This window comes from Antechinus flavipes, chromosome 1 (assembly GCF_016432865.1).
Source record: "Antechinus flavipes isolate AdamAnt ecotype Samford, QLD, Australia chromosome 1, AdamAnt_v2, whole genome shotgun sequence".
Classification (NCBI taxonomy): domain Eukaryota; kingdom Metazoa; phylum Chordata; class Mammalia; order Dasyuromorphia; family Dasyuridae; genus Antechinus; species Antechinus flavipes.
The window spans coordinates 540,105,711-540,177,799 of NC_067398.1; positions in this window are offsets into that span (position 1 = coordinate 540,105,711).

A 72,089-nucleotide genomic window follows, 5' to 3' on the forward strand; every position below is an offset into this window, starting at 1 on the left:
ATAATAATATAAATAATGTAATGATATAATAAACAACCCACTAGAAAACTACTAGAAACAATTCACACTTTTAGCAAAGTTGTGGGATACCAAATAAGTCAGCATAAATCATCAGCATTTCTATATATTACTAACAAAGTCCAGCAGCAAGAGATACCAAAAGAAATTCCATTTAAAATAACTTTCGATAACATAAAATATTTGGGAGTATATCTGCCAAGTCAAAGTCAGGAACCATATAAATACAACTACAAAATGCTTTCTACACAAATAAAATGCTATCTAATCAATTGGAAAAATATCAATTGCTCATAGATAGGGCGAGGGAATATAATAAAAATGACAATGGTACCTAAATTAACTTACTTATTTAGTACTATACCAATCAAACTGCCAAGAAATTATTTTATAGATCTACAAAAAATAATAACAAAGTTCACCTGGAAGAAAAAAAAGTCAAGGATTTCATGGGAATGAATGAACAAAAATGCTAATGATGGTTGCCTAGCTGTGCCAGACTTAAAACTATAAAATAAAGCAGTGGGCATTAAAACCATTTAATACTGGCTAAGAAATAAAGGAGCCAATCAGTGTAAAAGCTGTGTGACCCTGGGCAAGTCACTTAATGCCAATTGCCTCAGCAAAAAAAAAAAAAAAAAAGAAAGAAAGAAAAGAAAAAAAAGAAAATATTCAGTGACTATAGCAATTAGAACTCATTATTTGACAAAAACTGCAGGGAAAATTAGAAACTAGTGTGGCAGAAACTAATCATTGACCCACAGTGTTAGCACTGTGTTTTGTGATTTTAAGGAAAGGTTCAGATTCGCTCCTACAAAATGATGCTCTTGGACTCAATTAAAGTGAAAGTAAAATTTAATTATACAATACACGGAATAGATTGCTTGACTAACTAATACAACAAACTAATACATAACAACTAATACAAATAACACATAACAGACAAAGAATGATGAGGATTATGATTAGGATAGAAGAAAGAGATAGATAATACTTCACCGATTTGAGGCATTAGAGTGGCTGGGGGCCCCATTCTGCACCCTTCAACTCGATTGGGAAAAGTGGGTCCAGGCAGATGAATATCTCCGTGGGTGAGGCTCCAAAATGGAGAATGCTTTGCCCGCTTTTTATAGGAATCAGGACAAAGAAGGGTTTGGGCCAAATGAAGACCTCATCTAAGACAGGGACGTACCGACGAGGGCTCTAGATGGTTATAGTCAAATGTTGCATTGACAAGGGGGCCAGTCCTTATCAACAGCAACGGTTCCAAGGAGTGGCAAGTTCCTGGAATCACGTAATTGGAGCTAAAACACAGGTGGTACGTGCCTATCTTATAGGTTAAAAAATGGTCAAGTTCTCATGGGGGGAGTCATGTCCTACCTCGTTTAGGTTCACATGGTTCACATGGGAATTAGGTTCACATAGAGATTGGGTTCACATGGTTCGGATAGAGATTAGGTTCACATGGGGAAAGTCACGTTCTTACAATGATTTGAAATGAACTTACTAATAATATAGAGATTTCCTATTCACACTGTATACCAAGTTAAGGTCAAAATGCGAAATGAGTTCATGATTTAGATATAAAGAATAATATTATAAACAAATTAGAAAAACAAAGAATAGTTTACCTCTCAAATTTATGAAGAACAAAGGAAGGAGGAACTGGGGATCATTATTGAACAAAAAATAAGTAATTTTGATTATATTAAGTTAAAAGAATTTTGTACAAATAAAACTAATGCAGATAAAATAAAAAGGAAAGCAATAAATTGGGAAAACATTTTTACATTCAAGGGCTCTGATAAAGGCTTCATTTCTAAAATATGTAGAGAATTTACTCAAAATTATAAGAATTCAAGCCATTCTCCAATTGATAGTCATAGGATATGAACAGACAATTTTCAGATGAATAAATTGAAACCATTTCTAGTCATATTTAAAAGTGTCAAATCACTATTGATCAGAGAAATGCATATTAAGGCAATTCTAAGATACCACTACATATTCTCAGATTGGCTAAGATGACAGGAAAAAAATAATGAAAAATACTAGAGGGGATATGGGAAAACTTGGACAAAGATACATTGTTCCTGGAATTGTGAACACATCCATCCATTCTGAAAGAGCAATTTGGAACTATGCCCAAAGCGTTATCAAAAAGTGCATACCCTTTGATCTAGCAATGTTTCTACTGGGCTTTTATCCCAAAGAGTTCTTCAAGGAGGGAAAGGGATCCACATGTGCAAAAATATTTGTGGCAGCACTTTTTGTAATGGCAAGAAACTGGAAAAAATTAGTGGATGCCCATTAGTTGGAGAATGGCTGAATAATTTATGGTACATGAATGCTATGCAATACTATTGTTCTGTAAGAAATGACCAATAGGATGATTTCAGAGAGGTTTGGAGAGACCCACATGAACTAAGGGTAAGTGAAGTGAGCAGGGGAGATCACTTTACATGGCAACAACAAGATTATATGATCATCAATTCTGATGGATGTGGCTGTGTCCAACCAGGAGATGATTCAGTCCAGTTCTAATGATCTCGTGATATTGAGAACCATCTACATCCAGAGAGAGGACTGTGGGAACTGAGGATAAATCACAACATACCATTTTTCCTCTTTTTATTTTATTTATCATTTTTTTTTCCTTTTTGATATGATTTTTCTTGTGCAGCACAAGAAGTGTATAAATGTGTACATCTATATAAAATTTAACATATATTTAACATGTTTAACATAGGTTAAATTACATGCCATCTAGGGGTGGGGGTAAGGGTAGGAAAAATTAGACCATAATGTTTTTGAAGTGTCAGTGTTGAAAAATTATCTTTGTAAATGTTTTAAAAATTAACAACTTCAAAAAAAATAAATCAAATTTTTAAAAAAGGGAAATCTATAATTCTTAAGTCATATTGGAGCAGCCTATCTTCCAGGTCAATTATTTTAGTTTATATATGTTTAATGTGTGATTATAAATTGTTGTATTTTGCTTCTCTTCCAAGTTTTCACCCAAGTCCACATTGTTGAGTTCTATATTTATCATTATCTTTTTTCAGAACTTTTATGTTTTGAGAGAGTGGTATTGATCATTTATGCTCCTGATTGTCTCTTTAATTTTCCCCTAATATCCATACTTATATCTTCTAAAAGTTTCATTTATCTTTAAAACTCTTTTGTAGTCTATGCTTATGTCCTATGGTGTTCAGTGAGATTGTTCAATTTGTATTTATAATGTATTTTTTGGTCAATTATCTTTGTTGGTTAACACTTATTAAGTGTAATTGGTTTTGATTTTTATCATTTTTCTTTTATTTTTATTAAATATTACACTTATATTATGAGTTTAGCTGTTTGGTTGATAATCTCCCTGCTTGGTGCCTAAGTATCTTTATTGAATATTTATTTATGAATTAGATTTTTTTTCTTTTTACCTTTTTATTGTATTCCTAGTAACATTTATCTGGTTTCCCTTCTCATTTCCCCCCCTAACTTCTTGAACTTTTATGGTGTATACTTTTTCTTCCATATAAACACCTCACCCCAAAAAAGTTTGGTAATCTCAACTTAAGGTTGGCAGTTTGTAGGCCCTTGATAGCCTCTTGCTTATCATAAAACCTATAAATATAAAATTTAAATCAGCTTAGTCTGTAGCTTGGTTCTCCTTGTTCACAAAGGCCACCATGCTTTTTTTTTGTCTTTTCTGTACTCTTACCAACTATAGTTAAACCCCTTCTGTATTCTCTGGGAACAATTATTTTTTCCAACTTTTGTGGAGTATCAGGAAAACAAGGCTGTTACTTCCTTAAGAAACTCAGAAGGGAATACTTCAGGAGTATCCTTTAAAGGAACCCTTGGAAAGTTGCCTACAATGACTATACTTAGAGTGTGTTATAGCTTGCGGGTAAGATGAATTAGATCTGTGGATATAAAAATTATTCTACTTTACAAGAACTTTACCTCTTATTCTGATTCTATATTCTTATCTCGTGGTTTCAAGTCTATTTTCCACAACATGGTGTATATTTTCTAATCTTGAGGTTGTTATATGAAAAATAATTATTCTAGCCTTTTCCTAATTATGAGCCTCTTGGACTTCCTGTGGAAGAATTTCTGATACCTGTTTCTATTCACTTGCTATCCACAATGGATAATTCAGAACCTAGAGCTTTAAAAAACCAATCTGTTAGATAAAAACATTTTCCAATACTGCTGGCATAAAGTAGTTACTAAAGTGGCTAAATTCAGGAAATTGGAAGTAAAATAACATTTTCCATCAAAGATGTTAAAGGGAGATAGGTGGCAAAAGTCATTGCCTGGATTCAAAGGAGCTCTCTACCAAAATTCTAAACACATATACTTCTTTTTTAATAGTATTTGATTTTTCCAAATATATCTAACATAATTTTTAAATTCACCTTTGCAAAATCTTTTGTCCCAAATTTTTCTCCCTTTCTGTCCCCTGCCCAAGACAGCAAGCAATCTGTATAAGATAAACATGTGCACTTCTTCCAAACATATTCTGTAGTCATCATGCTGTGCAAAAACAAAACAAAACAAACAGTAAAAACTACAAAAAAATCCATGAGAAAAGAGAAAAGAAAACAAACACAGGAACAGCAATAACAAAAGGTGAAACTATTATGCTTTGATCCCCATTCAGTCTTCATAGTTCTCTCTTTGGATGTGGATGACGCTTCCATAACAAATCTATTGGAAATCCCTTGAATCAACTTATGGTTGAAAGAGCTAAGTCCATCACAGATGATCATTACATAATCGTGTTGTTACTGTACACAAATGTTCTCTTATTACCACTCATTTCATTTAGCATCCATTTGTATAAGTGTTTCCAATTTTTCTGAAATCAGTTCTGTTGGTCATTTCTTATAGAACAATAATATTTGATTATTTTTATATTCCATAGCTTATGTAGCCATTCTCCATTTGAGGGGCATCCACTCAATTTCCAGTTTCTTGACACTACAAAAATGTACATTTTTTGGTACATGTGAGTCCTTTCCCCTCTTTTATGACTTCTTTGGGATACAGACAGAGTTGAGTCACTGTTGTATCAAAGTTGCCTTTTACCAAAAATGATGACATACTTATTGACAGTAGTTCTGATTCATTTAATTCAGAAAATATCATTTGACTTGATGGATGATTTTCCTCAGTAAAGTTTGATAGCCCTTTGGGCATAGTTCCAGATTCCTCTCTAGAATGGTTGGATCATTTCACAACTCTACCAAGAATGCATTAATGTCCCAAATTTCCTACATTTCTCATTATCTTTTGCTGACATTTTAGCCAATCTGAGAGGTGTAAAGTGATATCTGAGTTGTCTTAATTTGCATTTCGTCTAATGAATAGTGATTTAAAGTTTTTTTTTTTACATATGACTAGAAATAACTTTAATTTCATCACTTGAAAATTGTTCATTTCCCTTGACCATTTATCAGCCGACGAATGGCTTGTATTCTTGTAAATATGTCAATTTTCTATATATTTTAGAAATGAGATCTTTATCAAAAACACTTGTAAATTTTTTCCCCAGACTTCTGCTTCCTTCTTATCTTGGATGTAATGGTTTTGTTTAACACATATATTTTTTTGCACAAAGTGCTCACAGCAAAGATCCCACTCAATTCATCCTGCAGTAGATGTTTCAGTCTGCACAATTGTTTGCTTACTTACACAGTTCTAAGTGGTGTTGTAGGGTTAGAGAAGTTAACTCATTCCTCTCCTATTCTTCTCCTGAGCCTCAACATTTCCCTTTATGGCAGACTTAGCTTTTAGTTTTCAAGCCCTATATTTTGAACTTGAAGGACTTAAAAATTTTAAGTATAAAACATGAAATTGTATATACTGAAAGCTATTTTGGCAATACTTTTTCATTCATAATAAATAGAGGCAGAACTAAATTTCACAACATATATTATTGTTTCTTGGGATTTATTAAAATACATATATTTTACATAGTGAGAACCTGAAGGACATCATAAGTAATTTAGGTAGAGCAATCCCTCAGTTTTACATTTGAGGAAACTTTGGCTCAAAGAGGGTATGTAATTTGACCAAAGTAACACAGGAGGGAAAATTCCAGGCTGGATTTTGATCTTAGCACCTCTTTCCCAGAGTTAGCAATATTCTCCCATACTTAACCCATTTTTTCTATTTTTTTTTAAAGTTACAAGCAAATGAAACACCAAAGGAGAAAATCCTGGCATCCACTTTGTCTAGATTTATACATAAAGCATATTAAATAGCCAGAGTTTATAAGTATCATCCATGCCTCTTCCACTACACATGAAGATACCCTCCAGAAAACTGAATTTTCTGAATCTCACAGTTTTGTGGTCACTTTGCTTAGGTCTAGAAGTGGGCATGTGAAGGCCACAGAAGACTAATTATTGTAAACATTATAAACATTGATTGCACTATAAGGTGACAGTTCTTGGGAAACTTAAAATAATGATCATTTGCCTTTTACCAAAAATGATGACATTTAATTCAGAAAATCTCATTTGAGTTGATGGATGATTTTCCTCAGCAAAAACTTTAGAGACTGACATAAGTACTTGTCATAGGCTTAATTATTTAAGGAATCAAATGTTGTGTAGCTTTCCATTCCTATTTTTTTAGTGTTTTTTTTAATGGTTAGTTAACTGGTTGCCTTCATTTGGCTGCTCTAAAACATGGATTCAGATAAACTCACACTATTACTTTGCCCTTGGTTTTTATACTCATCATTGTCTCTGACTAATAAGCTCTCTCTGGACTCACACCCTTGCAGGAGGTCAGTGCCTATTCAATCATGCCGTTCTTTTCCATACATGTTGCTCTCTGAATTATTTACATTGCTGTTTGATTCAAAGCTACCTCTTAGATGATGTCATTACAAAGAAGAAACCAGTTCAATTTTAAAGAAGATTCCTTTTATGCATTTTTAAAGTATCATTCAATGATTTCAGGTTGCTAGCAAAAATAGATTTTGCCTTCATCAAACAACTGCATTAGGAATTAGCATTAATCAACCACAAACTCTCTTTTCTACTCCCACTGGCAAAGTCATAAGGCTCACAGTCTAAGTATCTTTAGACTGCTTATATGAAAGGGGTGATGTCTTGCCATCAGGAGAGATTGCACTCATGTTCATTATTGACTTACTACTTTAAATAAATCTGTTCCTCATTTCCCCACTTTGGGGAAGAATAACGCTTTTCTGTAAATCAGGTTTAAAATGCTCAAAATAAAAAGAGCTTTAAAAGCATAAGAAGTGTTATATATACTGGTGATTACTTTCACAGTGCTAAGATGGATTGTTTATTGCTATCATATAATTTCCTTAGGAACTTTTTTTTTCTTAAGCTGGCACCTTCAGTTCCATTCTAGTCACTACTGCCAATGTTAGACTGCATCTAGCACCAGTAGACAGAAGTATAAAGTCCCTGTTGGACCTCATCTCTCTTAAATGATCTATATTCATCTAAATCATATAGATTTATAAGGGGAGACAATAGCAAAATATCTTATGTTAGTGTCATGACATTAAAAAAGGAGGCAAGAGACTAGAAATCTGTTTCTTATTTGCCACATTCTATATCCTTAGACAAATCACTTTGATTTTCTGTATTCTTTATTCCTGTGAGTCAGGGTAAGCATAATATCTCCCTCCTGGTAACCTTAGAGACATAGCTTTATGAAGATTGAGCTTGAGGTTGCAGGAGGCAAGCATGTCCGTGCATACTGTGTTATTTGTTCACTCCACTCAGACATGCTTTATAATGAAATGGAGAAAGAGAGCAAATCCACATTGTTGGCTTATACAGCTAACAGATCCATTTGGATTAGGTTCTTAGGAAATGTCTGTGCATATGCTACCTTTAGATAAATAGTTTTTAAATTAGACAGAAAAAAAATCTTGAAAGAACAGTAGAGAAAGATGGGTCATGGAGTAGAGGTGTAAGAATTTAGGTACTCGAGTAAATCATCTGATTCAGCTAAAAAGATTAAAACTGAATAGAACTATGGGGATAAAATCAAATCTGAATGATTCTGTTAATTTTTCTCTTAGCCCTTCATATTTCCTTTCTTTATTCCATTCTATATACCCAATTCTTTCCTATGTTCCTATGTTCTTCTGTTTTGTTTTGTGTTCAGCTTCCTCTCTTTGAAGGGAGAAAAATATTGTCAGCCTTTGGAGTGTGTAGGAGCCAGAGAAATATTTGGTTACATGAAGGAGTGGAAATTCTTTCCTTTTTGGACTTTTCAATTTTTAAATGAAGACAGTTAAAATCAAGTCTAAGTGAGGAGTAGATATAGCTTAGGAAGAAAGATAAAGTAATGTTTAGTCAGCTATTGGAACACAGGACAACCAAAACCAAACTATTTGCAATGCGGAAAACACCTATTTAGGCAAAGATATGGTTGGGAGAGGAAAAAAGGAAAGCAAAAAATTATTGGAAAAAATTAAGTTCCTCAAACATATTTTAAGTACCTTCTATGTGACACATACATGTACACACATATTTGAAGAGGAAAGGAATGATCAAAATAGTACTGTCATAATTCATTTAAATAAATATAGCTATTTTTTTCAATTATTTCCTTGCTAAAAGAGACAGATGAAGTCAAAAGAATGTTGGTCTTAAAGTTCAAAGTCTTGGTTTGAGGCTGAGTCTGATATTTACTAACTATGGGCCTTTGGGAGGGGTAGACAGTTACATGAGTTGTTGTGACCAAAAGAAAGTAATACCCAAATTTCTGATGATAAGACTTTTTGACCTTAGCTAGTCTGATCTGATAGACAGTCTATCACTAGGATAGACTGTGAAAATCTTTCAAATTTGGTGGCATCTGTCAAATATTATAGTCCATAAGTATGTATCTGACAGGGTTATCACCCTGTCATAATGAGATATCAGCTTTGAACTTTAATGGCAAGGACCAACATGTCAAGAGATTTAAATTTTATAAGGGAAGAAACAGAGTAATTGTTAATATCTAATTGTTGTGAATTCTTAAATAGACATACTATATAGGTATATAGGTATCATTAAAAGGTTACTTTATGGTTTGCAAATAATTTTATAACAAATTATTTTATGATCTCAACTGCCTTAGGAAGTAGGTGATATTATTCTCCCTATTTTACAGATAAGGAAACTGAAGCACATATAAGTTAAGTGACTTCTCTAAGATCAGTATTTGAGTTTCTGAGGCAAAATACAAATTCAGATCTTTCTGACTCAAGTTCCAGAATTCTATCACCCCACCCCTAGCTGCCTGGCATTAACATAATACTCTTAAGGTTTGCAAACTATTTTATATGCTACGTCGAATTTGAGACTTATGCCAATGCTAAAGAATTTACTATAAGTTAATATATTAATAATATTAATAATGAGGAAACTGAGACTTAAGGGGATCATTTTAAGGTATTATCCCTTTAAATTAATTCCTTTTTATATGGAATAGTTTTGTGCTAAAAAAAAAAAAGGTACTTTTTTAAGTGCAGAAAAAGTACTTTTAGAAAAAAGAAAATTATTTGAGTCAGTGGGTAAATGATCTTAGGTACATTTTTTTATCACATAGGTACTTATTAATGCCTGAAAGGATTTGGAAAAGAATTTTTTTATTTCATAAAGACTTTTAAAGTTTATGTAAGAAGAAATCAAGTTTTCAGATGGGATTCAAACAGTTTTAAATAGAAAATGAGTTACACAGTAAATACAAAGATTTACATTATCTTATAAAGAATGAAGGATGATATTTATCTGTATGTGAACAGTTTTTTAGTTGAAAGAAGAGAAAGAAATTTTATTTATGAAAAAAATGAATAATTTGAGTTTAAAGAAGCCTTTGCTTTTTTGATACAACATGAATGGCAGGCCAGGTTGAGAACACTGAGCTTCAAGACTCGAGGATATCAGTTTATTTTCATAAAATGGCTTGCTTTGGTTCAAGCTATTGAAAGGGATAGGAGGTAAGAAGCTGAAGCTAAAGAGGGAAAACATAGCAAGCAGAAGTTAGAGAAATTTTGAGATACATAGAGGATTGCAGTATATAGAAGTGAAGAAAATTTACCAAGCTGGGAAATCTTAAAGACCAATAGAAAATTAGCATAAGTATTTTTTTTCCCCTTGTGGTATAGATATTCCTGAAAGGATCATTATAGCCTGCTTTCTAGCATTTCTACCTATTCAAATCACCTTGGTATTCTTTCATAGTCTCTCTTGCTAAATTCTTATTAATTTGTACCCACTTTCCCCCAGAGTAAATAAATGAATTGATATGAGATAATCTAGGATCATATATAGAATTATGCCTATTTTATCATTCATGTATTTGCTTTAAGGTATGAAAACCAATAAAGTTATTATTATTCCTTTGCTTTATTGTAAATTAAATAGCTATATTTAAAAAATAAAATTGTCATTATTGTGCATGACTGTTTTGAGCAAACAGGAATGCATCAATGGGGGCTCAATAGTCTCAACAGGATCTAAGAAAATTTAAGCATAACCATGTGGTGGCAGTCTTCACTAATAATCTGGTCTTGATGGGATGAAAGTAGGTTGGTGTAGAGAGACAACTAAGAAAGTAAATAGATATAAACATACCTAAGTGAATAATGGAAGGCCACCATACAGGAAGTACAGACCTCTCACATAGTGGAAATTATGATAAGATAATGTTACTATAGATCTAAAGCTGAAAGAGACCACAGATGCCATTTTTTGGGATTCTATTATGCCATAAGTAAACTGAGTCTGATAGGGGATCACACTTATAGTTCCAAAAACATGAAAAGAGGGACAAAGGGCTCTATCAGTACAATATGTTTGTTGATTTGCAACTGTAAAAGAAAATTAAAATAATTTGTGTGACCAGTTTGAAAATGGCTGAGTAAATTATGGATGTAATGAGATATTACTGTGCTGTTAAATGATAACTATGAAGCAATGAAGTACAACCTGCACCAATATCACCATGTTGTGTTATCCTTTTTAAATCATTATTTACCTCTGGGCTTGAGATGATAATGACTGAAAACAAAGAAAATGTTGAGAATTTCAATACTACAGTCCCTAATGAGGAAGCTAAGAGACTATGCTCATAATGAAGAAGAAAGTCATATGTTAAAGAAGAGAGGGAGCTATGAACAAAGTTGGGGACACAGAAGAGAATTCAATTGAAAAAAGTCCATCAAGTTCCTAATATATGTGAGGCAAAAAAAAAAATTAGAAAGTGAAGGAAAGAAAGCAAGAAAGAGAGAAAGCAAGACAGAGAAAAAGGGAAGAAAGAAAAAAATTAAAAAGAAAGAAAGAAGGAAGAAAAAAGAAAGAAAGAAAGAAAGAAAGAGAAAGAAAGAAAGAAAGAAAAGACCCTACTTTTCTTCTGCTGGGGGAATATGATATCTATCCAAGTAAGACTATGTCACATATATACAAAACAATACAACATAATCTCAAGAGAAAGAGGGTGCTAATAACAGAGAAGATAGAACAATGTTTTAATGTTCTTTCAAAATGATATCAGAGTGCTACAAAATTGATATAACCTTCAAAATTAAAACAATATAAGATTCTTCTATTTTAGTTTATCTTTGTTTTTTTAGTTTTTTCTACCTACATTTCTTTTCTTCTGACTCTATTTCCTTCCTTTCCCCCTTTCTTTCCTTTCCTTCCTCCTTCATTCTCTTTCTTTTTCTATATTTCTGTCCTTCCTCCCCTGTCCCTCCTTTTGTCCCTCCCTCCCTCTCTCCCTTCTTTTCCTTCTCCTTTACTTCCTTTTTCTGGCATCAGAGGCTCCTAAATCTTCAAATGCAAATGGATCAGTGCTTTGGCTAATATGTGTAATGGGCTGAGGCTTGAGTTGATGCACTGAGGTCCCAAGCACATGAGGCTAAATAGTAATTGGACCATACTCTATTAATATATATGCTTGGAGAAAGAATGGCCCCCACCCACTCTTTATGCAAGTCCTGATGTTGTATGTTGTATGTATGATGTTGTTGTGTTGTATAGGAAATGATGTTTTTGTTGGGTGTCAGGGGAATGGAAAGGGAAGCAGAAGGAGAGACTGCTGGCTGGCATCTTGACATAGCTGCTCACATTGCTATCATGACCGCCCTTTACCTCCAATCCCCCTCTGCTAGCTGGCTTCCTGTCTGCTCATATTGTTATAGCAATCCTTCTTCACTGCCCATATTGCTATTGCAATCTTTCTTCACCTCTACTGAGAATAAAGATTGACGATTTTTCCCTTAACCTGAATTCCTGACTCTGGCTGATTTTAAATATGCAGTCATCACAAATATGGATAATCTTCATTGGAAACATGTAGCAATCTATCCACACTTGATCATCCTAGTGCTATTATCATTGTCAGCACAGAAATTCAACAAAGATTTTCTAGCCAAAATACTAGAAATCCCAATCATTTCTCCTGCTATAAGGAAAATAACAGTAGAAGACAGCAGGTGACTGTGTTTTCCTTTCATGCTCACCATATGACCAGCTCATCTTCTTTTGATGCATTTATCTTTCTGTGCTTCCTTATTTGTTATGTGTTACAAAATATTCAGAACTATCCTACACATTTCTCTTGCCCTTTGAGTTATCATCATTTCAAAATTTTCTAACTGTAGTGTTCCATGTCTAAATCATACAGGACCAGCAGAATATTGTCTTGAATAAGATGGTCTTTCCTCTGGGAAGAAATTTGATGTCATAAAAAAATTTGCATTTTCCTAAAGGCAATTTAGCCCAATATTCTATGTACTTTTAAATTTAGGGCCATTTGATTGTCTATATTGACTTTCTATCTAAGACATAACTATTGACTGAGGAGTTATAAAACTTATCCATCTAACTGCAGGTTAGAGGCATTCTACTGAATGGCTGTAGATCTCTTCCTGAAGGCAATACAATATTTTTTGCAATCATTGTGAGCTTATCTACAAAAAGTAATATCTGAGAGATATTACTGTCCAAAGAACTTTGTTCAACTTAAATTCTGTGTTCAATCTCCTATATGATAATAGGTGAATGCCTTTGAAGAAAATATGATTCTTTTTTATCTCTTAGATATTACAGAAAAGAAAAATACTGAACAAATATCTCTAATTATACATTTAAAGGAATCTTTTAAAAAACTGATATATAATTGGAATTTACCTTGTAGATAGAGAGCCATTAAGTGAGCATTTTCCTCTAGTAAATCAAATTCTTCTGTAAAATCAAAAATGAGCATAAAATTTTGTGTTCCCTACTTATTTACCTATTTATAAATCTGTTGCATGGCATTAAGTTATCATTTTTGAATTTTTCTGATTTTTAAAGTGTTATTTATTTAAAAATTTCATTTATTGATTTATTTTATTTATTTTTAATTTATAAAATAAAACAAATGTGTCCACAACAGTGCAATAAAATACTTGCACATGAAACTGCAAATCTACTAATCATAACTTGCTCTTCCTATTATGTATAATTTCCTCCCTTTGATCTTCCCTTCCTGGAGATGAACAATATTAACACACACACACACACACACACACACACACACACACACATATATGTCTATATATATATATAGACATATACATATGTATATATATGTGCAATTATTCCATACATCTCTGTATCATTTCTGGATACAGATATGTCTTTCTTCATATGTTCTGTATCCGTAATTTGAGTGTTTACAATAATCACAATGTATTATTTGCTCAAAATTGTTCTTAAAACAATATTTTTTTTCTCTTTTAAAAAAAATAATATTTTATTATTTTCTCAAGCATGAGAAAGCAATTTTAACTTTCTTAAAATTGTAAGTTTCTTTTTTTTAAATTTTATTTTATTTAATAATAACTTTGTATTGACAGAATCCATGCCAGGATAATTTTTTTTTACAACATTATCCCTTGCACTCGCTTATGTTTCGTTTTTTTTCCCCTCCCTCCCTCCACCCCCCCCAAGATGGTAAGCAGTCCTATATATATTAAATATGTTGCAGTATATCCTAGATACAATACATATTTCCAGAACCAAACAGTTCTCCCCTGCACAGGGAGAATTGGATTCAGAAGGTAAAAATAACTCGGGAAGAAAATCAAAAATGCAAATAGTTCACATTCATTTCCCAGTGTTCCTTCTTTGGGTGTAGCTGTTTCTGTCCATCATTTATCCATTGAAACTCAGTTAAGTCTCTTTGTCATAGAAATCCACTTGCATCAGAATACATCCTCATACAATATCGTTGTCGAAGTGTATAATGATCTCCTGGTTCTGCTCATCTCACTTAGCATCAGTCCATGTAGGTCTCTCCAAGCCTCTCTGTATTCATCCTGCTGGTCATTCCTTACAGAGCAATAATATTCCATAACATTCATATACCACAATTTACCCAGCCATTCTCCAATTGATGGGCATCCATTCATTTTCCAGTTTCTAGCCACTACAAACAGGGCTGCTACAAACATTTTAGCACATACAGGTCCCTTTCCCTTTTTTAGTATCTCTTTGGGGTATAAGCCCAATAGAAACACTGCTGGATCAAAGGGTATGCACAGTTTGATAACTTTTTGGGCATAATTCCAGATTGCTCTCCAGAATGGCTGGATTCGTTCACAACTCCACCAACAATGCATCAGTGTCCCCGTTTTCCCGCATCCCCTCCAACATTCATCATTATTTTTTCCTGTCATCTTAGCCAATCTGACAGGTGTGTAGTGATATCTCAGAGTTGTCTTAATTTGCATTTCTCTGATCAATAGTGATTTGGAACACTCTTTCATGGGAGTGGTAATAGTTTCAATTTCTTCATCTGAAAATTGTTTGTTCATATCCTTTGACCATTTATCAATTGGAGAATGGCTTGATTTTTTATAAATTTGAGTCAGTTCTCTATATATTTTGGAAATGACACCTTTATCAGAACTTTTAATTGTAAAGATGTTTTCCCAGTTTGTTGCTTGTTTGCATTCGTTCTGTTTGTACAAAGGCTTTTTAATTTTATATAATCAAAATTTTCTATTTTGCGATCGGTAATGGTCTCTAGTTCATCTTTGGTCACAAATTTCTTTCTCCTCCACAAGTCTGAGAGATAAACTATCCTATGTTCCTCTAATTTATTTATAATCTCGTTCTTTATGCCTAGGTCATAGACCCATTTTGATCTTATCTTGGTATGTGGTGTTAAGTGTGGGTCCTTGCCTAATTTCTGCCATACTAATTTCCAGTTATCCCAGCAGTTTTTATCAAATAATGAAATCTTATCCCAAAATTTAGAATCTTTGGGTTTGTCAAACACTAGATTGCTATAGTTGACTATTCTGTCTTGTGACCCTAACCTTTTCCACTGATCAACTAATCTATTTCTTAGCCAATACCAAATGGTTTTGGTGACTGCTGCTTTATAATATAATTTTAGATCAGGTACAGCTAGACCACCTTCATTTGATTTTTTTTTCATTAATTCCCTTGAGATTCTCGACTTTTTATTGTTCCATATGAATTTTGTTGTTATTTTTTCTAAATCATTAAAATATTTTCTTGGAAGTCTGATTGGTATAGCACTAAATAATTAGATTAGTTTAGGGAGTATTGTCATCTTTATTATATTCGCTCGGCCTATCCAAGAGCACTTGATATTTTTCCAATTATTTAAGTCTGACTTTATTTGTGTGAAAACTTTTTTTGTAATTTTGCTCAAATAATTCCTGACTTTCCTTTGGTAGGTAGATTCCCAAATATTTTATGCTATCAACAGTTATTTTGAATGGAATTTCTCTTTGTATCTCTTGCTCTTGGATTTTGTTGGTGGTGTATAAGAATGCTGAGGATTTATGGGGATTTATTTTATATATTTTATTTATATCCTTTGCTAAAATTATGAATTATTTCTAATAGCTCTGGGGTTTTCTAGGTATACCATCATATCATCTGCAAAGAGTGATAGTTTGGTTTCCTCATTGCCTACTCTAATTCCTTTAATCTCTTTCTCGACTCTTATTGCAGAGGCTAGTGTTTCTAATACAATATTGAATAATAATGGTGATAGTGGGCAACCTTGCTTCACTCCAGATCTTACTGGGAAAGGTTCCAGTTTTTCCCCGTTGCATATGATGCTTACTGAAGGTTTTAAATATATGCTCCTAACTATTTTAAGGAAAAGTCCTTTTATTCCTATGCTCTCAAGTGTTTTTATTAGGAATGGCTGTTGGATTTTATCAAATGCTTTTTCTGCATCTATTGAGATGATCATATGGTTTTTGTTTGGTTGGTTGTTGATATAGTCAATTATGTTAATAGTTTTCCTAATATTGAACCAGCCCTGCATTCCTGGTATAAAACCTACTTGGTCATAGTGTATTATCCTGGGATGATTTTCTGTAATCTTTTTGCTAATATTTTATTTAAGATTTTAGCATCAATATTCATTAGGGAGATTGGTCTATAATTTTCTTTCTCTGTTTTCAGCCTACCTGGTTTAGGTATCAGTACCATATCTGTGTCATAAAAGGAGTTTGGTAGGACTCCTTCAATCCCTACTTTTTCAAATAGTTTATTTAGCATTGGAGTTAATTGATCTTTAAATGTTTGATAGAATTCAGATGTAAATCCATCTGGTCCTGGGGATTTTTTCTTAGGGAGTTGATTGATAGTTTGTTCTATTTCTTTTTCTGAGATAGGAGTGTTTAGGATATTTACTTCTTCCTCTGTTAGTTTAGGCAAGCTATATTTTTGGAGGTATTCTTCTATTTCATTTAAGTTGTCGAATTTATTGGCGTAAAGTTGGGCAAAGTAACTCCTAATTATTGCTCTAATTTCCTCTTCGTTAGTGGGGAGTTCTCCCTTTTCATTTTTAAGACTAACAATTTGATTTTCCTCTTTCCTTTTTTTAATCAGATTTACTAAGGGTTTGTCTATTTTGTTGTTTTTTTCATAGAACCAACTCTTAGTTTTATTAATTAATTCAATAGTTTTTTTTTTACTTTCAATTTTATTGATCTCTCCTTTTATTTTTTGAATTTCAAGTTTAGTGTTTGATTGGGGGTTTTTAATTTGTTCCTTTTCTAGCATTTTTAGTTGCAAGCCCAATTCATTGACCTTCTCTTTCTCTATTTTATACAAATAGGCCTCTAGAGATATGAGATCTCCCCTTAATACCGCTTTGGCTGCATCCCATATATTTTGGTATGATGTCTCATTATTATCGTTTTCTTGGATGAAGTTATTAATTATGTCTATAATTTGCTGTTTCACCCAATCATTCTTTAGTATGAGATTATTTAGTTTCCAATTTTTTTTTGGTCTACTTTCCCGTGGCTTTTTATTGAATGTAATTTTCAATGCATCGTGGTCTGAAAAGGATGCATTCACTATTTCTGCCTTACTGCATTTGAGTTTGAGATTTTTATGTCCTAATATATGATCAATTTTTGTATAAGTTCCATGAACTGCTGAAAAGAAGGTGTACTCCCTTCTGTCCCCATTACATTTTCTCCAGAGATCTATCATATCTAATTTTTCTAGTATTCTATTTATCTCTTTGACTTCTTTCTTATTTATTTTGTGTTTGATTTATCTAATTCTGAGAGTGCAAGGTTGAGATCTCCCACTATTATAGTTTTACTGTCTATTTCTTCTTGCAGCTCTCTTAATTTCTCTTTTAAGAATTTAGATGCTACACTACTTGGTGCATATATGTTTAATATAGATACTGCTTCATTATTCATTCTACCCTTTAGCAAGATATAGTGCCCTTCCTTATCTCTTTTGATTAGATCAATTTTTGCTTTAGCTTGATCTGAGATCAGGATGGCTACCCCTGCTTTTTTGACTTCACCTGAAGCATAGTAGATTTTGCTCCAACCTTTTACCTTTAACCTGCATGTATCACCCCGCTTCAGGTGTGTTTCCTGTAAACAACATATTGTAGGATTCTGGCTTTTAATCCATTCTGCTAACCGCTTCCTCTTTATAGAGGAGTTTACCCCGTTCACATTTATGGTTACAATGACCAATTCTGTATTACTTGCCATCTTGTTAACCCCGGTTTATGCTTTTCTCCCTTCTTACTCCCTTACCCCCCTTGCCAGTATTAAGCTTGTGAGCACCACTTGCTTCTCACAGCCCTCCCTTAAAACAATATTGTTATTACTGTATAAACATTCTCTTGGTTTTGCCCATTTCATTCTTCATTATTTAGTGCAACTCCATGTTTTTTCCATCATTTCTTACAGCATAATAGTATTCTGTCATTATCATATACCAACTTATTTAGCCATTCCCTAATTGATTGGCATCTCTGTAATTTCCAGTGCTTTGCCACCACACAGAAATCTGCTATGCCATTTATACCATTTTAGTGTATTTGAGTGTCTATATAGACACTCAAATACACTAATATATATATATATATACAATTCTTCAACATTAGCCCTTGCAAAACCCTGTGTTCCAATTCCCTCCCTCCTTCCCCCATGCCCTACCCTAGATGGCAGGTAGTACAATATATGTTAAACATGGTAGAAATATATGTTAAATTCGACATAAGCATATATATTTATACAATTATTGTGCTGCACAAGAGAAAAAGTGAAACAAAATAAAATGCAAGCAAACATCAACAAAAAACGTGAAAATGTTATGTTGTGAATCACACTATTCCCACTGTCCTCTCTCACGTGTAAATGGCTCTCTTCATCAATGAACAAGGGAAACTAGTGTGATTCATCTCATTGTTAAAGAGATTGCTGTCAATATCTTATAACATTAATCAAAATAAGTTCAAAATGGACACATGGCCTATTTTTTTCTAATAAACTCAATTAATTTAAGGATTAATTATTCTGATTAAAAGTTTGTGTACATCACAAAATAGGTTCTTAGATATCTGCTGTTCTTTTAGTGACATTTCATTATTAATGTTTTTTTTTTCCTTCTTTTTTTTTCTTTTTCCATGACTTTTTTGTATCTGTTTTGTAGTTGCTATGTTCCTATTTTGGGGCAAAAAGTAATTTTAAAAAAAGGCCTTTTGGTGAATAGAATGAAAAAAAGAAGGTAGAAATGCTCAACCCATATTATTTATTCTCCACACAGTCCATGGATTGAAAAGGAGTTGATTGACGTAAGTTGGAAAATAGGAAGGAAGATAAGATGCACATCACATAACTCAGATAAATTATGTATTTGGATCCTGAAATAATTGAAATATCATAGATTGCTGAGCTACAATCAGTGTTGGAGAGAAACTGTTCAATTAAAGGAGAAAAAAAATGATGCCCTATATCTTTTTAAAGAGAAAAGAATATGGTATATTAGTTAATTGCTAATAGGTTTGTCTTTGATTTCTGGCAAAATCACACAATACATTATTAAAGGGATGATGAGTGAGCATCTAAAAAAGGAAACAGTTAACACAATGAGCCAGACTTATTTTGTCAAGAATAGGTCATGCCAGACGGACCTCATTTTATATTTTGACAGAATTTCTAGACTGATGGACCAAGAATATGGTATATACATAGCCTCCCTATATTTAATCTAATTGTTGAACAAACCCCCAATGGTATTTTTGTATGATGAGGGATGAGTGGTACTAGATGCACAATAACTCAGTTAAATAGATTTAAACTACTTCAATTGTTGAAATTAAAGTATTAGCTTAGGGAAAAAAATTATGTAAAAAGACATATGTTGTAGAATGTCTAACAGACTTATCCTTTGCACACAGACATATATAAATATATATGTGTGTGTGTGTGTATATATATGTGCATAAATATGTATATATCACTTTTTAAAAGGTATAGATGTCATACTTAATAAATTTTCAGAAATCCTAAAGAAATGGTGAATGCATTAAATTAAGGTTCCAAAAATATTTCTATAGGCAAAAATTGGGGGCTGAAATCAATTAGACAAATTAATGTTAAAGGCTTGTATCCATGTTCAAAGGATCAACTTTATAAGCACATCATGGAGCAAGATAGAGATAGACATTCATTTTTCAAGAAAGTTATAGTGTCCTATTTAAATAACATGCAAATTCAACTGGAATCAAGGCTGAGGCAGCAGCCAGAGCAAATAACCCTATCTTTGTCAGAATTTATGGAGGAGGACATAGTTTATGATAAATATGGATACAAAGGACCCTGAAATCTTAGAGCATTAAGCTTGCTTTAAGGAAGAGGGGATGTTTTGCCTACATGATGGCTGTACTCATGTATTTGAAGGACAGAAAAATGATTAAACACATTCTAATTACACGCTAAACAACATAACTAGAAACAATAGAAATAATAGAAAGTTACTAAGAAGAAAATTTGGGCAAAAAAAAAAGTGGATGGGAAAAATATTTCTATAAAATCTTCTACATGTTGAGGACTAGGTTGGGCACTTTATCAAAATTATCTCCTTAGGATTTTTGTAAGAAAAGTCTTTCTATTTATTGGCAATATTCACAAGCAAGATGGGTTATCTTAGAAAGAAATCACTTCTTCTTGCTAAGTAATTAATTAATTAATTTTTAAAATAACTTTTTATTGACAGAAACCATGCCTGGGTAATTTTTTTTTTTACAACACTATCCCTTGCACTCACTTCTGTTCCAATTTTTCCTCTCCCTACCTTCACCCCCTCCCCCATATGGCAAGCAGTTCTTTACATGTTAAATATGTCACCGTATATCCTAGATAGAATATATGTGTGCAGAACCGAAATTCTCTTGTTACACAGGAAGAATTGGATTCAGAGGGAAAAAAATAACCTGGGAAGAAAACAAAAATGCAAACAGTTTACATTCATTTTCCAGTGTTCTTTCTTTGGGTATAGCTGCTTCTGTACATCCTTGGAAATCACTTCTTCTTTATTGTATACTTTCAAGCAAAGGCTAGATGACCATGAAGGGATTATTGTTGAGTTTTGCTTTGTACTGTACTGTACTGTACTGAATTCCCTGCTATTTCATGATTCTGTGATTTAAAAAAAATAATTATAATTGTAACTAAGCGTTGATGGTAACTATGATCTCATTTTCCCTCCTTGAATTTAGACCTGATTTCCCTGTTTTTATTATTGAATGTTCTTTGAATGTTTAAATATTTTATAAGTTTGAGGCCATGATTTTCATCTCCCTATCTTCTCAATTAGTGTCTTCTCTATATTTCTGATAAATTAAAAACATTTGCTAAGTATAAAAATGTTTGAAATACTATGCTAAGACCCTTAAATGCATATAGAAAAAGACAGGCTGCCCCTATTCTTAAGGGACTCACATAGTTTGAAAGCCAACCCACTTGAGAGGTTTCAGCTACAAATTAGGTAAAAACTCTTATAGTTTCTAGGATCCAGTGGCAAATCAGATATTGATATATCTTTCTCTCAATACATCATTTCTACTGGTAAATAGTCAACATTTCTGATGTAAAAACCATTCAACAGCATTAAGTACTTTGGTCTAGAGAGCCTTCATTTTTAGGTCTTCAGTAAGTATGTCTACTGAAAAAGCAAGAGTTTCAACTTGGATAGAAGCAGTTTCTAGGTCACAACAATAATGAGACTGCTTAATTTGAAGTTTTTTGTGGAGGCAGGCTAGAAACAAGGTTGGGAAAAAGAGAGCTGAAGTTCCTAGGTATTTTGTACTCCAGATGCTACATTTTTGTAATCCAGATGCTCCATCAGGGTCTACATTAAAGGAGTGGAAGAAGTGGTTAACATTATGTTAATAGGAAATAGGGCCAAGATGGTGGAATGAAGCCAAGAAGCTGCTCAAGCTCTCATGGTTTCCCTCAAAAACCACATGAAACCAAGTCTCTGAACAGAGTCTAATGTAATAAAACCACTCTTCAGCTCAAGATAGTATAGAAGGACCTCAAGAAAGGTCAGTCTCATAGGTGAAAGGAGTGTTCAGCCCAACTCAGTCTGGGAAAGCCAGTGAGAGAGTCTTAAACATAGCAAATTAGCAACCAAGACCCTCAGTCCTAGCTCACTAGTGGAGCAGACTGAAGGGTAGGGGGGAGTCTCCAATACCAGCTCAAAGGACAAAAGATAGGAAACCAGATTGTTTCCTGGAAAGAGCAGATAGGGCTACGTCATTCTGTGATCAAGTCACCAAATACAAGGGGCCCCTATGCTACAAGCCAAGGCTCAGAGCTGCACAGTAAGCTTGAGACAGCATCCCATTTACCCCAGGAGCAGAGCTAGACCTTAAGAGTCACAAAACAAGAAACTCAAAAAGAAAAGGAAAGAAAATGAGCAAGAAACAAAAAAGAACCTTGATCAAAGAAAGCTACTATGGTGACAGGGAAGACCAAATCACCAACTCAAATAAGGACAAAATGTCCCTAAAGGAGATCTCAAAGAGTGATATGAATTGATCTCAAGCCCAAAGAGGCTTCTTGGAGTGCTCATAAAAAAACTTTAAAAGGCAAATGGTAGAGGTAGAAGAAAAAATGAGAAAAGAAATAAGAGGTATGCAAGAGAGAGTCAATAATTTGGAAAAGAAAAGCAATTCCTTAAAAAATACCATTTCCTAAATGCCAAAAAATAAAAATAAAAAATACACTGAAGAAATCAATTCCTTAAAAAATACAATAAACCAAAAGAAAAAAAAAAGAAAAAAATTACTGAAGAAGTAGAATTAGTCAAATGGAAAAAAAGATATAAATGAAGAAAATCACACATTAAAAATTAAAATGGGGAAAATGAAAACTAATGACTCTATGAGACCTTAAAAATCAGCCAAACAATTACAAATAATGAAAAAATAGAAGAAAATGTAAAATACCATATTGGAAAAAACAGCCAACCTGTAAAATAGATCCAGAAGAAACAATGTAAAATTATCAGTCTACCAGAAGGCCCTGACCAAAAAGAGAGCTTGGCTAGCTCTCTTCAAGAAACCATCAAGAAAAACTGCCTTATTGACCCATCCTTAACACCGTACACCAAGATAAGGTCAAAATGGGTTCATGACCTAAGCATAAAGAATGAGATTATAGATAAAGTGGAAGAAGATAGGATAATTTACCTCTCAGACCTGTGGAAGAGGAGGAAATTTATGACCAAAGAAGAACTAGAGATCATTATTGATCACAAAATAGAAAATTTTGATTATATCAAATTTGAAAAAGTTTTTGTACAAACAAAACTAATGAAGACAAGATTAAAAGGGAAGCAATAAACTGAGAAAACATTTTTATAGTCAAAGGTTCTGATAAAGGCCTCATTTTCAAAATATATAGAGAATTGATTGCAATTTGTAAGAAATCAAGCCATATTTCAATTTATAAGTGTTCAAAGGATATGAACAGAAAGTTCTCAGATGAAGAAATTAAAACTATTTATAGACATATGAAAATATGCTCCAAATCATTATTAATCAGAGAAATGCAAATTAAGACAACTCTGAGATACCACTACACACCTGTCAGATAGGCTAGAATGACAGGGATAGATAATAAGGAATGTTGGAGGGAATTTGGGAAAAGTGGAACACTGATATATTGTCGGTGGAATTGTGAACACATCCAGCCATTCTGGAGAGCAATATGGAACTATGCTCAAAAAGCTATCAAACTGTGCATACCCTTTGATCCAGCAGTGTTACTACTGGGCTTATATCCCAAAGAGATTTTTAAAAAGTGAAAGGGACCTGGATGTGCAAGAACGTTTATGGCAGGTTTCTTTGTTATGGCCAGAAACTGGAAACTGAGTGGATGCCCATCAATTGGAGAATGGCTGAATAAATTGTAGTATATGAATATTATGAAATATTATTGTTCGGTAAGAAATGATGAGCAGGATGATTTCAGAAAGGGCTGGAGAGACTTACATGAACTGATGCTGAGTGAAATGAGCAGGACCGGAAGATCATTATATACTTCAAGAACAATACTATATGATGATCATTTCTCATGGACATGGCCCTCTTCAACAATGAGATGAACCCAATCAGTTCCAATAGAGCAGTAATGAACTGAACCAGCTACCCCCAGGGAAAGAACTCTGGGAGATGCCTATGAATTGCTACATAGAATTCCCAATCCCACTATTTTTGTCTGCCTGCATTTTTGATTTCCTTCACAGGCTAATTGTACAGTATTTCAAAGTCCGACTCTTTTTATACAGCAAAATAACTGTTTGGACATGTATACATATATTGTATTAAACTTATACTTTAACATATTTAACATGTATTGGTCAACCTGTCATCTGGGGGAAGGGGTGGAGGGAAGGAGGGAAAAAATTAGAACAAAAGGATTTGCAACTGTCAATGCTGAAAAATTATCTATGCATATATCTTGTAAATAAAAAGCTATAATAATAAAAAATAAAAATATTAGCACAATGCAAAAAATTTTTAAAAAGAAAGAAAAAAAAAAGAAAAATTGCCTTGATATACTAGAAACTGAAGGTGAAATAGTCATTGAAAGAATCCATCTATCACCTCTGGAAAGAGATTCCATAATAATAAAATACAGAAAGAAGACATCAGTGAATGTAACAACAAAAAAATTTAAAAAGAACAAATTTAAAACTGACAAATACCAAATTAGAAATTCTGAAACTCAAAAAAGAGATTAATAAAAATGAAGCCAAGAAAATTATTGAACTAAGTAATAAAACTAAATGGAAAACCCAACAAATAAGACAAACTTTTGACTAATTTGGTTAGAAAAATGAAGGAAAAATCAAATTACCAGCACCAAAAGTAACAAAAAAAGTGCTCTTACTATGAACGAAAAATAAATTAAAAATAATTAGAGCTATTTTGCCCAACTTTATGTCAACAAATCTAACAATCTAATAAAAATGGATGAGAATTTATAAAAATATAAATTGCCCAGATTAACAGAAGAGAAAATAAATGATTTAAATTGTTCCATCTTAAGAAAAGAAATTGAACAAACCATCAATGGACTCTCTAAGAAACTATTCCCATGGCCAAATCAATTTACAAGTGAATTTTATCAAAATTGAAAGAAAAATTAATACCAATACTATGTAAACTATTTGGAAAAAATAAGCAAAGAAGGAGTCCTGCCAAATTCGTTATATGACACAAAAATGATACTGATATCTAAACCAAAAAGAGCCAAAACAGAGAAAAAAAAATTATAGAGTAATCTCCTTAATGAATGTTAATTCAAAAATTTAAATAAAACATTATCAAAGAGATTACAACAACTTATCTACAGGATAATACACTGTGACCAAACAGGACTTATACCAGTGATTCAGGATTTGTTCAACATCAATAAAATTATTGCCATAATTGACCATATCAATAACAATACTAACAGAAGTCATATAATATCAATAGATGAAGAAAAATATTTGACAAAATACAGCACTCATTTTGAATAAAAATACTTGGTGAGATAGGAATAAAGGGAGTTTCCTTAAAATGACAAGCAGCATCTATCTAAAATTTGTAAAGGAGAGAAGCTGGACACATTCCCAATAAGATAGGGGTGAAACAAGAATGTTCATTATCACCATGATTATTCAACATTCTACAACAAATGTTGGTTGAGCAGCAAAAAAGAAAATGAAATTAAAGGAATCAGAATAGGCAATAAGGAAATAAACCATAAATCTTTGCAAATGATATGATGACATACTTACAAAATCCTTAAAAAAAATACGTGAAAAAATTAAGTTTTAGTAAAGTTGCAAGATATAAAATAAATCCACACTGTTTGACAGCATTTGTATATATTACTGAAAAGCTCATCATCAAGTGATATGAGAAATCATATTTAAAATAACTATAGACAAAGGAAAAATTTTGAGTATCTACCTGCCACTAGATAAATACAATTGCAAAAACCTTTCACACAAATAAATTCCTATCTAAACAATTGGAAAAGTATCAATTGCTTATGCATAGTCTCATTTAAAATTATAAAATGATAATTCTGCCAAAATTGTTCTGCTTACTTGTTTGGTGTCATACCAATCAAACTGCCAAAACAATTTTTATAGCACCAGAAAAAATAATAACAAAATTCATCTGGAAGAACAAAAGGGCAAATATGTCGAAAGAATTATTGAAAAAAATGCAAAAGAAAGTAGGCTAGCAAAACCAGACCTAAAATTCTATTATAAAGCAGCAGTCATCAAAACCATTTGGTACTGACTAAGAAATCGAGTGCTTGTATAAGTGGATACACATAACACAATAATCAATGACTATAATAATCTAGTATTTGATAAACCTCCAAACCCCAGCTTCTGGGATAAGAACTCACTATTTCACAAGAATTGCTTGTCAGAAACTAGTATGTCAGAAACTAGGCATAGACCTGCATCTCACACTCCACACCAAAATAGTCAAAATGGATATATGTTATGAGTGTAAGTGATGGTACCATAAGAAAATTAGGAGAGCAAGTGATATTTTATCCATCAGATCTTTGGAGAAAATAGGAATTTATGATCAAAGAAGAATGAGAGAACATTATCAAATGCAAAATGGACAATTTTGATTACATTCAATTAAAAAGTTTTTGCATAATCAAAACCAATAGAAACAAGATTAAGAGGAAAGTACACAGCTGGGGAAAAAATCTTTACAATCATTATTTCTGATAAAGGTCTCATTTCTAAAATACATAAAGAATTGTGTCAAATTTATAAGAATTCCAGTCATTCCTCAAATAATAAATGGTCAAATAATATGAAGTCAATTTTCAGATGATTAAATTAAAGCTACCTATAGTGATGTGAAAAAATACTCTAAATCATTACTTATTAGAAAAATGCAAATTAAATCAACTCTGAGGTACCACTTCATACCTGTCACATTGGCTAAGATGGCAGGAAAATATAATGATAAATGTTGGAGAAGATGTGAGAAAACTGTGGATACCAATCCATTATTGGTGGAGGTGTAAAATAATCCAACCATTCTGGAGGTCAATTTGAAGTTATGTCCAAATGTCCAAAGGACTATAAAACTACATATCTTTTGATCCAGCAGCGCCATTACTGGGTTTGTATCCCAAGGAAGTCATAAAGGAAGCAAACAGACCCACATGTGTAAGAATGTTAGAAAAAGTTTTTTTTTTTTTTTTTTTTTTTTTTTTGTGGTAGCATAGAATTGGAAAATGAGCAGATGCCATCATTTAAATAATGGCTAAATAAGTTTTGGCATATGAAAAATAATGGAATATTATTGTTTTATAAAAATGATGAACAAGCTGGCAAGATTTACACACAATGATGCTAAGTAAAACAAGTAGATTCATAGATTATGTCCAGAATGTCAGCAAGAATGTGTGATGATCAGCTATGAAAGATTTGGTTCTGCTCAGGTGATCCCAATGAACTTGGATAGAAACCCTATCTGTGTCCAGTGACAGAATTATGTAGATTGAATACAAATCAACACATGCCATATTTACTTTTTTGCCCCTTTTTCTTATGTAATTTTTTTCTCATGTTTTTTCCCTTTTTTCTGACTTTTGTCTCCCAACATGATTTATAATGTATATTAAAATAACTTAATATACTTGTGTAACCAAGAAAAAAAATTAATAAATAAATATAATGCTGATGATTCCACAAAGAATGAATTATCAAAGGCTTTTTTTTTCAGAAGAAACTAAAACTTTCAATAGACATATGGAATAAATATCCTAAATCACAAATTTTTAGATAATATAAATTAATTTTTTAAATACTATGCTATATCTATTAGATTGGCTAATATGAAAAAAAGGAAAATAACAAGTGTTGAATGGAGAAATGTGGAAAGATAGTTACAGTGCTTCACTGTTAGTAGAATTGTGTACTGGTTCAAGCATTCTGAAAAACAATTTGAAATATTGCTTAAAGCACTATACATCTATACCTATCCATGGACCCAGTAATACCACTATTAGATATATATTCCAAAAGGATGCATATGAGCAAAAATATTTATAGAGACTCTCCTTTTTTTAATAGTTTTTTATTTACAAGTTATATGTTTGGGTAATTTTACAGCATTGACAATTGCCAAACCTTTTGTTCCAGTTTTTCCCTTCCTTCCCCCCACCTCCACCCCTAGATGGCAGGATGACCAGTAGATGTTAAATATATTAAAGTATAAATTAGATACACAATAAGTATATGTGATTCTCTTTGTGGTAATAAGAAGTTAAAAACTGAAGAGACATCCATCAATTGCAGAATTATTGAACAAAGTCGTGGTATATGTATGTGATATATCATTTTTTAGTTTCAGAAAAACCTGGGAAACATATGAAAACTAATGCAAAGTGATGTAAGAACAAAGAAAATATTCTCTTTGCTGAGCAAAAATAACATCAAAATTATAACAACAGTCAACTGTGGAAGATTATCCATGTCTATTTCAAAGGACTCATAATGAAAATGCTACCCATATCCTGAGAGAGAACCAATGAACTCTAAGTACAAGTTAAAGCATATTTTCTTCCACTTGTTTACATAAAACTATCTTCAAAGATATGAGAATTGCCTACCACAATGATAGAAATATCTCTTCTTCTTGAGACCAAAATCAAATTTCCTTAAACTGTGGATTTTCTTAACCATTTCTCAGAATACAGAATACTTGCTCTTCATTGAAAGTGCTGTAGTCCTTGCCTTTTCAGCTTTATTACTTTGATAAAAGTCCCATAGTTATTCCCATAGTTATTTTATGGGTTCAGTGGTTCAGTTTCCTCTATTATTTATACTGGCTTGTTTTATGTCTTACCTTTTTAGATTTATTTTCTTGTTGGCTTTCCTGTTGGGTCATTTCTTCCATTTCACTTCTCTAGTACTTCTGCTTTCTCCTACACTTGGATGACCATTTTCATCTATATACATAGGTTGATGAACAAAGCAGAAGTGCAGTAGCTCAAAAGAAATGTGAGATACACAAATTTAGAAACATATCCACTCTAATTATTTATATGGACTATTTGTGCCCAACCTCTGGCAGATCCTTTCAAGCTTATATATTGGTCTGTTTATTCACAGCCAGACACACTGTACCTTGACCCCAGCATAGTGATGTCATTTTGGTCCTCTTTGAGAATAAAGATAATAAACAATTTCCCCTAAATGAATTAAAAGTATAACATAAGGTTTAACTCTCTATTGAACTGGTCACTTGCTTTCTACTCTTCCTGATTCTATCATTCACAAATAACATTTATTTTGCATTGGTGGGCCATGCACTTTTAATGCCTTTAGTCTGCAAGCATATCCATCTATCTATCTATCTATTTACATATCTACCTTCCCAGTGTATGGGGATTTTTAAAAAAGCTTACTTAGCACAGTGCATAGAACATAGTACACATTTAGTAAATGCTAATTGTTTCTCCTGTCTCTCCCACTTTTATTTTTTTGTTGCATTTTAATGCAAATTCATCCATTTGACAAAGGACCTTAATTAATAGGAGCCTATCAATTCACCATAATTTTCTGCATATAACAACCAGGTCATATAGTGAATATAGCATAGAAATTGAGATTTGGAAGAATTGAGTGTAAATTCTGCCTCGGATGCTTAGAAAAGTAATTTACCTATTCTTTGCCTTGGTTTCCTCATCTCCAAAAACTTTCTACCACTTCACACTCTTTTTTTCTCAAAAGTATTTTATTTTTCCAAATACATGTAAAGAGAGTTTTCAAAGTTCATTTTTGTAAAATTTTATCCTTAATTTTTTCCCCTTCCTTTCTTACCTCTCACCTCCCCAAGATAGCAACCAATCTGATACAGGTTAAATATGTCATCCTTGTAAACATAGTTTCATTTTTGTCATGTTGTGCAAGAAAAATCAGATGAAAAATAAAAAATCCCAAGAAAAAAAAAAACATGAAAATACTTTGCTTGGATCCAAATTCAGTCTCCACACTTCTCTCTCAGGATATGATTGGCAATTTCCGTCCTGTTTATTGGAATTGCATTGAATCACCACATTAAGAAGAAACAAGACTATCACAGTTGATCATTTTGTTGTTACTGTATAAAATGTTCTCCTGATTCTGCTCACTTCACTCAGCATCAGTTCATATAAGTCTTTCTAGGCTTTTGTAAAAGCAGCTTGTTCATCATTTCTTCTAGAACTATAATATTCCATTACATTCATATACCATACCCTATTCAGCCATTGAACAATTGATGTGCATTCACTCCATTTTCATGTCTTAATCACTACAAAAAAGCCACTATAAATATTTTTTGCATATGTGAGTTCTTTTTCTTTTTTATGATATCTTTGGAACATAGATCCCAGTAGCAAGATTACTGGATCAAAGGATATGAACAGTTTGATAGCCCTTTGGGCATAATTCCAAATTGCTCTCCAGAATGGTTGGATCATTTCACAACTCCACATTATTGCATTGGTTTTCCATTTTTTCCCATGTCCCTTCCAACATTTATCATCATTTTTTCCTGTTATATTAGCCAATCTGAGAGGTGCAAGCACTTCATACTACTTCAAATTTGGCCTCATTTCCAGCTTTCCTTAACCTCATAACCTCTTTTTATTGTTGTCTTAAGTTGTTCATGAGATCTTATATTTAGTTTTTATATTTAACTTTTTCATTGGGTTATGTCTCATCTCTCCAAATATATTATAAACTTCTTGAGGGAATGAACCATGGCATTTATATCTTTATATATCCCATGAAGAATAATACATGGAAGATGCTTAGTAAACATTTCCCAATCTGCTTAATTGCAGAATATGATCATTTATATATGTCTAGAAGAGTCAGTGACTTCCCAGTCTGTTCCAAAGCAGCTGGCATTTGATATACTTTTAAATGGAGTACACAGTTAATAGTGTCTGAGAAATTTGATATGCTTTTCAACTTCCCAGGTTTCTTGTTAGGAAACTCAAGGGACTTTAAGTATTGGCTTTTCTTAATCTGTTAGCTCATTTGAATCACATTTATACCTAACAAGTACATCATGAGATGGAAAGGGGCTCCACAAACCTTTGGATTTGTTTAGAATGAGACTTTTTTTTTCTTTTCAAAAACATTTGGGGAGCATTCCACTGACGGATTTAGAGGTCAAAATGGTATTCTTGACACTGTTCTGTGTTGTCTCATAACCACATATCTGACTCTGAAGCATAAAAATGGAAGAGGAGGAAAGGAAAAATGGAGATCATAACAATACCAATAATAGACACCTTTATATTCATTCCCAGAAATTATCTCTTGTCATTATTAATACTAACATGTTTCTAATTCACCATAGTGTTCAATACTTAATAAGAGAACAAAGAAATTTGGCCAATTTAGATCAGTGATGTCAAACCCAAATAAAAATGAAGGCCATTGAACTATGCATAAGATTCTCTTTGATATGTATATTGACTTGGAAAACCTACTATTAATACTGTTTTATTGTACTTTTGTTTATTTTGTTAAGTATTCTGTAATTACATTTTAATCCGAAAATCAAACTACGTTTAGGAATGTCAAATCTTATATTTGATACCATTTTGATTTAGGTCATGGTCATATGAACAGAAGTTTAATTTGTAGTCCTTTTTTAAATGGCTTAGTTTTATTGAGAGTTCTGGAGTCCTTTCAGCTCCTAGTATTCACACATTAAAACTCTATCTGTCTATATCCATGCCAAATATCAAGATGAAGAGTGAAAATTTCAATCATCTGGATGTTTTCAAATATTCAGATGTTTGGCATCATATAAAACAAACATTCTGGTGCTTTGTTGAATGAATTTTTCACTTTTCCACCAAAATAAAAAAAAAAGTCAAGACTCCTGTGGCAGATTCAGGAGAGCTTTATAATTAATGACCCTAGATGGCCTAAATTATCTTCTTCCTAAAAGAACTGGAGATGTGTATCTCTATCTCCCACCTCCACTTAGAAAAGAAAAAAGAAAAAAAAGGGAAAGAGAAAAGAAGAGGAGGAAAAGAAATGAAGCATATATTTCTCTCCATATCCTATCTATCCTACTAGACTATCTAGCACTGGAGGCAAGGGAGGAAGCTTTCCTTTCACTATTGCTAGACTTTTATTTGTACTAAGGTGACATCCCATAGATGTTATATTGATAAATGCAATAGGAATGCATCTGGACATGGAGAGATAAGGCAGCAGTGTGGGTATGAATTCTAAGTCATGGCAATATTTAGGTCATTCTTCTCTGGCTCTTGAATGATTGAATGGTTTCAGCAGTTCTGGAAATGACTAAGTTTAGAAATTATTTCTGTTTTGGAGAAATTCTTCATTTATCATTTTCAATGTTACATTTACAGGTTCTCTTTTAATAGTCTGTGATTTGTTATTGACATACAAATATGAGAAGCATCAGTTAGTAAGATTGGATACTGATAGAATTCACATGCAATCCAAGGATCAAAAGCATATGTGAATCTGATTTTATTCATAGAATGAACTCTTTTTTAGTTCCTTAGTCAATTCCCCCTTCTGAAGCTATAGTTTTCCAAAAACTCTTACCTACCCTGACCTGTCACTTAACCACTGTCCCAGGGAAAGGACATTTTTAAGTTTTACAATTTAGCAAATCATGTAATATCCTTGGAACTAAGAAAAAGATGGGTACATGTTAAGCATAGCTAATTTTTTTCTTTAGCTTCTTTGCTCAGCCAATGATAAAAACAGGATGCTCAACTCTCAGGCATCAAAACAGGGGTTTGCCTAGCATTATCCAAGCAGCTTTTTCCTTTTCCTCTGACTTTCTTCTTTGTCCCCCTCCCCTGCCCGGGCTATTGAGATGACATCAAGTTATTCAAAATAGCTTTTTCCCACCATAGATGATTTAAGACTTATTTGCTATATTTTGAACAAAAAAGTTCAAATCCTTTACTTATTGAAAAGTACAGATAAAACAAGATCCTTTTTTTAAAGTTCTCTCCAGGTTCCCTTTTCTTTTCCTGAAGTTTCAAAACAAAAGAAACTAAAGTGCAAAAGCAGAGAAGATTATTTTTTTTAAAAAAAGAAAAAGGTAAAACATGATTCTCCCTGAAAAAAAAATTCACATTTTATAGCCCATGACTATGGATTTTACTATCAAAAACAAACATTGAAACAACATTGCATTTTTTACAGATCTGAGGAAAGGAAAGGCTACAAGGAAATAACAAAAGCTAGAAATATTACACATTTATGTTTTTGTTTCTTTGCTTTAATTTTGCTTTAAAATGAAAGTTAATCAATTTATGAATAAATTCATTTCTCTGAAACCAGGTATAACTATGAGATGAACTTTGGAACTCCATAGTTTTGTTTAACCCAAAATGACTTTGTGAATATTTACAGGGTTTTTTAACTTTGGGAAAAAAAGAGCTTTTTGAAGCATATACCTAAATTTTAAAATGAAGTGAAAATTCTGAGTGCAGAATGATTATTCTTGGAAAATCTACTGGCTGGCAGATTCTCTACCCTTACTTGATTGCTCAGCTAACTGTAATCCTGACTGAAAAGTAACTAAGGGGGTGAGGAGTGAAGCATATTTGTGTTCAGGGGAAAAAATGCAGACTCATAGGTTTGGGGTGTGGAAATAAAATTGGGTGATAAGATGGGTTGAGAGGATTCAATGAAGCTGGGAAATATAATTTTATTAGCATATCAGTGTACTACCTGCCACTTGCCTTCCCCAGGATTTAGTCTCAAATTCAAATCCCTGATTTTATGTGGAACTATAACTTCACAATCTGGGAAACTTGGCGAAGACTTTTTTCTTGCCTCTCTCTATTGGTTCTATACAAGTAAAGCCTTCCTCCTTTCCCTAACCTCCCCCCCCCCCCCAGACAGCCACCCATACCCCAGGATACAGAATTGGGCTCACTTGGATTTAATTATGACTCCTTTTACCAGCATGGCCTAGGGCTAGCTTTTCACTAGATTTTCTGTTCCTTTGAACAACTGGCTTAACATTTCTGTGGTTGGCTTTCAGCAGCAGCAAATTTAGATAATAGCACTGCCTTACCTCAAAAAAGGGAAGTGATACATAACTAATGTTTACAGTGCTTTTGTAGACTGATGCATGAAAATTATGATTTATAACATTTCTTGCAGAACTTCATAATAAAGACATTTGAAACATACATGTGTGTTTGTTTGTGTGTGTGTGTGTGTGTGTTTGTGTGTGTATATGATTTAGTCTTCCAAACATGCTAGATGTAGGTTTTTTAGATTTAAAAAAAGTCTAATGATTTTGTAAGAAACATAGAGAAAAATTTCTAGGAATAATCTACACAAAATTTTCAGAAATCCATTTATGAATAAATTCATTTCTCTGAAACCAGGTATAACTTTGAGATGAACTTTGGAACTCCATAGTTTTGTTTAACCCAAAATGACTTTGTGAATATTTACAGGGTTTTTTAACTTTGGGGAAAAAAGCTTTTTGAAGCATATACCTAAAGTATTAATTTCCCTTCTTTTCTGGTCATGCAAAGATGGATAATCTTTGTGAAGTTAAATGCTTGTGTGGATTCCTAGCCCATATGCTGAAAACTGATGTCTTAAAAGGGGCAGCCAGAAGAGTAGTTAGCTGTATCAATCAAATTTCTGTTAAAGCAGTGACCACAGAGGGTGAACATTTAAAACCACAATATTCTTGAGCTTGTCTTTATGCTATGTAGGGAGAAGAGACAAAATGAGCAATGTGAGCAAGGCAACTGGTTTCAATCACCGATGCTACTTTGGTGTACTTATGTTTTACTTTGCTTCTCTCATCCTTTTTCTTGTCTGTCATCATTTATTTGCTCACTTTTTATTAATTTTTTTTAGTATTCCCTCCATTTGTGGCATGATACTATGCTGTAAAATGGTATCTCTCTTGAGTTAAACACATTTCAAGATCTTGCCCATAGATGAACAGATACATAGCTACACAAGGAGATCCAGTCTCAGTCAGAAAGGATCTCTGTACCAATACACACTGGATTTGGCCTTTTTTTCTCCTTGCATTCTGACTTGAATCTACCATCTAAAGAAGTGTCGAAGCAGGCAGATACTTATAGAAATGATGACAAAGGTCATATTTCCCAATGACCTCAGTTTAGAAAGAATTGAAATAATGTCCAAAGAGATTGTTCCCACCCAAACTCAGAACTAATTTGCAAAAGGCCCTCCACTAGAAACCAAGATTCTTGAGTTATTTTTTGAAAGATCTTTCTTTGCATTGTTGCCTACTGCCCTCATCATATACTTTGCCTGTACACATTATTTAGTATTGATCTATCAACATAATAACTTGGCATTGACTTTAGAATTCAAATATAATGTGGTCACATTATCTGGCACAATGATATATTCAATTTATTATCATTTGATGTAAAGATTGATTTCTGTCTATTTGATATCTTTTAAATCTGAAGGGATCATTTTGTGGCAATTATGGTGATGTAGAGATGAAAGAAGGAAATGAGGTGGTACACTAGAAAGAGTGCTGTGACTGGAGTCAGGAAGACTCATCCCTTCTAGTTTACACGTACCCTCAGACATTTCCTAGCTATATAATTAATCCTGTTTGCCTCAGTTTCTTTATCCATCATACAAAAATCTGTAGGAGAAAACAACAAACTATTCTAGCATTTTTGACAAGAAAACTTTAAATGAGATCACAAAGAGTGGGACACCACTGAAAATGACTGAATTACCACAAGAATAGGTATTTTTGCTGTACCTTTTGTAGCAAATCTTAATTAAGATAAGGTTCTGGGGCACAGGGGAATGGCAAGGTTATCTCTAAAAATTGAAGCTTTTGTTTTCATCCTTTATTAATCCTCACATGATGACTGAATAACAGTTGACATTTATCAGTCACATCAAACTTATTCATGGCACATGTGGACTAAATTGTTCAATTTTTTGTTCAATTGTTTTTAGTTTTAGTTTAGTTTTGGATTAGTTCAATGTTTTGATGAGAAACTTGCTCTTTCTTTGACCATACAGACTAATTTGGGAAAAAATGTTTTGATATTATGATACCTTCACAGACTTTTGAGTTCATCTTTATGAGCAATATTTTCATTGACTGAGATTATATTCTATAAATACACTCTTAAATTTTGCAGTTATTCTCTATATCTTTGCACAAGTCCTCCCTAGAGGAGTCACCCAGCATCCTGGAGGCCTTTCTCTCAATCCAACTGAAGTATCAGTGTACTACTTTGTTTTTTCTATCATTATGTGACCAGCCCACTTTATTTTCTGATTCCATAATTGAATCTTCTACATTACTTCTCATAAAGAAGTCATTGATGACATACTGTGATTTATTTATAATTTTATGTCTCTTTTCATTGTCTAATGGTTTTTTAATTTTGATACTTCTAAAAGCATGATATTAGATGATTCACAATTAGGTAGAATAACTCTGAGAAAATTAGTGCTAAAGAGTTGTTTTATTTGTAACAGTAAGTAGATTAGATTCAAGGAGAGTAATACAAAATTTCTGAAATATAATATAACCAATCCCCTTTCCTAGATCCAACACATGCACAAAGACAGGCACACAAAAACAAGTTTGTCTATGTAGTTACAAAAAAAATTGGATGATACATAGAAAAGTTCTGTCATTAATACAGGTAATTCCCAGGGAGGAAACTGTTCCCATATCAGTAGTCTCTCTCTATTTTAATGTTACCATTAATGTTAGCAAGTAGCCTAAAGCAACGTGACTTGCCCAGGTTCACACAACCTATATATGTCAAAAGTTAGCTTTTAACTCAGCTGTTTCTAGATGAATGTCCAGCTATCTTCCTTCTATGCTCCATTGCACACATCTGAACCTACAATGATATACCCAGTTGGATACACAATTTTATCTAGTTGCTTATTGAAATATCCATCAACATGCCCCAATTCAGACCATAACCACAGAAACTCAAGGCCTTATTAACTATTCTTTGGGCCACTGAAATTGTCTGTTGTCTTAGGCATTATTTATTCTGACTAGGTCTTGGGCTCTAAGAGAGTGATTAGATGGCCTGATGTTAATGATTTGAAGAAGGTGTTAGCACCAGGCTACATGCACTGACATACTTTCTTCCAATATATAAGCCCCAAATCCACAAATTTCTGAGGATCTTTAAATGAAGTGCTATTAAGAAATAGGCATTTGGAATGAGATTATAAATAAATTAGAGGAATATAGGATATTTTACCTCTCAGACCTGTGGAAGAGGACGGAATTTATGACCAAAGAAGAACTAGAGTTCATTATTGATCACAAAATAGAAAATTTTGATTATATCAAATTGAAAAGTTTTTGTACAAACAAAACTAATACAGACAAGATTAGAAGGCAAGCAATAAACTGGGAAAACATTTTTTACAGTCAAAGGTTCTGATAAAGGCCTCATTTCCAAAATATATAGAGAATTGGCTCTAATTTATAAGAAATCAAGCCATTCTCCAATTGATAAATGGTCAAGGGATATGAACAAGCAATTCTCAGATGAAGAAATTGAAACTATTTTTAGCCATATGAAAATATGCTCCAAATCATTATTAATCAGAGACAACTCTGAGATATCACTACACACCTGTCAGATTGGCTAGAATGATAGGGAAAGATAATGAGGAGTGTTGGAGGGGATGTGGGAAAACAGGGGCACTGATACATTGTTGGTGGAATTGTGAATACATCCAGCCATTCTGGAGAGCAATTTGGTACTATGCTCAAAAAGGTATCAAACTGTGCATATCCTTTGACCCAGCAGTGTTATTACTGGGTTTATATTCTAAAGAGATTTTCAAGAAGGGAAAAAGATCTGTATGTGCAAGAATGTTTATGGCAGTTCTCTTTGTAGTGGCCAGAAACTGGAAACTGAGTGGATGCCCATCAATTGGAGAATGGCTGAATAAATTGTGGTATATGAATATTATGGAATATGATTGTTCTGTAAGAAATGACCAGCAGGATGATTTCAGAAAGGCCTGGAGAGACTTATATGAACTGATGCTGAGTGAAATGAGCAGGACCAGGAGATCATTATATACTTCAACAACAATACTATATGATGATCAATTTTGATGGATGTGGCCCTCTTCAACAACGAGATGAACCAAATCAGTTCCAATAGAGCAGTAATGAATTGAACCAACTATAGCCAGTGAAAGAACTCTGGGAAATGACTATGAACCAATATATAGAATTCCCAATCCCTCTATTTTTGTCCGCCTACATTTTTGATTTCCTTCACAGGCTAATTGTACACTATTTCAAAGTCTGATTCTCTTTGTACAACAAAATAACTGTTGGGACATGTATATTTATATTGTATTTAATTTATACTTTAACATATTTAACATGTATAGTCAACCTGCCATCTGTGGGAGTGGGGTGGGGGGAGGAGGAGGAAAATTGGAACAAAAGGTTTGGCAATTGTCAATGTTATAAAATTACCCATGAATATAACTTGTAAATAAAAAGGTTTAAAAAAAAAAAGAAATAAGCATTTCTTTTTGACTGCAATGTTATTGATGAGGGTCAGAAAGTAGATTAAAAAGCTTGTCCTGAAGTAAAGTCCAAGTTCAAATCTTGCCTCTTACTATTATTAGCTATAGGACCACCAAGTCACTTAATCAATCTGTATGCTTCATTTTCTTCACTTATAAAATGGAGATAAAAATAGCATCAGTGTTACAAGATTGTAGTGAAAATAAGAGATAATATCTGTAAAGTTATTTGTAATCTTTAAAAGCACACTATAAATTCAAATTATTGTTAAACTGCTTTTCACAGTCTAGGCAATATGTTTTTCTTCCAATTTATTATTCCATTGTGAATTATTAGACTGATTTTCTTATACTATGATTACTTTTGTTTTGCAGGGGGGGTTTCCTCTATGAGATAATCACAAGATTGATAGCAAGCATCTTAGATGATCATATCTTCTTGTATGTATGTATGTTATCTCTTTATATTGATACTAAACAAAAAAAAAAAGTATATCATCTCTGTAGTAGTAACTTTTATAAAGTCATGGAATTTACACAAAATTCTCTACTTACCCACTTCTTCTGAGAAGAGCATTCAAGGCTGCCTTTTGTTCTAGACAGAAGTTGTTTTATATTATTTGTTCCACTGTCATCTGCTCTAGAAGTTATTAGGCTTTATGGTATTTCATGCCCTTCAAAGGCTCATTTCCTTTCTTAATGTTATTTTTTTTCTTTTTTAAAGTATGAATTTATTCATGTTCCATCTTTCTCATTCATAATATTTTACAAAATAACTTTAGTTCTAAACTTATATTATTCTTGACTTTCATGTCCTTCCATGTGTCAAAATACAACATGTTTTGTTGGTAAGGTTCTGAGAGTATTGTTTCTTGTTGTATGTTTGTTTTATTTTTAACCCCCTTTTTTGCTGTGTCTTTTACATCAATTATATTTCTCTAAGAAACAATTATTATCAATCAAAACCTTTATGTAATCATCTTTTTTCTATATTTCAATATACTATAGAAATGGTTGTATTATTTTTTAAGTTTTGAATAAAATAAATATTTTAAAAACATAATTGGGATATTTTTAAACATGGCGTAGAAAAGATAAAATTGTTGCCTTAAAGTTAGGCAGGCTTCATTCAAATCCTTTGCTCAGATACTTATTAAGTGTGTAGTCCTTGAGAAGTCACTTAAATTTGCTCTGCCACAATTTACCATTTTATAGAATAAAGATGATTATAATACCTATAATATCTACCTCACAATATTGTTACGTGAATAAGAAGTATATAAAGTTATTGCAAACCTAAAAATTTTATACAAATGTGAGTTATTATCATTTTTGTCCAAGTCTCATATTTTGCAGCTTTAAAATAAATTTAAATTAGTCAGATTAAAGTTAATCTGATTTTTTTTTCATTTTTATCCCTTGCTCTTACTTGGAATTTATTTTTACTTTCATGCTAGCTGTTTGTTGAGCTGATAATCTAGATATCAAAGGCTGAAATGACAGTTGACTTACTAGTAAATTTTCTATAATCAATTTCATTTTTCTTAATATTTTATGATTTTATTTAATAGCACAAACTTTCTGAATTCCTAATTTGAAAAGTTATTCATGGCACAGAAATAAGGTTTTTAAGTACTTTATTACCTTTTGAATCACTCTCCTCCATTCCTTGATCCATTTTAATGAATCTTTGAACCATTATTTCCAATTCCCCCCTACATACACAGATTAAAGTCATCAAGGATCAAGGTATGTGTTCATTTCATTTACAGGTTTTGTTAAATTGTTCATAGAATTGTTTTACTTCTTCATCTTGAACAATGGCAGTTAATTCATGAGGTGTAATTATCTTCAGGGTGGTCTATGTCCTTAAAGTTATTGTGACTGCAAGGCAAGGTAAACAAGTTTTATTTTAAAAAAACAATCTTTCTTTTCTTCCTCCTTCCTTCCTTCCTTCCTTCCCTCCTTCATTCTCTCCCTCTTTCTCTCCCTCCTTCTCTCTCTCTCTCTCTCTTCTCTCTCTCTCTCTCTCTCTCTCTCTCTCTCTCTTTTCTTTCTTTCTTTCTTTCTTTCTTTCTTTCTTCTTTCTTTCTTTCTTTCTTTCTTTCTTTCTTTTTTCTTTCCTTCCTTCCTTCTTTCCTTTCTTTTTTCTTTTTTCTCTCTTTGTTCTTTTTTCTCTTCCTCTCTCCCTTTCATTCATTCATTTTTTCTTTTCTTCCTTCCTTTTATCCTTTCTTTCTTTCTTTTTTCTTTCTCCCTCCCTTCCTACATTCTTTTTTCTTTCTTTCTCCCTTCTTTCTTCCCTTTCTTTTTTCCTTTTTCTTTCTTTCTTTCTTTTCTCTTCCTTCCTTCCTTCTTTCCTTTCTTTTTTCTGCCTTTCTTATATGTAGAACTTGCTTCCAGTTCTCCTTTCTGAGGATAATCTGTGATTTAGTTTTTTTTTTTTAATTTAAAAACAATTTTACATTTTCTTTATTCCATTCTTTATGTCATTGTGTATTTCTACATGAATCCTCACAGTTAGCAGCTGAGAACAGCTTCTGTTTGCATTAAAATGTTGGCAGGCATCTGCTAATTATGATCAAACTCAGTTGAACAAGCCAAGTAGCATTATATTGAGAAAAAAAGGTAAAGCCCCAGAAAAAGTTGTTAACTCCCCCTTCCTCAGACTTGTGTTCAGGAGTTTTTAACCTGTGGTTCATAAACATCTTTTGGTGTAACTGAATTTCCATATAATTGGTTTCCTTTGCAATTTGATATATTTTATTTTATAGATTTAATAAAATTATTCTGAGAAATGCATCATAGTCTTCTCCAGACAGCAGAAAGAGAAAGAGAGAGAAAGGAAGGTATGAAAGGAAAGAGAGAGAGAGAGAGAGAGAGAGAGAGAGAGAGAGAGAAGGAGGGAATGGATATCATAAGGGACCATATAGAGACAAAAGAAACTAAAGATGTAGAAAAGAATGTATGTGAAATCTGATCAGTAATGCAAAAAGAGATCAGGGATTGGACAAAACCAAAAAAAATATAGTGGTAGTTGATTTTTAAATAAGACCTTGGTCACTATCAGTTAAATCAGCTTTCTTACATTATGATTATGATGGGATTCTATTAGTAAAGGTAAAACATATGGCTGAACAAACTACAATGCCTCAAAACGGGAAAAAATGTTGTGGGGGTGGGGAACAAAAACTTGAAGAAAGCCCATTCTTACAAAAAAGAAAAGTGCAGTAATTCATCTAGACTTGATAATTGTCATTTCCATTTTGGAGGAAAGGGGAGTTAACTTCTTGTTCCTATTATTCTATTTTTCCTAATTTGATGATAGTTACTCTTTAATATAAGGGAGAAAAAAAAAAGAATTCTACTTTCTCTTTGGCTTGTAATCAGCAGTCCTCATACCTTCTTTGATATTTCTTTTACACCCCACTAAAATAACTTAAAATCCATTTTTTTCATCAATATAGCAGATGGCATCATTGATTTGAATACTACAAAAAACTTCTTATTTTCGTTGCCAGAAACTGGGAAGCTACAACCATTGTGGGAATCTGGCTTCTGAATGTGGCCAAACTGTTGAGAGAGAAACTTCAGATAGAGACTTAAACTAGAGATTGCAGAAAACACAGTTTAGGACAGAATCAGAGTATCCAGAGACAGCAGCAGTTACAGCTGTGAAGACAGAGTGATACTTACTCCAGAGGGAAGCAGGGAAGTGCCAATGAAATGTCACCCCTTTAATGGAATCCTAAATCATATCCACTCTGTTCTAGATTATAAGCAAGTATGGAACATGAGTTTATGAGTATCATGTTGAACTTCACTTTCACTTTTTCTAATACCTACCATGTTTCCCCGATAATAAGACCTATCCCAAATAAGCCCTCCTCTTACTGTGTAAGATTCCTCTAAAATAAACCCTTCCCCAAAAATAAGCCCTATTGAGATTGCTACTGTAGTGAAGGTGATCCCCTGCGCTACACACTACATTATGGTACCCTCTGTATGCACCATCCCTCCCCTGCCCCCTTATCCTCCCCCTGCCCCCCCCCCCCCCGGTGAAACGCACACTGCACTCCGAATTGCATCCAATCAGAGCTGCAGCAGTGAGTGCGTCATCCTGTTCTTCCCCAGTGATTTGCTTGCTGGCGCCATTGAGAGCAGTGCCACGGAGGAGAGCTGAGGCAGGACAACATAAAAACCCGGTATGTAAGCGGGAGTGAGGGGGCATGATGGAGGATAAAAGAACTCAGCCAGCACTCACCACGCTAAAGAAATGAAGAACTTCCTTGCAGAGAGAAGAATAGATCAAGTAATAATTCCTGCAGGAATGACTGCCTATCTCCAGACCCTTGATATTGCAATAAACAAGCCATTCAAAGACCATTTGCACATGGAAGTCAATGACTACATTGAAAATAGAATGGAAAGAAATCAGCGTGGAAACTTTGTGAAGCCCTGTCTGCAAAAAGTCGTGACTTGGGTGAAGAAGTTATGGGATAAAATTACTGACAGCTGTGTCACCAAGGGACTACGAGCAGGTTACCTGAACAAGACATGTTCATTTAAAGAGAGCTATATTGCTGGAAATGACAGATTGGGTCCACTTCTTCTGAAGGAAATAGAGGCGCAAGACATCCAGGACGGAATTCAGGGTATGGACACTTATGATGATGTTGTTGAAGAAGATGACATGATCATTATTGAATAAAGGTACTTTTTTTGGTTCACATTTACCTGTTTATTAAAATTGCTGTCAATGTTCATTAAAATAAGCCCTCTCCTGAAAATAAGCCCTCTGGTATTTTTCTGTCCAAAAAAAAAAATAAGACAGTGTCTTATTATCGGGAAAACACGGTAGTTCCTACTTTAATTCTAGATTATCTTCAGTGCCAACAAGGAAGAGGACTTTAAATGATATTCTAAGTATTTTTGCCCCTAAATAGTAGCAAAGCCAGAAAGATAAACTAGAGCAAAGTGTTAAGCACAAGGGTTTGATAATCTAACAAGAAAAATTACCAAAATAAAAATCTAATAAAACAGATAATATTAATACATGTTTTTTTTTTTTTTTTTTTTTTTATAAATCAATATGCCATAGAAATCCTAATGTATGGTTAGTAACCAAATATTTATTTGTGTTTGACACCACTGATCTGAAACAGGAAGTCTCAGTCTTTTATTATTTTTAAAACATTTTTTGGCAATCAGATGTTGCCATTGGCGCCTTCTTACCATTTTTGAAATACATAAAATACAATACATATTATTACTAAAAACAATTGAAATATGGTAATTATTTTTAAAATTGGTGTGTAACTTGTAACCTATCTGAAATATATGTAAACCCCTTTAATGTCCTTGAATCACAAGTTCTTCTAGAAGCACTTCTAGAAGTTCCAAGCAATGAATTCAATAACATACTCAATAAGAATGAATGGAACATATAACCATTGATTGCTTTACTCAGCTGCTTCAAAACTTTGTACCCATGGTAAAAGTCTTATTCAGTCAGACAGCACATTGATGTTTGGGAAAACAAGGAGAAATCAAAACAATATTTGCCTATCAGAAGCAATGATTCTATTGGAGGGAAATGTTATATATACATATTAATAAGTGTCAAAGATTTATAAAATAATTTCTGAAGACACTGGGCTTATATTAACATATTATTAACAATAGAACAAAATTCTAGAAGTCCCAATAGAAACATAGGGAACAAAAGGGTTATGAATGAGAAAAGCTTGATGATGACATAAATGGACATAAAGGAGGTGATCAAAGTAATCACGATGATCAAGGAAGGGAATATCAACCTAGTCAGCCTATAATTCAGAAATCACTTGAATTCAAAATGGACTGTGTAGGCATATGTCATGCCCTTCAATGCAGCAGAGTTAGTATTGATTTTATATTTAATCCTTGAGAAGGAGGTGAAAAGTTGAGAGGAGAGAGAGGTTCGTATCAACAAGTCAAAAATCCCTAGTCATAACAACAATCAATGATAGTACTTGTGCCAATTGAATTATTCTCTTAGAACAATGATGTCCAGCTCAAATAGAAAATAGGAATAATAATCCATAGTGAGGAATCCCTTATTCTATTGACTAAGATTTAAAATAAAATGTTATTTATGTTTTATTATATTTTATGTATATTATTAGGTATTTTCCAATTACTATTTGATCTGATTTTAACAGAACTTAAGATTGTTTGTAGGCTAGATTTTTGACACTTGTTTTAAAGAACCATATAACTACTTTACAGTTATCTTAAATGTTTTGACTCATTCTGCCTTTTTATATATGCTTTTTGAAATCATAAGTTGGATTATGTGTCCAATGTGTACTAACATTCATTTAGACAGTACCCACTTTCTGATAACAATCATATTTGTATTGTCAAAATGTCCTTCCTGGTAGCATCCCATCCTTCTTGGTTTGATTTTTTGTAGAATTTTAGGCAATTGTGTCTTAATAATCCTTTCTCTCAAATCTTTTAAATCTTCTCTCCCCATATCATACCTTACTTATGTCCCATTATAAGTCTGTATTCTAAAATGGAGTAGTCACTTTATTTCAAGGTTTCATTTTATTCTTGGACTCAATACTTTTTTAATTAGAATCAAGTTCAGAATAACATTTTCCTTTATCATTTTTCATCTTTTTTTTGAATAATCAAACTGTTATGAATGTAAATTGGTAATTTGTCAGCTAATCTGCTTTTTGAAATAGAGAATAGTTGCAAATGTCCAAATAATTTTTTTAAGTGCATTACTCTATTATTTTTCCCTTTCCTTTCTTTAGTATCTCTTTGGGGTATAAGCCCAGTAGAAACACTGCTAGATCAAAGGGTATGCACAGTTTGATAACTTTTTGAGCATAGTTCCAGATTGCTCTCCAGAATGGCTGGATGTGTTCACAATTCCACCAACAATGTATCAGTGTCCCTGTTTTCCCACATCCCCTTCAACATTCCACATTATCTTTCCCTGTCATTCTAGCCAATCTGACAGGTATGTAGTGGTATCTCAGAGTTGTCTTAATTTGCATTTCTCTGATTAATAATGATTTGGAGCATATTTTCATATGTCTATAAATAGTTTTAATTTCTTCATCTGAGAATTGTCTGTTCATATCCTTTGACCATTTAACAATTGGAGAATGGTTTGATTTCTTATAAATTAGAGTCAATTCTCTATATATTTTGGAAATGAGGCCTTTATCAGAACTTTTGACTGTAAAAATGTTTTCCCAGTTTATTGCTTCCCTTCTAATCTTGTCTGCATTTGTTTTGTTTGTACAAAAACTTTTCAATTTGATATAATCAAAATTTTCTATTTTGTGGTCAATAGTGATCTCTAGTTCTTCTTTGGTCATAAATTCCTCCCTCTTCCACAGGTCTGCAAGGTAAACTATACTATGTTCTTCCAATTTATTTATCATCTCATTCTTTATGCCTAGATCATGAACCCATTTTGACCTTATCTTGATGTACGGTGTTAAGTGTGGGTCAATGCCTAGTTTCTGCCATACTGATTTCCAATTTTCCCAGCAATTTTTGTCAAATAATGCAATCTTATCCCAGAAACTGGGGTCTTTGGGTTTGTCAAACAGTATATTATTAGAGTTATTGGCTGTTTTGTCCTTTGAACCTAACCTATTCCATTGATCAACTTGTCTATTTCTTAGCCAATACCAGATGGTTTTAGTAACTGCTGCTTTATAATATAATTTTAGATCTGGTACAGCTAGGCCATCTTCATTTGATTTTTTTTTCATTAATTCCCTTGAAATTCTTGACTTTTTGTTTTTCCATATGAACTTTGTTATTATTTTTTCTAATTCATCAAAGTAGTTTTTTGAGAGTCTGATTGGTATAGCGCAAAATAAATAGATTAATTTAGGTAGTATTGTCATCTTTATTATATTTGCTCGCCCAATCCAAGAGCATTTAATATTTTTTTCAGTTGGTTAGATCAGACTTAATTTGTGTGGAAAGTGTTTTGTACTTTTGCTCATAAAGTTTCTGATTTTCCCTTGGCAGATAGCTTCCTAAATATTTTATACAATCAGTAGTTACTTTAAATGGAATTTCTTTTTGTAACTCTAATTGTTGGGTTTTGTTAGTGATATATAAGAATGCTGATGACTTATGTGGGTTTATTTTGCATCCTGCAACTTTGCTGAAGGTGTGGATTGTTTCTAATAACTTTTTGGTAGAGTCTGTGGGGTTCTCTAAGTATACCATCATATCATCAGCAAAAAGTGATAATTTGGTTTCCTCATTGCCTATTCTTATTCCTTTAATCTCTTTCTCAACTCTTATTGCCAAAGCTAGCATTTCTAATACAATATTAAATAGTAATGGTGATAGTGGGCAACCTTGTTTTACTCCTGATCTTATTGGGAATGGTTGCAGTTTGTCCCCGTTACATATGATGCTTACTGCTGGATTTAAATTGATGTTACTGATTATTTTAAGGAAAAGTCCATTTATTCCTATACTCTCAAGAGTTTTTAATAGGAATGGATGTTGGATTTTATCAAATGCTTTTTCTGCATCTATTGAGATGATCATATGGTTTTTGTTAATTTGATTATTAATATGGCCAATTATACTGATAGTTTTCCTAATATTGAACCAGCCCTGCATTCCTGGTATAAATCCTACTTGATCATGGTGTATTATCCTGGGGATGATTTTCCGTAGTCTTTTTGCTAATATCTTATTTAAGATTTTAGCATCAATATTCATTAGGGAGATTGGTCTATAATTTTCTTTCTCTGTTTTCAACCTACCTGGTTTAGATGTCAGTACCATGTCTGTGTCATAAAAGGAATTTGGTAGGACTCCTTCATTCCCTATTTTTTCAAATAGTTTATAAAGCATTGGGGCTAATTGTTCTTTGAATGTTTGGTAGAATTCACATGTAAATCCATCTGGTCCCCGGGGATTTTTTTTTTTTTAGGGAGTTGATTAATAGCTTGCTCTATTTCTTTTTCTGAAATGGGACTATTTAAGCAATTTACTTCCTCCTCTGATAATCTGGGAAACCTATATTTTTGGAGGTTGTCATCCATTTAACTTAGGTTATCAAATTTATTGGCATAAAGTTGGGAAAAGTAACCCCTTATTATTTCTTTAATTTCCTCTTCATCAGTGGAAAGTTCTCCTTTTTCATTTTTAATACTGCCAATTTGATTTCCCTCTCTCCTTTTTCTAATCAGATTTACCAAAGGTTTATCAATTTTATTGGTTTTTTCATAAAACCAACTCTTAGTTTTATTTATTAGTTCAATAGTTTTTTTTTTTTTTTTTGCTTTCTATATTATTAATTTCTCCTTTTAATTTTAGAATTTCAATTTTAGTACTTGGATTGGGGTTTTTAATTTGGTCTTTTTCTAACTTTTTAAGTTCCAGGCCCAATTCATTGATCTTCTCTTTTTCTATTTTATTCAACTAAGCCTCTAAGGATATAAAATTTCCCCTTATTACTGCTTTGGCTGCATCCCATAAATTTTGATATGATGTCTCATCATTCTCATTATCTTGAGTGAAGTTATTAATTGTGTTTATAATTTGCTGTTTCAACCAATCATTCTTTAAGATGAGATTATTTAGTTTCCAATTACTTTTTGGTCTATTTACACCTAACTTTTTTGTTGAATGTAGTTTTTATTGCATTGTGATCTGAAAAGAAAGCATTTACTATTTCTGCCTTCCTGCATTTAATTTTGAGGTCTTTATGTCCTAATATATGGTCAATTTTTGTGTAGGTTCCATGAACTGCTAAGAAGAAAGTATACTCCTTTCTGTCACCATTCATTTTTGTCCAGAGACCTATCATACCTAATTTTTGTAATATTCTATGTACCTTTTTAATTTCTTTCTTATTTGTTTTGTGATTTGATTTATCTAAATCTGAGAGTACAAGATTGAGATCTCCCACTATTATAGTTTTGCTGTCTATTTCTTCTCGCATCTCTCTTAACTTCTCTTTAAGGAAGTGAGATGCTATACCACTTGGTGCATATATGTTTAATACTGATATTGCTTCATTGTCTATAGTACCCTTAAGCAAGATATAGTTTCCTTCCTTATCTCTTTTAATTAGATCCATCTTTGCTTTTACTTGATCTGAGATAAGGATGGCTACCCCTGCTTTTTTGACTTCAGCTGAAGCATAATAGATTCTGCTCTAGCCTTTTACCTTTACTCTGTATGTATCTCCCTGTTTTAAATGCATTTCCTGTAAACAATAGGTTGTAGGGTTCTGACTTTTGATCCAATTTGCTATCCGCCTCCTCTTTATGGGAGAATTCATCCCATTCACATTTACGGTTAAAATAACCAATTCTGTATTTCCTGCCATCCTAATATCCCCAGATTATACTTTTCTTTTTCTTGCCCTCCTTCCCTTCTTTCCTAGTATTAAACTTATTGGTCCCACTAACATCACGCAGCTCTCCCTCTTTAGTATCTCTCCCTCCTCCCTTTGAATCCCTTCCCCTTTCTTGTACCCTTCCCTTATTACTCTTTTTCCTTCTCCCTTTTCCTTTCCCACTTTTTAATGAAGTGAGAGAAGACTCTCTGTAAAACAAATATGTCAATTGTTTCCTCTTTGAGCCAACTCTGATGAGAGTAGGATTCACACAATGTTCCTCCCCCTCTCTAAGTTCCCTCATATATGATAGGTTTCCTTTGCCTCATTGTTGCATGCAGTTTCCCTCTTTTTATCTCCCCTTTTCCCTTTTTCTGTCACTATCCCCTTTCCATTTCTTCTTCCCTTTTTTATGTTATATCAGTAAAATCAAATTATACATATGGTTTTTATGTATTTTCACAACAGAAATACAGTTCTCAAGAGTTCCTTTTACCTTTTTCTACTTCTCTTGATTTCTGTTGTTGGAAATCAAATTTTTTGTTTAAGTATGGTTTTTTCCTTAGAAACAGATGGAATTCCTCTCTTTCATTAAATGTCCATCTTCTTCCATGGAAAAAATACTCAGCTTAGCTGGGTAATTTATTCTTGGCTGCATTCCAAGTTATTTTGCCTTTCGGAATATCTGATTCCAGGCCCTTTGATCTTTTAATGTTAAGGCAGCCAGATCTGGCATGACCCTTATTGTGGCATCTCAGTATTTGAACTGTTTTTTTCTGGCTGCTTGTAAAATTTTTTCTTTAGTCTGAAAATTCTGAAGTTTGGCCACAATATTCCTCGGAGTCTTTATTTTAGGGTCTTTTTCAGAAGGTGTTCGATGAATTCTTTCAATGCCTATTTTCCCTTCCGGGTCTATTACTTCTGGGCAGTTCTCTTTGATGATTTCCTGTAAAATAGTATCTAGGCTCTTTTTTTCATCATAATTTTCAGGTAGTCCTATGATCCTCAGGTTATCTCTCCTAGATCTATTTTCCAGATCTGTTGTTTTTCCAAGTAAATATTTGACATTTTTTTTTTTCCAATCTTCCATTTTTTTTGGTTTTGCTTGAATGATTCTTGATGTCTCAATGAATCAGTCATTTCTATTTGTTCAGTTCTGATTTTTAGTGAGTTATTTTCTTCACCAGCTTTTTAAACTTCTTTTTGTATATGTCCAAATGAGTTGTTTTGCTCTATGGAATTTTTTTTCCATTTTACTAATTTTTTTTTTTTTTTTAGTGAGTTATTTTCTTTTTCCAATTCACAAATTCTGTTTCCTTGCACTTCTTGGGAGTTTTTTTTACCTTTTCCAATTCACATTTCAGGAAGTTGTTTATCAAATTTTTCTTTTAGTGAGTTATGTGCCTTTTCTGTACTCTCTTGCATAGCTTCTCTTTCCTTTCCCCATTTCTCTTCTATCTCTCTTTTAAGGTTTTGAATAGTCTCTTCTAGGAGAGCCTTTTGTATTGGAGACCAACAATCGTCTGGAGACTGTCTGCTATTAGTCTCTTCAGGGTTGAAAAACTGTTCTCTTTCTGTGCAGAAACTATCAATCGTTCTTTTGATTTTTTTTACTCATTTTGTTAAAGCCTGTAAGGTCTGCCTTCAGAGCCAGGAAGTTACCAGCTTCCTCTGCAGAGCACTGAAATGTGTATGGACGGGTAGCTGTCCTGCCAGCCGGCTACAAAAAGCAGCGAGGTACTGGAGTGCTCTGGGAAAGAGTTCCCTACCTGGGAGTAACTCAGGCCTGCAGGGCTGGGCTGGGAAAGTGCCCTGCAAAGAAACCCCTCAGTGTGAGATAACGACTGCCCTGGGGCTAGACACTTAGCAGTGAGAGTTTCACTGCCCCAAGCCAAACCCTGCCCTGGGGCTGTGGGTATTAGCAGCTGAGCAGTGAATGGATTTGCAGGGACCAGAAGCGTCTGTCAGCAGGGGAGGTTCTATTGCCCCAGGCTGAGCCCCCCACTCTGCAGATCAGAGGCTGCCCAGGCTGTGTGCCCCTGCCTTGCAGATTAGTAACTGCCCCTGCAAAAGCCCCAAACTGCAAGATGTGGCCACAGGGCTGCGGTAAAGTCTCCCTGAGTCACTTCCAGGTTTGAGGGGTTACAGCCAGATCTCATTAGGTTCTAGTGTTTTTTAGAGTACCCTCTGTTTTAGGCTTTAATCTCTCTGCCAGTTTACTGCTTTGTAATCAAGGCAGAGCAGTTAGCCTATAGCAGAATCGTCTCTATAATTACTCACAAAGATCACCCCCCCCCCCCAGCCGCTGGTCTGCTCAGGACACTAGCCTCTCCCTGCCTGTGCTAGTCTGTTCCTGGCCCCTCAGGACAAACCTTTCCTGGCGATCTTCCAAATTGACTTCAGCTGGTAAATTGTAGTGCTTCTAATCTTCATGAATTTAAGCAGTGAAGAGTTATTTTTGAGGCTGGATTAAACAGTTGGTTATGAGGGTAATGAGAGGAGTTTAGAGAGTCGTGTGTGCCTGCTCTGCCATCTTGGCTCCGCCCCCCACTACTATATTATTTTTCAAAGTCATTTTTTGTGACCAATATCTTGAACTTATCATTTATATTGTCCTTTTGACTATGCAGCATAAATAATAATAATTCTCTTGGCCCCCTCGATTGATTTTGACTTCAGTGCTTATCACCATACTTTACCTCTTCTGGTTCATGATCTTTCTGGCACAGTTCTTAGTGTTACTGATATCCAATGATAAACTGTTGACTTTCAAAAGCTAATCTGTTTGTTTTTCTTCTGCTTCATCATTTCCATAGCATATTTCTTATTCTATCTACTGCTGTCCATAGTAGGATATATCAGATGGCTTGATGAGTCAGATGAATCAGCATTCTTTTTCTCTTTTATTTTCAGTTTAAAGTTCTATTGGTAAGACTCCAAAATTTGCAGAGAAAATAAAAAGCTTAGATATCAAAGTTCAAAACATGTTAAAAGTCTCTTAGCACCCGAAGTCAAAATAGAAACAGAAAAAAAAAAAAAAAACACTTGTGACATTGAAAGAAATCCCAAAATTAAAAATCCAAGAACACCATAGTTAAAGTCCATAGCTTCTGGATCAATGAAAAAAATTGAAGCAACCAGAGAGGAAGAATGTGGTGATCTTCTTCTCAAAATATTCTGCCTTGCCTTGGAGAGAGGGCTTCTGGCGTAATTCCTCTGAAATTTGTCAAAGTACACTCTGTCTGCACCAGAGTTGCTCCTCTCCAGTCCAGCTGAACTCTCCTCTGCGACCAGCCAGCCAAGTGGAAAATATATTCTGGAATAGCTCTCTCTTCATTGGCATTATATGTGAATCTTCTGAGAGAATGGGATTATGGGTTTTCTCCCATAGTGCTCTCTGGCCCAAAGAGCTTTAAGGGAGGTGTGAACACAAAGGTGTAAACACAAGCATTGTACTAATTAGTTCTACTTAGTACCTTATTTCAGGTTCTGGCCAAAATCTTCTTGTTAGATTAGATCAACTCTAATTAGTTAGCAGTTTGTAAAGATTCCAACAGAAGAATCCCAATAATTGATTTTGTTTAGGACCAATGACATCACAAGGTAAGATTTTGATATGTGCATGAATTGGATGTTGAGACAGAGTTGCAGAAAGTAATCAGTCTTGCTCTCTCTTTCAGAGCCAAAAAAACAAAAAACAAAACAAACAAAAAAAAAAAAACCTCCAGTGACTGTACAAAAGTTAAGGGGATTGTCAATGGCTTGGGATGCAGTAGATGATCATGGTGTCTTCAATGACTAACCAATCTCTCAGTGCTCCATAACAGCTGATTCAGTCACCTTTATGGCTATTGTAACAAATTGTTCTCATCTGCCCATTTTGTCAGAGAAAATCTCTCTATACTTGAAGTAGGTATCCTCCTTCTTCACTGATGGTTTGAGGTCTGTTAGATACCATCAACCTGGTTTAGCCCTTCTGTAAAATGGTTTTATTACGGTTTGATTGTTTGCATGCTCTTGCTTCTTGGAGTCACAGATGGGTGAAGGTTGGGTGAAGGTGGGTATAAAAGGTAGATAAGCAAGACTGAAAAGGGCTTAGCAAGCCATCACGCCAAAGATGCTAGTGCAACCTGAATACCCCATACAGCTCAGCCATCATAAGAATTACAGATTATTTGGCCATTATCACTATAAAAGAGCAGAAAACCAGGATTGTAATGATGCAGAAGGCAAAAGATATAGTTTTATGGTGAAGACTAACTTACCCAGAAAAACAGAGTATAATGTTACTGTGGGAAAAAATAGACCTTTAAATTGAAGACTTCTTATCATTCCTGATTAAAAGACCAGAGCTGAGAAACTTTGAAGTTTAAACACAGGATTTAAGAGAAACATAAAAAAGTAAAAATGGAAGAAAAATAATAAAGAACATAAGAAGAACAAACAGTTTACATTCAAATATGGGAAGTTGATATATGTGTCACCTCTGCACCCTTTCATCAATAGGGTTTACAGATGAAATTCAATTAGAAAAGCCTGGGATTGTTTCTTTTATGTCTTGATTAACTTAGAAAAAAGTAGAAAAGAGAGGGGGAAGAGGAATACATTCTATCATAATGTTAACAAAATTATCTCAAAAATGAGGATATACAATTAGGTCTCTATATAAATAAAAAAGAATTGGCCAGGAAAGCTAAAATTTGAACTTCACACATGAACTAACAAGAAGATAGAAGAATGCAGACATATATTTCACTAAATAGGAAAATAGAAGGGAAAGAGAAGAAAGGTAGAAGGGAAATAAGAGAAAGTACAGAACAAATGATAGTCTTAACCAAAACAATTTCTGATGACATATTAAAAATATAATTTTGTAGGAATTGCAAAGAATGGGAATCTGAAAGTTTACACCTCAGTTGAGGAATTGATAAAAAGTTTTGATAAACAAATGTCTTGAAATACTATTGTGATGAATCCTTATCAGTGTAATGGCAAACTAGTATTACAGAGAACTGATAATGAAACATGCCACTAAATCCTTGATAGATGAGTAAAATACTCAAAATTCAAAATGGGAAAATATTTTGACCATGTCCAGCTTGGAAATTCATTTGTAAATGGTTTTGTTTTTCTTGCATTCTTAACTGAAAGGAGAAGGGTTGAGTGGTAGGCTGAAAATTAATTAGAACAAATAAAATATATATTTAAAGAAATAAAAATATAATAACAAAGTAATTTTAGTATCTTTTAATGAAATATGTGTGGGATTTGCTGAGTATTTAATGTTCACTATTCACCTGGAGGAAAAAATGACATGCTATCCTCGTTCTGTCTTTTTCATAAAGGTGAGAATCACATTGCATAGATGGTCTTTAGAGTAATTGACACAAAATAAGTTTTATTTAAATTAAAAATAATATTATGAACAATTACCTTAAAAAAAACCTACAGCTCATTGCTTTAATTGATTCCCTGTATGTTATTCTTCTTCAGGTTCTATAGTTTCCAGTACATGGGAAAGATTTTGAATTGGATAACAGTATTATTGCTAACCTATTTTATCTCTGCTATTTTCACTTGAGTTTGAAAGAGTTATTATCTCAACAGCAATTTTATAAACATGTAGCTTAATGCTATAAATGACTACATTAAACTGTTTTTGACTCTGAGAGAGAGAAAGGAGACAGAGACAGAGACCACAGATAAGAGAAATAAGTCATCCTTAAGAAAATTATTTATTACATAATCCACTTTTCTTGAGAATACTGAAAACCAAAAATTATGAAAATCAATTACTCTCTGAAAACTAACAAAGCTTTAAAAATAAAGAATTAATTTTTTTGCTTAAAGAGATATGCTTGATTGTCATTGGAAATCACCATGTATTTCTAAATGTTAAAATTCCTGTGAGTGAATTATTCAGAAAATAAATCACTAAATACAGATAACTCATTTCTCCTGTTGTCTCTAGCTTCCCTTCTCCTATATATCATATACTATATACACATACCATATATTAGATAATCTTCATAAAATACTGTCTTTTTATATGGACTTGGATAGGCCTAAATTTCTCAGCTTTTCCGGTGGAACTTAGAAACTTTCCCAAGACGTGTGTTTACACTAGAACCAGAGAAAAGCAATGCATGACATATCTCAATAAAGAAGAAATTGTGTTGCCATAAAATTAATATATGAGATATATAGTAGAGAAAGTAAGAAGAAAAGAATAATTGATTGCTATATAATCTATTTCTGAATTCCTATGACACACTTTATTGACAACACATACAAATATACTGCTACCCTATTGGTGTAGACTCTTCTTACTTCATATAATAAATAACAGTCTATTGATTGGTCTCTGCTTAAATCTATCTCTAGTTGAATCCATATTAACTCATCTCTCTAAAGGATTTTTCTAAAACATAGGTCTGATAATGTCATCCTCTTACAATACAATAAACTCCATTGACACCCTATTGTGTCCAAGATCAAATATAAATTCCTGTTTGACATTTAATCTCCTTATTACCAGATTCCTCTCTTTCCTCTCAATTTTTTCCAGGCTTATAATCTCCATCTATTCTGAGATATAATGACACTGACTCTCAACTAGTGTTACTAGGCCATAGAACTTAAACCTGGAGAAAAAAGTAGAAATAGTCTTAGAATAAACTTTTCATTTTACAAAGGAAGATGCCATAACAAAGAATGAGCCTGATGATCTTAGAAAAACATAGATTTACACAAAATAATGAAAATGAAAAGAGCAGAAACAAGACAATGTTCCATACAGTAACAACAATTTTGGTTTAAGAACAACTTAAACATCTTAAATTATAAATCTGAATTGAACAATATGTTGCTTTCTGGAAATACAATATAATTGAGAGATACATACGAAAGGGCTTGAAAATAATTTACAATGTAGGCAAAGCAGGGGAAGTAATCATTGTTTTAGACAAAGTTAAAGTTAAAATAGATTTAATTAAAAGACAGAAGTTGGGAAACTATATTATATGTCACCAATATTATTCAATATTGTTTTAGAACATTTAAAATAACTAGTATAAAATACTTAAAAGTACACCTGCCAAAACAGACACAGGAACTAATGAACATAAGCATAAAACACTTTTTATATAAAACAGGATTTAAATAATTTGAGTAATATTTATTGTTAATTTATTATTTATTATGTAGATTTTCTTGAAATGAACATTTATGCTTTATATTGAATTCTCTTATGTTCTGGTGTGTACACGGAAATGTTCTCTCTTTTTTTTCCTTTCCTTGTTTTGTATTTAAGTTGAAAATGAACAAAAACTTTACCAAAATTAAAATAACAACAAAACAAAAACTTTGTGTGACTAAGTCATTTTACCCATTATAAAAGCCCAAATTCATTACAAAGGGCATGGAAGGAAGACACTATCTGCATTCAGAAAAAAAGAACTGATAAATAGAAATTTGTATGGAATGGTTTTACATCTATATCTATAAATAGTTGTGTCTGATAGTAGCCATTGTGGACAGGATGAAGAAAAAAACAAGGAAAAGGAAACTTACACGATGAGTTTAATTAATATACTTAAAAGTAATAGCAAGTTATACATAATAGATTTACAGTTTTATATATAATCATTTTTATAATTATAAAAATGTTTGCTTTATTTATTAAATTCAGAATAAAATAACTAAAGTGTTTAAAAAGGAGAACATTCTAGATGAAAAGCAGTTTTTGTGGGGTTGCCATTTGTTCTGAAAGAGGCCCAAAACTGATCACAATGTTAGTTGCATTGAGTCTCACTGTGGTTGATCAGACCAATATGAACCCAGAATATTCTACTACAGGTCAGGCACAAATACTCCATATGAACATTTGGACTGGATTTTCTAAATTTGAATAATGGAATAATAATGTTTTTCTTTTGATCTACTTCAATTCTGCTTTACTCATAGAGCCCAGTATTTTTCTTCCTAAGACAATTAAAATAAAAATGATTCAGTTTCTTGGCAGGACACTGGTATACTGTCCAGGTTTCACAGGCATAGAACAATGAGGACAGCACAATGGCTCTATAGACTTTCAATTTGATAATTAATCTAATACCTCTTTTCTTTCATACTTTCCTTTAAATATGTCTATCAACTTTTGTAAGGTATATGGAATATGGTAGATGTGAAAAGTGTGAATTCTATAGACAAGAATAATTCAAATCTTAGTGTCAATAAAGTGACTTAGACTCTGAATCATTGCTATATCTATTTTTACATAAGTTCATTTCTTTTTTTTAAATAACTTTTTATTGACAGAACCCATGCCGGGGTAATTTTTTACAACATTATTCCTTGCACTCACTTCTGTCCCGATTTTTCCCCTCCCTCCCTCCAAACCTTCACCCAGATGGCAAGCAGTCCTATACATGTTAAATAAGTTATAGTATATCCTAAATACAATATATGTGTACAGAACCAAACAGTTCTCTTGTTGCACAGGGAGAATTGGATTCAGAAGGTATAAATAACTCAGAAAGAAAAACAAAAATGGCAGTTTATATTCATTTCCCAGTGTTCTTTCTTTGGGTGTAGCTGCTTCTGTCCATCATTGAACAATTGAAACTGAATTAGATCTCTTTATTGAAGAGATGCAATAAGTTCATTTCTTTAAGTATATCCAATTAATAAGCAGTCCAGAGAATATGGAAACAGTCACATTTACCCCAAATGAAAACAAATAAAACTCATTATAATTAGCTTACATCAACTCTTTTTTTTTTTTAAAAAACTTGCTTGTTATCAAAACAAATAAAAAAATTGAGAATATCATTCTCTCCCTGTGTTACCTTCCCCTCTCTAAGTCAAGAACTCTAATCTTGGATACAAATTATTGTTGATGACTATGTACTTTGACAACATTATCAAGGAGCATAAAAAGATGGTTAGGAAATGAGTTATATAGCAGGTTATTCTGCAACTTTCATCTTGAAGGTTAACTCTATTCTCTCCTTATGCTCTAATACCTCCTGCCCACTTGTTTGAAAGAGAAACACAAACAAAAATAGTTGTTAACAGACTTACTCACACAGCATTTCAGGTAACTGGATAAAAGAGGGATAAAAAAGGTCTGGACTGAATTTTGCTTTCATCATCAGCTGGTACAATTATTTCCTCAGCCATTTCACCACATCTGTGGTCTCATAAGCACATCCCTTCTGTTCCTGAAATTACTGGTGCCATTGATGGCATTCAGTGCTTTTATTGGCATGGAGACTAGCACACCCATCTTAAGATCTCTGCTGGGTTTGCCAGGAAAAACCTGGAGCAGGTCACAAGTAGACTTCTTCCTTCTTGAGTCTCATGTGACTTCTTGGAAGGAAGTTCTTTCAAGGTCAAAAAATCTTGAAACTGTAAAATTTCCAGGTCTTCTATCCACATGAGGACAACATTGTCTGTGGTTCTCCAACATCCCAATCACAACATCTCTGGGAAAAGGTTGACATTCAAATGTGTATGGTGAGGTGGAGCCATGTTTATATTAACTTATGGAGAGTTCAATCCAGTTTCAAATGAAGACTATAAAGGGTTCTTCAGACAAGTTATTAAAAATTTAAGTATGATTCCAAACCCTCAGGCTACTTGGTTTTTCTAGTTAACATTTTCTACTGAAATAGCAATACATAATGTCTATCAAAAACCCAGAGCCATAAGAGCTGGAGGCTAGTTTCCAAAAATAAAATAGCAGTCTCTATCAGTCAGCAGAATGTTAGTGTCGTATTGTACATGGCTTGCATTAAAGGATGATAATTCATATGGTCAAAATGGGCATAGCACTTGGCTGCAGAAGCCTGGCTCTGTGCTAGAATATGAAACAAATTATGTCCTATCTCTTTATGTGACAAAATAAATATGGACAGCCTGCTTTTGATAATAAGCAAATGATTAGAGAAAATTACTTAATCTTTGCAAAGGAGTAATAAAGCCATAATCTGAATCTTTCAAGATGAAGTCGTCCCATATTGTTATTTTCTTGGAGAAAGGAAAATAATGAGGAGGAAATGATCTGCACTATGCAATAAAGAAGAGAATTCTCCAGTTATAAAAGCTGATAACAAAGAGAAATTCTTTAAAAAAAAAAAAAAGTAATTTTTTTATTGTGTCTGTGATACTTTCTCTTCTCTTAATTTTCTTTGTCTCATCGGTCTAAACTGTTTTGCTGAGGGGTTACTTTTAAGAAAAGAGAAAGAGAAAGGATATCATTAATATTTTTCTTGCTAATGCTCCAGGTTCTCTTCACTCCAAGTTGTTTCCATCAATCACTTAGGTCTCTTCTGTTCCTTATTATTAGGGGTGTTACAAGGGCATACAGAGATGAGTAGGATGGATTTATAGTGCTCTTTCTTCCACTGCAAAATTAATGAGCTGAGACAACATTAAAACCTTTTGGGTATTTTGAGTGTTTGGCCTCTTCTTCAGAATATAGTACTGAACCTCGCTCAAAGAAAACTCATTTCCTTTGAAAAAGTGATGGTTTAAGATTCAGATATATCTCCCAAAATTAAGCTAATGATTTACTTCCATGTAACCTAACATAAGGAAAATCACTAAATTTCTATTATGATGTTGAGGGGAAAAAGAATCATAGTCTACTATCATTTAAGGTTTTAAAAACAAATAAATTTTTCTTAATGGAAAATATTGTTTGACATCTAAAGAAAAGGAATCCACATTTACAAGGTGAGTATACTGAAATGAACTCTTCTATTGCTTGTTGCCACAAATAAAGTTTATACATATTGTGAAAAAGAATTGTAATCTTGCAGACATTCTTATAAAATTCAACATCTGAACTGGAGTGGAGTGACTCATGGGGAGACAATAAATCTAGTCTTTCCATCATATGAATCATTGTTTTCTTTTCACAAGAACATGATTTAAATTGGAGAAAATTTCTACTTCTCTTTACATGGTGCTCAGGTTAAAAAAAACAAACAAACAAACAAAAAAAAAAAACAAACAAACAAACAAACAAACAAACAAAAAAAAACCTCTCCTTCCCAATCTCAACCTACATTTGTTTCAAAAAGTTACAAACATTTTAAAAATAAGTTATGATTGAGCCCAGTCAAAACCAAGGAAAACTTTGTTGCTAATCTAGCAGCAGGTTTTGTATATATTTTGCAGCAAAGATTTTCTCTTACACTTTCCTCACTTTACATGCATTCATTTTCCCTATCACTGTTCGCCAAAGTCGTATATATCAGATAGGTATCATATGCTCACCTGAGCTACCTCATGCAGATGAAACATTGTTGGCATGATCTCAGGGAGGATAGTTTACATTAGCTATACAGAATAAATGAAATGGATCATAAATTTTCTGTAAATATGTCGAAAAAAAACTAGATGATAGACCATGAAAGGGAAGTGGCTATAATCCAAGGTTGAAGAATTCTGTTAACCATAATCATTTTGCCCAGTGTAGGGGAGAAGAGGTAAAGTTATGATTAGAACATAAAGAAGTTGTCAAGACATTTTCCTGACCCTGACAATAATTGGAGTAGGTTTGCTTAGAAAGCTTGTCTCTCTGTTAATGATATCAAATATTCATGGCAATTTAGAAAATACGGATTTCAGAATAATAGTTAATGTAAATACTTCACCAATAGCCATTCTATAAAATATAAATTATAATATAAAAAGTTAGATAGATATAATCTATATATAGAGATTATTTACACACATAAACAAATAATCATTAAGAAAAGATTTTCAACTATTATGAAGCACATTATACTACCAGTAGAAGTTAATAAAAATTGGGAAGATGAAAAGAGTCTGGGAATAGAAAGTAGTAGAGAACTATAGGAAGCCAGCCAGACTTATGTATTGTTTCTAGAGTTGTGAAGTAATTCAACACTTCTGGATTTCAGTGGGAAATTATGCACGATAAATGACAGTTACTCCCGTGCCCTAATCCTAATAATATAACACATTTATCCTAAGAATGTAAAAGGCAGTTGATCACTGGTTAAACAATAAACATTTATTAAGGGCTTTCTCTGTGTGAGAATCTCTGCTCAGCAGTGGGAATTCTAAGACAGATAACAAGACAAAAACAGAACTTCCTTTATTAACACTTTCTAGGAGCAAAGAACTACACATACAAAAGAGTATGCCTGAAAAAAAAGTATGGTTTATTAATGAAACTTTATACTACTATTTAATAAGAAATTATTTATATGAAGAATTCATAGAAACATGAAAGTGTTTGTATGAATTGATACAAAGCCAAACAAGCAAAACTAAGAAAACAATATATACAATGATCATAAAAATGAAAATCAAAAAAAAAAATTACTTGAAGCTAAACTATAAATTAATGGGGGAGAAATAGTAAAAAAAAATTGGGAGGAAAGATAATAAAACATACCATTTCCTTTGTGGCAAAGAGGTAGAGGAATACCAAGAAAGAAAATTGCTCCTTGTCAGATGTGGTTTCTGATTTGGATATTTTCATTTTTTTTTTGTTGTTGTTGTTTGTTTTGTTTTGTTTTGTTTTGTTTTGTCACAAAAAAGAATTCACTGTAGGAAAAGGTGGAAAATAAATGCCATGTAAAAATAAATATCAATGTGTATATAGTGTATTTAGATAAATATCACTACATTTGTTTATAAATATATATATATATGTACACATATACTAACATATATTTAAAAGAGAATATTAATGTGGTAAGCAATATAATATCAGGGATGCAGAAAATAGTGGCAGGAACGGGAGGGAAAGAAAGAGTAAAACAGCATGATTATGAATCAATCCATCCATTGTAGATATGTTAAATTATAGAAATTAATCAGCTTTGGAGTGTGGTAGTGTGGATCTCTCAAAACAATGAGGATATCTCCAGAAGCAACCCACCAGAGCCATTAATTTTTTTTTTCCAGTGTAAAATTTATTTTTTGGAACATAGAAATAGTAAATATTAAGTTGGTTTGTGGAAGCAAGCACCCCCTGCTTTTGTGTCCAGTCAACAATATTAAATACTTGTTCAATAATGCCTCCACCATAGAATAGTTCCATAATTTTGGGCACAGTAAAGACAAAGTTTTGTCAGACATGTTATATGTAACTATGTATTTAAATGTGTTTGTCCCAACTTCCCTGCAGGTGGGTAAAGGGACTAGAAAACATTCAAATCTCAAGTCACATATAATCTGAATGATTTAGTTCCAAGCCAAAGGATTACAGGAGGATAGATTTAGAGGGAAGAATGATCTCTGGTATCCTCTAGTCCATTTACTTTATTTTACATGAGAAAAGTGACGCCCAGAGCTTGTGACTAGTCTAAAATGTCTTAAGTCAGCAAGTGGGATTTAATCCTAAGTACTCTAACTTCAAGGCTGGTCACCAATAGGTCTAGGCTAAGCCCCATTTGATAATTATTTGTGTCTTCATTGATTCATATTGAAAGTAAACAACAGTCATTTTCACTTTGTCCAGAAATCCTGAGGTTTGATGAAATGAACCCACATTCATTCATTCATTTATTTATTTAGATTTTTTGGACTAAGCTAAAGAGAAAATTATTTGCCAAAACTGCTATCTAGCTTTAATCATTAAATGGGTTCTGCTTTAGTCAAACTGAGACTTGTTGAAGACCTTAGCTTAAAAAGGTCAAGGTCTCCCTCTGCATCCAGGGCCATCTCCAGTCAACCTGATCCATATCTGGCCATTGGACCCAGATGGCTCTGGAGGGGAAATTGAGGCAGGTGACCTTGCACAGCCCTCCCTCACTTAAATCTAATTCATTTGCATCTGTTTAAGCATCTATGTACCTACTGTAAAAAATAAAGGCTCACAAAAAAATGCAGGAGATGCTACTGGCCCAGAGCCTATGGGTGAGTGGATCCATCATGAAAATTATTATAAAGCCTTAGTCTCACTTGGCAAATTCCATAAATTCTTAGATGACACTAAGCTATCACATGGTGCCTTGTTTTTCCAGCATTTTGCAATCCCATCTATCTTTGGGATCATGTAACATGGAGTCATGTTAAAGCAAAACAGGGTGAACTCACATGGTATGATTTCATGAGTGCTAGAACGAATTTCTAGAAAAGAAAGACTTCCTTACCTGTGCATAAATATCTAGAATTCTGCTATGAGATATTTATTCCTTTAAATTTAAGATATCTAAAATCACATTAAGTCACAAATACCATTTAAAAACATCATAAAAGCAAGTAAAAGGACATTGTTTATGCTTCCCCACTTCTCCAGAAATCCTAGAAAACTGAACTGAGATTGGAATGAGGACTATGTAAGAAAAAAATGTATTCCTATTTGCTTAGGATAGCAAATTTCAAATAGGATCAAGCATATAACAAGATTTTTATTTGGGCTAGATCTAGGTTTCCTAAAATGGGGATACTCTGTACTCTATAACATGAATGGTTGTAGTCTCCTTCAACTGCCTAACAAGGACAGGCTGTGAATTTAAAACAGGGAAGATGAATTCAGCCATTTACTAAGACAATCACTTCATACCACTTTCTGGTATATAGTCCTTTCTGGTGCATTCTATTTACCAGTAATACTGGCCACATGAATTGAACTTGTAAGAATGGAATAGCCATTCCATTTCCCTTTTCCTGCTCTCTTTTTACCCTAACTCTGGGAAAGGCACATGGAATATGTCTGTTTCTTGGTTCATTAGCTCTCCATTTCAGATGATAGTGAGCACTGGACTAGATATTTGGAGCCATGATAGTTTGAAAACCATTTTCAGGGAAGAAGTTGCAGCCAGTCAGCACGTCAGAAAATCCAGAAAACGGACTTGAGGCCAAGGAAGGTTTGGATTCAGAACTAGTACTGTGCTCTATGGGAATGGAATGAAACTCTCAACTTATTCCTTTTTCCCTGTTCAAAGACTGAGATGGAAGAGGGAGATGGAAAAAATTATGCCTCTAACATGTCAGGAAATATGTTTGTACATTTGTGATTATGACTTTGGAAATAAATTTATTTTTGTAGTTCAATGATTTCAGTCACATCCAACTCCTCATATCTTCATTTGGTGTTTTATTGGCAAAGATACAAAAGAGCTAGGTGATGCAGTAGATAAAGTACTAGGGCTGGGTTCAGGAAGACCTGAGTACAAATACAGCTTCAGATACTTACTAGCAAGTCACTTAATCCTATTTGCCTCAGTTTCTTCATGGGTAGAATGATCTGGAGAAGTACTGCATCACCTAGCTCCTTTGTAAAAGCTTAAAAGAAATAATTCTTGGGTAACATATTGAGAGCTTGAGAAGAACTCAAAGCCATCCATTCATTTTATAGATAAGAAAACTGCCCCGGAAATTAAAATAAATAATAAGGGGCAAATATTCTCCACTTGGTAAATGGTCAAAGGATATAAATAGACAAGTTTCAGATGGCGAAATTAAAATCATTTCTAGCCATATGAAAAAGTAAATCATTATTGATCAGAGAAATGCAAATTAGGACAACTTCTCAGATTGACTAAGATGACAAAAAAAGAGATAATGATGAATGTTGGAAGGGATGTGGGAAAATTGGGACACAAATACATATTGTTGGTGGAACTGTGAATGAAACTAAACATTCTGGAGAGCAATTTGGAATTATGCCCCAAGGGCTGTCAAACAGTATACCCTTTCATCCAGCAGTGTCTCTCCTGGGCCTGTATCCCAAAGAGATCTTAAAGAAGGGAAAGGGACCCACAAATTTGTGGCAGCCCTTTTTGTAGTGGCTAGAAACTGGATAATGAATGGATGCCCATCAGTTGGAGAATGGTTTAATAAGTCATGATATATGAATGTCATGGAATATTATTGTTCTATAAGAAAGAGTCAGCAGGATGATTTCAGCGAGGCCTGGGGAGACTTACAGGAACTGATGCTGTGTGAAATGAGCAGAACCAGGAGATCATTGTATATGGCAACAAGACTATACACTGATCAATTCTGATGGACATGGCTCTCTTCAGCAGTGAGATGACTGAGGACAGTTCCATGCTCTTGTTATGAAGAGAGCCATCTACACCCAGAGAGAGGACTATGGGAACTGAGTGTAGATCACAATATAATATTTTCACTCTTTTTGTTGTTGTTTGCTTGCATTTTGTTTTCTTTCCCTTTTTTTTCTTTTTTTTTTACCTGATTTTTCTTGTGCATCATGATATTTGTAGAAATATGTATCAAAGAATCTCACATATTAAAAAAAAAAAAACAATAATAAAGGGCAAAGCCAGGACTTGGGACCAGACTTTTACTCCAGATCTTGCACTCTGCACTTCCTCAAATATAACTTTGTTCTGTCATCTTGGAAGCCATCCAGTACAATGAGTATTGTTTGGATTTTGATGGCTCAGAATAGGTGTAAAAAGTAATTGTCCCCATCCTGGCCCAAAACTCTCAGAGAAATCTTCCCCAGCCCTTACATGAAGTCAAACTAGGTCATTTTTTGTTTCAATTTTTACTTAATCTGAGTATTGCTTCAGATAAACTGAGGTCTAGGGAAGACTTTAATTTACAAAGACCAGGGTCATCCTCTACATCTGGGGTAATCATCAGTTGTTCCAACATGTGTTGCCAGGAGAGAAAGGGGGATAACTTTGCACATGTCTGCCTCAAATAAATATAATTCATTTGCAAGGCAATGCATTAACTTCCTGATGTCATTATTTTTCATTCAGAAGGAAGGACAAACAACACCAGGACTTGGAGTGGGAAGGACCTGATATGAATCTTGTCACTGACATTTAATAATTATGTAACCATGGGCAAACCACAAAAGTGGGACCATATTTCTCCTTATATTCATATCCTCAATTCATAAAATGGGAGTAAATGATGACTATAATACTTAACTCACCAGTAAATTATTAAGGACAAAATTAGATAACATATGTAAAATATTTTAAATGATTGTTTTAACAACTTTGAGTGACTGAGTCATTTTGACCTTTATAAGTACCCAAATTAAGTACAAAGGATCTGTGGAGGAAGATACTATCTATTTGCACACAGAGAAAACTGATAAATAGATGTACATATAGAATGATTTTACATCCATACAAACACACATATTCTTTTCAATGGTAGCCATCTCTAGGGAAGGAGGGAAAGAAGAAAAAAAAAAGATAAAAACAAAGTTGCACAACAACTACTTTATATTTAAAAGGAATGTAAAGTTGTACACAATAAATTTACTGTTTCATGATCTCCCCCCCCACTCTATTATATTGTGAAATGCTTGTTTTATTTCTTAAGTTCAGAATAAAATAAATAAAATTTATAAAAAATTAAAAATAGAATGTATTTCATAAGTAGGCTACTATTGATGAAGAAACTCTTAACAATGCAGATCTGCAAATATTCTTGATCTTACAGTCTTAAAGACTGAGCTTTAGATGCTGAGATTTCAAGTAATTTCCCTATGATTACATAGTTTCTATGTGTCTGATAGTGAACATGACCTTAGGTCTTCCCAATTCCTAGACCAGGGATCTATTTACTATGCCATCCTTTCCACTTTTTAATCTTATAAAATATCAGCTATTTAAATTTCCTGAGACAAGATTTTGGGGAAAAGAAGAAAATGCATAGATTTGAGTTCCTAAATAACAACAGGAAGGCCACCACAAAGCAGGAAAAGAAGGAAAGAAAGGGTAATCAGGGGCTAGAAGTTAATCTTTATATACTTCAGAGTCTAGGTTAGGGTCAGCTTTGTTAGTTTTTCAGCAGTTGATTTTTTATTTAAAATTGGATAGAGAAAACATTTAAATAAATAAAATCTTAATTAACATATGTTTTGGAAACTTTTTATTTAAGTAAACTTTAAATAAATATTTCTGAAGGGCAAAGAGTTATTACTCCTTCTTACTATCTCTTCTAGAGATTTCTGTCTTTATCTGTGGGTCTCATTTAATTAAAGAGATGTGTTTCTGAATAAGCTTTCATAAAATGGTTATTTGTCTAAAGTAAATCATGCTCTCCAATTGACTAATACCAATATTCCATAGATTAATTCACAAGAGAGAAAAATTAGTTCCAAGGCAAATATATCTTGATAGTAGTCAGGATAAGAAAGGCAATGGAAAGCCTGACTATAAAGCAGAATCGAGAAAACATGCATCTAGGAAAGGAAATTGAGGTATTCTTTTATATCCAGGGGTTAGAGGATTTGGAGTTAGAAAGGATTTTAGAGGTCACATCCTTGAGCATGCTCATTTTTCATATATTAGATGAGGAAACTGGTGCAAAAGGACCTTACGGTCCTGTCTAATGTAACACAGATAGCAGAAACAAAATTTAAGCTCAAATATTTTGAATAAATCCTGGTCTAGATTTTGGGATTGAGTGGTTATACTTTTATTTTATCCTGAACTCTCTAGAAGATGTGATGGGGCAACAGAAAGAGCTTTTGGACCAAGGCAAAAAAAGCAGCCAATCAGTAAAGGAAAAAAAAAATTTCTAGTAAATGAGATTGATGAAACCTTAGAAAAGGAGAAAAGTCACTGAGAAAATAATTAATTGTGAGACATTAGGTAATAGGTATTCAGAAAACGTATCTGAGTTGAAAGGTTCAAAAGTAATAAGGTGTTGATTACAGTCTTTTTTTTTTTCAGAATAAATCAATAAATTTGTTGGCTTAATCATTACTTTTATTCCTGAAATGCATGGGTTCAAGGAAATCATTCCAAACTAGACTTAGTTTCAACAATTCAAAATATGAATGCCATCAGAACTATTTCATAAGTTTCCCTTCTCATTTATATATGTTTTTTTCAAGTACTATATAAATATTTTCTGATCATAGGATCATGGGTTTAGCATTTGATGGGACTTCAGAAAGCCATCAAGTTTAACACTGTCATTTCAGTAAAGTGAAAACTGAGTTTGGCAATGTTCAATAACTATGCAAGATTTTACAGTGAGAAAAATTGGTGGGATTTTGAACCAAGGCCCTCTGATTCCAGAATTGATGTTCATTTTTCCTCTCCCATTTTAGTTTTCTTTTTATTCCCTTTTACCATTCTTCACTTTTTATTTTCCAAATCTAACAAAACATTCCAAATCTGAGTCTACTATTCATCTGATGGGTGTACAAGGTTTTTTTTTTCCTTCAGCAAATGACTGAATAATAAGAAACTTATTTACCTATCTCACAATAAAATATTATTTTTCCAAATTTATATAGGTTATTTATCATGAAATATAACAATAGGCACTTATTAGTATTAATTACACAAAACTAGTGATAGGCAGCAGGTAATGAGACCCATCTAGTTCCCAAATGGAAAATTATTACATTTAGCAAATGAAAACAAAACAAATAATAATAATAATAAATAATCTTGCACTTACAGGAAATAATATACTAGGATCATGTGCTACATATTTGGCCTATGTATGCTACATGAATATAGATTATTTTCATTGGATAGATATGGTTAGTCACTATTACTGCTTTCTAAAAGAATTGCTTATCTAAATCAATGAACATATCTTTATTAAGTACTAGATACTATGTTACATACTGGGAATACGAATAAAAAGAATAAAACAACCCCTTCTTGCAGAGAACAACATTCTAATGAGAAAAAATTATACATATACATATATCTATATACATATATGTATGCATGCATATAAATATATATGTAAATATAGAATGGAAAGGAGAATATATGTATCTATCTATCTATATAATTCTTTAAATATACAATAAGACAATTATATGTATGTGCACATATAAAATAAATGCATTACTTTAAAATAGAGCAAGGAATTGGAATTTATATATCTCCAACTATATGCTAGACACTGTGCTAAGCAAATTTCATTTTAGTTGATACAATCTTATGTGGGAGATGCCATCATTATTACTAATTAACAATTGAGAAAACTAGTATAAGAGATTTGCTCAGAATCATATAGCTAAGGAATATGTCTAAGGCTATATTTGGACTCTGGGCTTCCTGATTCCAGATGCAATGCACTTTGGGAGGAAGAATAGCACCAACTTGGGAATCAAGAAAATGATGAATGATTTCTTGAATTGTGTTTTGAAGAAAGAGAGGAATTCTGAAAGACAAAAGTTTAGGAGGAGTGCATTCCAGGCTTTTGGGGTACAGAAGGCAAAAAAGTCCTCTCTTTGTTGTATGTGACAAAGAGAAAAACATTTAATCTGTCTGGAAATCAGAATGAAGAAATGGAGTTATGTCCAATACAAATGGAAAGATAAGTTGGGCTTACAACTTTGCAGTTTTAAAAATTTAAAGAGAAGAGTTGGCATTTGATTATAAAGACAATAAGGGACCACTGGATTTTGTTGAGTATAGGAGTACAATAGTCAAATCTGTACTTTGGGAAAATTGGTGTACCACCATGTAGTGGAATGGATTGCAGGGGTAAGAGATTTGAGGCAGGGAAAACAGAGAAATGCAAGCAGATCTTTGTATATTTGTACATATATGGCAATCAACTAATCAACAAACCTTCATGTATTAACCATGGACTATTATTTACAAGACTGTTAGGTGCTGGAGATATGAACATAAAGAATGAAATGAATGAATTGGCAAAGTGTTTATATCTTTTTATTTCCTTGAGGCAATTGGGATTAAGTGACTTGCCCACTGTCACACAGCTAGGAAGTGTTAAGTGTCTGAGATTAGATTTGAGCTCAGGTGCTCCTGACTTCAGGGCTGGTGCTCTATGTACTGCACCATGTAGCAGCCCTCCAAAGCATTTATATCTTGTGGGAAAGAGAACAAATACAAATACAGAATGGTCCAAAAGTCTTAATTCAGTTTTAAGCCATTGAAAGTGAAAATTTCATCAAAACTTTTAGAACAGCCTTTATTAATTTATCAAATAAATAGAGAATAAGCATAAATAAATAAGGGAATTATACAGTTAAAGGGATGCTAGAAAGAGACTGTTGTGTTGATCTAGGCAAGAGGCTTGATTTAAACTGGTAGCTATATAAGTAGATAGAAGCATTCAGATGTGGGATGTATTATGAAGAAAGAAAGGGCAAGATTTGGCAACTGATTGCATATGTGCAGTGAGGAATCAAAATAATATCTAGAATAAGAACCTGAGAGAGGAAGGATCATGGTATCTTTGGCAGAAATAGGGAAGTTTATCAGAGGGAAGTTTAGTTACAAGATAAATCCTAGCTTTTAAGGAGTAGTTTTATATGAGAGATGGCAGGTATGTGAAGACTGTAACCCAAACCACGAAGTGATAAGTTCACGAGAAAGGGGCATACAAAATTTTATTTTTTTTATTTTTTTCTTTCTTTTTTTTTTTAATAACTTTTTATTGACAGAACCCATGCCAGGGTAATTTTTTACAGCATTATCCCTTGCACTCACTTCTGTTCCTATTTTTCCCCTCCCTCCCTCCACGCTCTCCCCAAAATAGCAAGCAGTCCTTTACATGTTAAATAGGTTACAGTATATCCTAGATACAATATATGTCATACAAAATTTTAAAGAAAAACAGCAAAACAAAATAATGATGACAACAACCATAATGAACTCTTTCACCTTGAAGTATCAAGGAATGTCACATTTCAGATGACCTTTAACACTAATACCATTTACATATTAGTAGGGACAAAGGCACTTTGAGTATAAGAAATGCCGTGAGCAAAATCTATGCTTCACTTTGCTCCCCTGAACCAAGGCAAAATTAGACAATGTGTTATATAAAGGAATTGCTATGTCTTTTATTAGTAGAACAACAATTTTAGGCGCATAAGAGCTATGTCCTCTGCATACCAGGTTTAGCATCTAACAGATTGTCAATGCTAATTTGTAAACACAAAATTAATCAATGTGATACCTTAGGCCTTTTTGTTCAGATACTGAGGGAAAAACATGGTTTTCATGCATTTAAAATATGCACTTAGCTATACACATCATTAAAGTTAAAAAATATGCCTTCAACTAATAAAGGACATCTATGCGGAAGGGCAATGTTGGTATGCACCCAGCTGATCTAACTGAGCTCACATAACCACCTTTCTTGTAAAAGGGTGTAATCTGCCAGCACTGAACAACAGTTGCTTACAGGCCCCCTACAGATGCATATGCAATCATCAGAAGGTCAGCCTGTCCAAGGAAACTATTCCTGTGGAAAGGAGGGAAATACACAATGCAAATGATTCTTCATCTTATCCCAGCTGATGCTAACTGCCTCAGGGTCTACCACTCCCGCACAGAACTATGTAGAACTACCTACTATCCTCCTGAGAAATGAACACTTAATCTAAATGGGTTTTTATTTCCATGAGGCTTTGAAAGAGCAGTCAGAAGGTAGTTTACTTTGACAAAAAGCTACCTAAAAGGGCATTTTCTCTTTTTTTTCTCCTTGTACTCTATCTACTTAGTCAAAAATGGGCTTGGTTTGTTTAGAGTCAATCCTAATGGCAGGGAAGCATGAAAGTAGAGATGCAAATCACTCACTCCCTCTGTACAGTTGGCCCTCCCTTAAATTCAAGCCAAATGAATAGAGTGTATTGTGATTGTTGTTGTTCTTAGGGTCTTTCCTCCCATGACTTTCCTTCTGTACCTTTCCCAATATATATGTCATATAGAAGCGTGAAAATGCCCCACTGTTATAGGATATAGCATGAGCCAGGAGGTTTAGGTTGGCAGATTGTCTGAGTTAGAATTTCTAAGATTGTAGAAGCCACACTAAAGCCAGCTTTAATATGATTCCTCCCCGAATATGGGAGCTACTTAAGCAGGATTGAAACTGTTCTAGTTTGAGAAAAAAAAAAAAAAAAACAGATTAAAATTTCTTTGATTATCAGTGATGAGATCAGACCAATGAGTGCATGCTACATTTCCACCCTGAAAAAGATAAAGAAACCAAGTCTTTGTTTTGGTTTTAATTCAATAGCATTTTATTTTACTAAATACATGTAAAGATAGTTTTCAACATTTGGTTTTGTAAGACTTTGTGTTCCAAATTTTTCTTCTTCCCTCTCTTACCTTCCCCCTCCCCAATACAAGTAATCTGATATAAGTCAAATAATGTGCAATTCTAAGAAACCAATTCTTAATAGTAATAATAATAAAATTCATTGTTGTATAAAGAAATACAATTGCAATATTATTGAAATGAATATCTGCTCTTTTCATTACAAAACATTTTTTTCAGTA